The following is a 55465-nucleotide window of genomic DNA, read 5'->3' as shown; positions in this document are numbered from 1 at the left end:
AGGAGACTTTACTCCTTAGAGAGAGAAAGAGAGTAGGTTTCGATGAGGGCATGGAAAGAAAGGTGACTGTGGAGACACAGAGTCGCAGAGGCGGTTTTAAGTCTTTAAAGGGTCTGACCTCACATAGTGTTTGGAGTGTGTGTGTTTGGATTGTCACTAAAGACTTGTCTTTGTATTAAACTGTCTCACATGGTAGACAAAGGGTGCCTATTGTCGCTGGGTTGACAAGACCTTGTATGTGAAATTTTGGTGGAAATCACTTTTTTGGATTGATTATCAGATAATCAGTCAAATGATGTCCTGTCCAAATCCTAGCTGTCCTACCCCAAAATGAAACCACCACAGCATGTCAAAGAAAAAATTTGAAATAGCGCTTTGGCAGCCATGCTTTTTCACCCTCCTGAACATTTTACAATAATATCTGATACTGTACAAGGTTTTGTCGCTCCAGCAGCGATGTTTCTTGTAAATGACATGTACTTATTCCTGTGTACAAATTGATATATACAGATTGGAAGGACACTTTGTTAATCCAAGTAGAAGCAGTATTCCACTGACTATCGGGCCAACCAGGACCAAAATGGCAATTTTTCCGATTACAGACTTGTTAGGTCTTCAGGAGGTTTGCCGTGATTTTCCGACAGTGTAACAATCACACAAAATTAGGGGCTGATATGATGTGGATTTCTGATCACGTTGGTACTAATTTTTTTTTTTTTTTTTTTTTTTTTTTATACTCCATATTTCCAAGAGTAATTGATCAGAGCAAGTGTGGCAATCTTCCCTTTAATTCTTTCCTGTCATTTGGGGACACCAGCCAAGAGTTTATCTTGCTACCCGTGGATGGTTTTGGAAAAAAAAATGTGTGCATCAGTCAAGTTGAAGGGACGGTACAGTATCTGTTGAGGCAAGGATTCAGCTTATAACTTTTTGCAAGATACTTAGACACCACTTTATGAAATTTTAAAGAGCATACAATTCAAAGAGGAATTCAGAGTTTACTTGATGAAAATTGGTCTGGAAATGGCTGGGATATCCACAACAAAGTCAAGTAAAGCAATCCTAATAAAAGGTGGATTCCACCTTTTATAAGAATCGTTTGTATTGGATATCTCAGCTATTTCAAAGCCAATTTTCATCAAATAAACTTGGAATTCCTCTTGGAATTATATGCGCTTTCATATTTCATAAGAGGTCTCTCATCATCAAAAAATCATCATCAAAAGAAATTGAAACCCTGAAGCCCCATCTCAACAGAAACTGTACCATCCCTTTCAGACTTGTGGCAAGTTGTGTAATGCTACAGTGTACTAGATATCTGATCATAGAATAAGGATCTGTACAGTTTGTTACTTTCATGTACATTTGTAAGAAGCAAAATATGATTTGTATATTCGATATTAGATCACAGATATTGTGGTGACTCACAGGGGGATTTGGAGTGGTCCAAGTGTTTGCATTTGAAGCTTTGAGATCAATCTGAATAATTGATAGAATCAAGATAAAGGGTTTGTCTCCCCACACTGTGATTATATACAAGAGTTAAAGTTACTGAGATTGTTTCACATTTATTCTTCTGATCTCTTTATTTTATTATATATATTTTTGTCAGTAGTGTGTTTCTGCAAATTAATCATACAATGGAAACAAATAACAGGGTCAATCCACGTCAAATCATCCAATTTTCAGAAAAGTTGTCACCCGACCCCCTCAGATTTTCTTAAAAATCGCACCAAATGTTCCCCAAAGTGTCTGACGGAAAAACTCTAAATATTTTGCCCCAAGGTCAATTGGTTGCTAAGATACTGCCTCACATAGCAACCGGTGCGCATTCCAAAATATTAGTTAAAAGAAAATTAGTCATTTTTGATTGACTGTTTTAGCATGGATATTAATGCAAAAATGTTCATTATCTGGAAATTGAGAGAACTTTATAGTCTTTGCAAGAAAAACTTACTGTGACGCGAAATTGATTTTTCGTTAACGTGCACGAGGTCACCGAAAATGGTGTTAAATGTTAATTTCGAAAATTTTAATGCATATTTAGAGGCTAATATCTTCCACATTTCATCACCTTAGGTTCTAAAATATTATGCTGTTGAAGGCTTTGACTTGCTCAGTAATTTTGAAAAAAATCAGTGCATTCATGCGCACCGTTTTTGCGGAGAGCGCCCTCAAAGTTGACAAAAATGAAAAATGTGCCAAATTCAAGGTCACGGATCACCCTTCGTCCCACCTAGGAATGGCATCAATTTTTGTGTATTGATAGACATTTACCTATATTATCTTGGGTTACCAAAGAAATTTTGCTACCGAAATGTTCAATGGCAAATTTACCCCACCGAAAATGGTCGTAAACGGCCAAATTTCCATGTAATATCACATATTTCGTTTAGAGGACATTTCAAATGTCCACACTTTCAAGATGAAAAGCACTAGCCCTGTGATATTTGCAGTAGACATAGTCTGTTATACATATTTTAGTAATATATACCACAAAACACTTTTATTACTTAATAATGACCTTGAAATTTAATCCAAAATTTGATAAAAACAATAAATTGCTCCATTTTCCTCATTGCACTGCATATAAATATGTGTTTTGAAAGACATTTCACAGAGCAATATTTCAAGAATTATGAAAGCTGAAAGCCTACCTTATTCAGGTTCTAAAGTATTTGTGCTCTTCTTTCAGATTTAGTGTCAATTTGATCATGAATGTTTTACCCTTGACCTTGAAGCCCTTCTAAAAATAGCTGTAAATTTGTTAACTACAAATTACACACACGACAGGTGTATTATGGCATGATATACTTGTGATTCTTTCACAAACACAAAAGCTTTTTATGGTGTAAATGTATATACTGGAATTAATCTAGATACATGCTTGCAAGATATGTTACAATCAATTACAAGCACTGGATGATTTGACATGGATTGACCCAACAGTCATAAAGTTCATGCTTCCCTTTCATTATTATTTTTTCCAATAGAATTATTACAATAAGAAATCTGCACCATTTTTATGAAACTAAAGGGTTTGGAGCACAGCTCAACAACACAAGATATTACCAGTACTTGACATCGATGTGCAACTTTGTCAAATCTCTGTACACTGTTGACTGCAGAAATGGTGGTGAAGTTAACAACATTCAGCAGACAAATTAACAAACCTACCTAAGGTACAACCAATACAAAGCCTAACTTCTCGCGAATTTCACGCCAGTGGCAATTCAGTTGGGAGTGTCATACGGCAACATGTAGTAACACAACATGGAAACTACATGTACATTGTGTATTCAAAACTCTTCTAAATCTCATAGCCTTTTTTATTGTAAGTACTGTACATGTAAAATGAATGGATTAGCATCGTGGACTGCCTGGTACAAAGATGATCGAAATAAAATTTTCAGAGTCTTGGAACAGTTTGATGTATTGTGTTTTAAATGCGTTAACCATATGCTTTGAGTGCTAATTGCTACTGAAAACCCCTTGGCTTTGTACACGTTGTTAGAGGTCCCTGGTATAAAAAGAGTACCGGTATATGGACAAGGAAATTATGACATAAGTGTAACGCCATTAAGTAATCAAGTGGTCCAACAGTATCAGTGGCACATGACTTTACTCGAAAGTATACTATTTCTTATCAGGAAACAGTCAAGCCAAATTCTAGTTCCTGTTATACACTGTACGTCCTTGAAAATGAAACACACATGCACATGTTATACACACACACACACACACACACACACACACACACACACACACACACACACTCTTTCAAAAAAGGGATACTAGCTTTAAAGGGACCTTATATCATCTAGGAAAGTTACTTTTGGTATAGAATGGAATGAAAAATCCGAACAAATCACTTGGGCATGGAAAAGAGCGTGTTCAATATTTCAATACCTGGCGATCACGAGAAAGCAGCTCACTCGGTCAACATTTCGCAGCCAAAGAGAAAGTTTTAAAGGGGAAGGAAACCCAAATATTATGCGGATTGAGTAAATGTAATACTGTACCAACAGTGGAACGCACCATAGAATTATGAGGAAATTGTAAAATCCCTTAAAAGTTATGAATTATTCAATGGTCCATCTCCTTTTGGATGTGATAATACAATCACAAAGTTGTACAGTGCACTCCCTGTATAACGAACACAGTTATAACGAAATTCCGGTTACGACTAAATAAGATATCAGACCGCAACATTATCTGCTGTGTTTGTTATCTATTGTGTTTGTTTGTTTGTTTGTTTTAATCGTTGATTTGTTCGGTTATAACGCAGTTTTGATATAACGAAAGAAAACTGTCGGTCATGAGGACTTTGCTTCGCTATAACGGGCGTCCACTGTGTTTCACAATTTCATGACGGTTCATGAGATCTACTTATCTGCGCCTTACGGCGAAAGAAATCCTAATTTTTGTCCTTAAATTTATACATCGTATTTTGACCGGCGAAGTTTCGATTTATTGCTAGTAGTAGAAACAATTCATCAATTCCTCAACAAGGTTTTTCAGATGCTTTGCAATTGTTTTTATAGCGATGCTATTCATCTAATTCACTTCCACTAAATTCAATAATTTAGTTGTCGCCTGCAAAACAATCGACGAAGAAAAGCCGCAGATTTCCTTCTGAAGCACGCACTCATCCAAAGGAAGATGAAGGCATTGCAGAAACTGTTGGACAGGTTGAACACCGTCACCACAAATATGACTGAACAGGGGATGTGGGTGGGGACGATGGCCTTTACGGTCAACATGGCGACAAATGGTGACCAGCAAATCAGGAACATGAAAGTGACCATCAAGATAGTTCGCACCCCGCGACTGTGACCTCCAGTTTTCCGTCTCGGCTGACGCGGATTTCTGGGGCCCCGTCTGCTGCACTCACTAGAACCCTCGCTGTTAATCACATTTGGTATCGGGATATCGATCTGCGATGATAATGATGCGCACGAACAACGTTCACTGTTAGGAGCTGCAGGTTTTCCCGTCGCGATGCTTGCCTCCTGGGTATAATGCCCTAATCGTGTGTCGACAATGTCACCATCATCAGCAAAGTTCTTGATCCTTTCATCTCGGCTAAACACATCGTCACAATTGGATGAAACCGTTCGTGCTATGCTTTCGCGGCTACCTTCGCGCCCTGACCACCCGTTTTGCATGGACGCCCGTGCCGATATGTTTGTAACTTCGCGCTTCTTTTTGGTCCTCTGGACAACATCGAGACGCACAGACTTTCGAACAATCCGTAGGAGTCGAAAATTTGTGAAAATCAAAACGGAAAATGGGCCACAGAGGAGGATGACCAAAATTGCGACGAAACTCATTGAAGTCTGATCTATGTGTATCCACCTTAAAGTACACGATCTCGCGATAGCGTCGAGATCTGTATAGGGTAAGAATTCCAACGAAAACGGCAATAAACTGAGCAGACCGCACGCAACGACTGCCCATCGCGATCGCTTTGGTGTCACTATCGTTGGATATCTAAGCGGACGAGTGATCGCGATATATCGGTCGATACTTACGCAGCAGAGGAGGAGTAGCGACAAGCAGACCATAGTCACGTATATTGCCATGAATACGTTGCAGAGAATGGACCCGGTGATCGTCGCTGGAATTTTGGCGAAGACGATCTCGAAGGAGCAACAAATTATTCCGATGAACATATCGGTGAAGGCTAGCGCTTGGTAGAAAAATTTGGCCATGTGGCTGTAGCAACGATCACACGTGTGTCTCATGTTGACAAGAATAACGGCGTTTGCGCAGACGATTAAAAGACCGCAAACAGAGTAAATGATGATTGAGAGAGTAACCACGATGCTATTTGTGCACAGCCGGATTTCGTCGTCGCTTGCTTCGCTCAGCGAGGTCGAGTTTAGTTCTAAGTATCCAATAGTCATGGTAATTGAGCGATGCTGCATACTTTAAAATTTCCGAAAGGCAAAAGTCGCAGTCCCGCCAAGACTCATTCTTAGGACTTTGAAGAAACTTAGAAATCACATCGCTTCCCAAGTCTTGCCTGGCGAGCTGTTATGATTACCCAGTTGAAATCAATCCGTCTGTTGACGTCAGGTCAATATTGGAGCCTCGCGACATTAAGTTGCCTGCATTTTGTTGATTATTATTATCTGATGCTGTTCTGAAGTGATCACTACATTGCACCGCGTTCCAAACGGTTCGAGCAGAATCATAATACAGGCACAACTAACTCAAGCAAAAGACCCGCGTAAGGTTAGTCAAAAGTTCATATTGGATAACTCTTCTGAGCTAGAGCAGCCCAAGGAACTTTAGGACAATGTGACAGTAATGCTTGGGAAACTACACCGTAGAGCAGTATATTTACAGCCCATTACGTCTTCAGTCAAGATAAGGGTCTCTTGTAACCAGGCAATCATTCGATGCTTCTCCGTGATTGGTCCGTTACTTGTCTGTGCTTGACCAATAAGAATGTACGAAAGGTGAAATGTGACGGATTACCCGCCACGCTTGCGCCATCTTGGGAGACTAGTGCAATCCAGGTTTCTCTGGGTTCTTATATTGAATGCTCCATGACATAAGTAAAGCTCGAGTTTCATACACAGAGAACACGACCTACGTCATCAGTCTATCACCTGTGAGATGTAAGCGTTGCCAATTTGCGCATGTGCGTCACATTCTTCGAATTACCATGGACAACTAGTCTGCTTTTTTATCACGATCAACTGTTATACTGTTCTTTTTCATAAATGGCACGGTCTTACATGAGAAAACTGAGAGCTGATTACGATATTGTATAATGAGTTGTCGTCACACGAAGTATACCAAAGATTCAGAATGGAATAATCATCATGAAGCGTTGTCAACAACAAGAAGGACGTAAGTAAACTAGTCAATTGACAGCAGCTCTCGGGACATTCATTTCGAGTCTCTATAGTGGTTATCGCGTGATGATCTTGTAAATTGCACTCTGCCGCGGTTTCGCGAACGTGAAAGTGAAACCAACTGGCATCCGTCCAGAAAGTTTGAGTCGGCTTTCAGAAGGGAAGAAGAGGAAGACTATAGAAAAAAAAAATAATACAATCATGTAATCTAATTCCTTCCTTTTAAAGAATGACAGTGAATGGAAGGAAGACATTTTTCGCACCTGACACGAAGAATTCCTTTTCTTATTTCTTCTTTTTTCTTCTATTTCTACTTCGTCGTTGTCTTCTTCAAATAAATTATTCTTATTTTCTGTTCTTCGTTCTTCTACTCCTGTGTTTCCTATACTGTGCAGAAACCTCTTCACAGAGTAATACTCGCGCATCATGTGGTTGGCTCTCATGACAAGTCCCCTTGAGACTCGGGAAATAAGAGGGTATCGTTTGAGGTTTCACACTTTACGTTCGTAAATACTTGAGTGTATTATTTCAGCTAAATGGAATACGATTTTCGAAGCTAGGAGTGTATGACAATATTTCAGTTGAATCGGACTGAATCTTATTGATTTGATTTACGGGGTTGCTAAGGAAGCTGCAACGAACACTATCTTGTAAACAAGCAACCACGGGATGGACGGCTTAAAGTCCTCTTTGAAGGACTCGGTCATGAGGGCAACGTATACCTTGCTGTTAAGACGAGGTTATGTGACGTCAAATGATGCGGTGCCTGAGGGGCAAAAACAAATTAATCACAAGTGTATTAAACGCATATTATAACAGCTCGCGCGCGCGGCACGCGCCGCTTGCCGACACACGACGTGGGATGTAACGCTTACGCGCTTGTCCACTCCTACGACGCCCCCCCCCCCCCCCCATTCGCAGTTTTTACCTCACAGCATGGCGTCGTTGGAACCTCGTGTAAGTTGATCGGGGCACAACCTCTGCAGCCATCCTGGGGAGTCGACCAGAGACCAGGACCAGAGACCTTGTGAATGACAAACTGTGGTGTTATCCACGGAGCCATCTTCACAGTTTCTCCAATTATTCCATAGTCATGATATTTATCGCGAATATAATACTAGTGTAGTAAGTGTAGCTATCTTGTAAAAGAGCACTGAGATGCGAACACTTACAATCTTTGGTAAAGAAGGAATCAAACTTTACGAGTAATCGAGTGATGTGGAGCATTGGTACATTAGCAAACATGACGTCCCATGGGAATACCTATTCCAGAACAGCAAGACATTCGCAAAGCAAAGCGACGTCCCCTAATGCACGTCTCTTGTGGCTCCATGCTTCCATGGTTTCTGTAAACACTAAGTATAGACGAGTAAATGAGAGCTAATTGTGCTGTCATATAACATCGCCCAAAGAGAAAGAAAAGACAGACCATCTATCCTTTAGGACGAATTCTTGCGAAAATATTCTTCACTCTTCACGAGACATTATTTGTCCTGTCTTTTTGTCCAATAAAACAAAAACAAAAACAAAACAAATGTCAAGTGTTTTTGAGAGCATGCAGATGAAGAACTATACGTGTAATGAGCCGTTTCCCCTCGTCGATTCCGGCAAATTCGAGTGATTGGTAACATATATGTTATCAAAACCCTTTCAGCACAGCCAATTTCTTGTAGGGCACTACCTTCCAATGGGAACAACGTGGCATATTGTAGTAGAAAAGACAAAATATTTGTAAACAGAATGTCTTGCCTCTGGCTTTGATTCATGAGCAGTGCGTTCATCCAGAGAGGTGGAAGAGTCCTTCCACCTCCCTGGCATACTTTATCCACGGACAAGATGTTTAGCCAACAATGTTCCCTCTTGACCCATTGACTAGGTAGCTACTCGGGATTATTAGGCTGACAGTAATGACAGCTCTGTAGGGGAGAGCAATGGCAACACTGGATGTTCTTTCCGGTTCAAATAAGACAATATTATATTGTTATATACTGAATTATATAATATGATGTAATATAATATAACATGATATAATATTATACTACAATATGATATAATAAAATGTATTATATCATATCATATCATATTATATCATATCATATCATATCATATCATATCATATCATATCATATCATATCATATCATATATCATATCATATCATATCATATCATATCATATCATATCATATCATATCATATCATATCATATCATATCACAGGGGCCGCGGAAGCGGGGGGCTGGGGGGGCTGCAGCCCCCCCCCCCCCCCCACACACACTTTTTGGTTCGTCAAAAACGAAAAAAAAAAAATCGAAAAAAAATCACAACACTCATGGGGGGGGGGGGGGTCTTGACCTTGCCACCCCCCGTCCCCCCGGTCCCGCAGCCCCCCCCCCCCCCACATACACACTGAAAAACGTTCCGCGGCCCCTGTATTATATTATATTATATTATATTACATTATATCATATTATATTATATTATATGTTATACCATATGATATATGATAATCAGTATATTCATGTACAGCATCATGCTCCTAAAAAATGCTTATCATGTGCATTTCGCACTCTTTGTAGAAAACCATGTGTATGTCGAATTTATACCGTAAATCACTGGTTCATATAGAATTAGTGTATGGTGAGCTCTCTGATTTGTCCAGCTATTCGATATGTATCTTGTTTTTTGCAACAAAAAAAAAAAAATGAAATTGATGAAAAAAGATGCCGTATACAGTACCTTACTAAATTTCTTGATAAAATGCTGTAAAAACACGTTTTTTAACTTCATTACATCATCATGTATATGCGGAACTTACTTCACGGGGAAATGACTTTCCAGAAACACGTACAGCGGCTTTCTTCTTCTTCTTCTTCTTCTTCTTCTTCTTCTTCTTCTTTCTTCTTCTTCTTCTTCTTCTTCTTCTTCTTCTTCTTCTTCTTCTTCTTTTTCTTCTTCTTCTTCTTCTTCTTCTTCTTCTTCTTCTTCTCTACTTATTACTTGCTCTACTTATTACAGCATCATTTACGAAAGCGGATATTTATAATGATATACCTGTAAAACTATATATCGTTATTACGATGTAAGAACCAAATCTCAGGATCAGTTTCATTATCTTTTTTTATTTTTGATTTTGCTGTCATTGTCACTGCTAGCGCTTTATCATTAGTCCCTTTATGTCTTAGACTGGCAAAAAAGAAAATAAAAAATACAACGAAACTTATCTTCCAAATAGAAGAGAGAGAGAAAAAAAGGAAAGAATCACCGACTATGAAGATAAGCAGATATGTGTTCAAGGAAATCAACACCAAAGTGTTTATGTGGATTGAGTGAAAGCAGTAATTATGTAAAACACATTAGTGAAAGTGTAATGTGAGGAGAGTTGGACGATCATTTCAAAAGTTATGAATTCGTAAAGTTTCGTTGTCGTCATCGCTGGAAAATGAGATTACTATACACCATGTATATCATGACGTCATCAGGGACAATACTATTATAGAAAAAATATAGAGATTATTTCACAACATTTAATTCTTCTTGAAAAATACACATTTTATCAACTTATTACTGACACAAATATGACCATGGTGATTTCATTCCCCCTTCTTTCTGAAAGGTAGGTCAAGTGCTCTTTCATTATGCTAAGTATATGGAAAAGTGAAAATAATATCATATTTATATGTTTATATATATATATATATATATATATATATATATATATATATATATATATATATATATATATATTTATATATATAAGAAGAAAGAGTCTCAAGTACGCCATGGATCCAACGATTACAAAAAAAATTTTATTACATATTTTCCAGAATATATATATATATATATATATATATATATATATATATATATATATATATATATTCTTCTGTTTTGGTCCATAACTTATATACCAAAGTAGGCTTTATAATAATGATGGCTCGGTCACAGTAAGTTCATATTAAAGTATAGTTTTGTTTGTTTTTCTTCTTCTTCTTTTTCTTCTTCTTTTTTATCACATAAAATTTGGCAACCTTACATCATCATTCTGGTCTTATCTTCTATCCGTTCTCCGTTTCTTTTTCACAAACACTGATTACTCGGGGCTTACAGCCAAACAAGCTAGCTTTCATGTAGGTCCCGTCATACTTCTCTTTGATCAACCCCATTTCGATTTCGATTTTGACCAGTTATCATTACATGTATAATTACTGTGTTATCACCATGTATATTGTTTGTTTTCTACACATTGTTCACAAGGTAAAAGAACTTTTCTGGTTTCTGTTGTAATGTTCATAAATGAGAAGTATGAAAATAAAATGAATTGAATTGAATTGAACTTCATGAACCGTAATAGTCTTTTTGTCCAGCAATGACGGCATTGAAGTTTTATATCTTTTTGATCGATGATCCAATTTTCCTAACACTTTTACTGATGATTGCGTTGTACTGATTGATGCTGCTTTCACTCAATTCACGTTGATATGGGTTGGTTTCCTTTACCTCAATGTCACGTGCATAATATTAAAAGCAGAAATTTCGCGTCAGCAGTAACCACAAAAAAAAAAACCAACACTTTCTTTTCCGTATAAGAGGCCTACCATGGAAAAAAAAAGTAGTCGTGTGTGCATGTGTGTGTGTGTGTGTGTGTGTGTGTGTGTGTGTGTGTGTGGTGTGTGTGTGTGTGTGTGTGTGTGTCTGAGTGTGTGTGTCGCCACAAAAAGCGAAAGTTCAGCATGTGCTCTGCATTATTCTTATTAGACTCGGAGGTTAGTGCAAAGTGATAGCAATTATCTTTTTGCAGCCTCTCCTCCAGTACTTTTAAGTAGTTACTTGTACAGTAAGTCCAAAAAAAAAAATTACGATCAAATTTTCGCATTGATAACACCCAATATGATTAAACTGTCTAAATGCTACTTCAGGATCTTAAAATATAACATCTTAGCTCTATTTTGCAGAAAACCCCATTCAATTTGGTTTAGCGGTCACGGAGAAATGTGAAAAGTTGTAAAGCATGTCATGAGTCTGATTCTGCCAAGTTCAGCACTTCGATGCTTTTGTGTGTGAATACAATAGACAAATCTTGGAGGGAAGAGATTTCTGACATACTCTACAAAATCCCTCATTTCTCTTTGACCACTGAAGCAAATCGAATGGGGTTTTCTATAAGATGTGGGCAATGAGTTATAGTTTCATACCCTGAATTTGTATTTGGATTGATTCACTATTTTTAAAGATATAATTTCGGAGGTTGCCGTTGTATTTTTTTATTTTATTTTATTTTTTTTGGGGTGTGGGGGGACATACGGTATTAGATTTTATTCAGTACACAATAGACACTTTTAACATTTAAATTTGTTTGCATGGCACTCACTGAAAATTCTTGCCAAAGCAATATTAATCACAAACAAAAGAGAACGAGTGAAATCTCATTTTAACTCCCAATGAAATCATGCATTTTATAATCACATTTTCATCTTTCTGTTCATACGGATGATAGATAGTGTATTGAAAACAAAGCCCGAGATTTATTCTATGTCAAAATAATGTTATATTCGTAGTTATTTGACAGCATGGGGCCTAATAAAAATGCATGTAATATCATCACTGGATTCACAGCCTCCAAACACAGGCACACCCACACAACCTCACTCATCCACATAACACTCAAACACATCTTCTCACACTCCGATAGCACTATATCCGATATCACATGATATTACACTGTACTAAAGTGATACACTGCGTTAAAACCATGGAGCTACTAGCAGAGATCTCTGTTAGTAGCTCCATGTTAAAACGTATCGCAGTCTACTCAAGTATATTGAGGGAAATGCTTAAATTTTATCGGGCTATCTTGGCGTTATACGACTACTGGTAACTGCATTCGCGAAAGCAACACACACACTAACGCACACACACACACACACACACACACACACACACACACACACACACACACACACACACACAATGATGATTGAAAATACCCACATCCTGGTTAGGCTCGACTGAACAAATTGCTGAAGCTTTTAAAAAAAAATAATAATTCTATGACGCTGAAGAGTTCTCCGGGTACATAGGCTACTACATAGGCTTACTTTTTCGAGCATCGAGAGTTTTTGTTCTGAGAAGCTTCGCGTTATGAAGCTGCTTAAGAAACAGATTCTACTTGGGGTTTGGGAACAATGTCACCGAAACCGCTGCCATTATAAAGTCTTTCGGTCAGTCATTGTACAGCTTTCACCAATGTCTGCAATTTTGATCACGCAAATTTTGAATATATATAGATACAATACGAAAAGAAAAACAACAACAGAGCGACCGATTTAGTAAGTTTCGAAATAGACGGAAATTAGCCATTTTAAATAGGTCAAGTATTCTGACTTTAGAAGATCAGGCCCTGGTATTCAAAATATTGCCTGATGTCGATTCTGCATGAGGAGCAGAGGAATTTTCGTGAAAATTGGTGGTGATCGAACAAGACGTGATCTCTCTATACTTTGTACGTGTACTTTGATTACCCAGAATGTATTATCTTCTTTCTTAGTACATGAATACTACAATTTCGACTGTAAGAGGAATGTCAACCCTTACGACAGTGCGACCTCCCCTAGACGTGTTGCTGACGGGACCAGAATGTTGCGCTCATCCGGATAAAGGATTTTGCCCAGTGTTAGCTACATGCACATGTATCGATTTGGGTGAACATGTCACATTCTCGTCTGGTCAACTGGTCTGCATTCATAATTTTCTGACAATTTGCTCAAAGAACGATCGCCTGTACTGTGCCCTGAACAATGAAAAGTTTTAGTGTCCATGTTCCTGTAGGGGTGGTGAATGTCTGAGTGCATATCATTAAGATGAAACTTAGATGTGAATGTATGTTACTTAGGCCTATGTTTGAAATGATATGTAATGTATGCGAGTTTGTTCAAGAGTTTTAGTTTGAAATCCCTCTTTCCCCCGTAATTATTTAGATTAAAAAAAAAAAAAATGTATGCCGAGATCTCATCCGGATAATAGAGACATCCGGATAAAAGGGAGGCCGGATAGGAGACGTCGGACTGTAATTGCATATTAAGTCATATCAATTGCATATTGAAATCATTAAACAAAGTTAAAGGGATAGTACAGTATTGGTGGAAATTAGAATTGGGCTTTTAACTTTTTGCGATCTGTTTTGAATATCTCAGCCATTTCAAAACCAATTTTCATCAAATAAACGTTTAATTTCTCATGGAATTACATGCTCTTTCATATTTTATGAGGTTTCTCATTATCTCAACAAAAAATGTAAGAAACCTGAAATTAGGTCTCAACCAAAACTATACGATCCCTTTAATGATTTATATAGTATGATTATATGCTTGATGATGAAAATATTTCGACGGTGATGATGATGTTGGCTAGGCGGAAAACGAACAGTTGATAGTTGTCCTAACTAACCCTCTACACCTCGATACTAACCCTAACACCCCTTTCATCTACCTCCATAGCCTGATATTCTTGTTGATAGCCTTTTGCCCCCCCCCCCCCCCCTCCCCCAATGAAGAGGTCTCCCACCTCTAGACCGGGGGCCCAGAGCATTTATTCAGCTGAAAAGGGTCACACTTTTTGATGGTCTCATCATGTAAGGATGTGGCCAAGGGTCAATAAAATGAATTGCTGGCAAGTCACATCCTGTACCGTAAGCCTAGGGACCACAAAAAGGGACCCCGAAAAATGGATTTATTCAGCCGAAGGGGGTCACGGACAAAAGTTGGTGGATATTGTTCCTTTGGGTGTACTTATCATGAAAACAGCAATGCCAGCTATTTTATCCTGTACGGGGCCCCAGACAGTAGCCCCAAAGGGCCCCAGAAATATGGTGTTATTCAGCTGAAAAGGGTCACGGCTAATTTCTTTTGCAATGGAAGTAGTTCCCATCAGAGATATCCAAAACACCAATGCCAGCTATTTTATCCTGTACGGGGCCCTAGACAGTAGCCCCAAAGGGCCCCACCCCCCATAGGCCTACGTATAAACACACACAAACATTGATTTTATTCAATTAAAAAGAGTCAGGGCTAATTTCTTTTGCAATGGAAGGAGTACCAATCAGAGATATCCAAAACACCAAAGCCAGCTATTTTATCCTGCACGGGGCCCCAGACAGTAGCCCCAAAGTGCCCCACCCCCTATAAGCCCTACGTACAAACACACACACACACACATTGACTTTATTCAGCTGATAAGAGTATAACGGCTAATTTCATTTGCAATGGAAGTAGTACCCATCAGAGACATACAAAACACCAAAGCAAGTTATTTTGTCCTGTACGGGGCCCTAGACAGTAGCCCCAAAGTGCCCCCCCCCCCAACACACATACTCACACAATAGTTTCATTCAGCTGAAAAAGGGTCACGGCTAATTTCTTTTGCAATGGAATTAGTACCCATCAGAGAAATCCAAAATACCAAAGCCAGTTATTTTATCCTGCATGTGGCCCCAGACAGTAGCCCCAGATAGTAGCCCCAAATTGCCCCCTTACCCCCCCCCCTCCCCCCCCCTCCCCCCCCCCCCTCCCCCCCCCCCCCCACACACACACATTGATTTTATTCAGCTGAAAAGGGTCACGGCTACTTCCTTTTGCAATCGGAAGTAGTACTCATCAGAGATATCCAAAGCACTAAAGCCAGTTATTTCATCCTGTACGGGGCCCCAGACAGTAGCCCCAAAGTGCCCCCTACACACACACACACACACACACACACACACACACACACACACACATATATATATTGGTTTCATTCAGCAGAAAAGGGTCACGGCTAATTTCTTTTGCAAAGGAAGTAGTATCCATCGGATATCAAAATACCAAAGTCAGATATCTTATCCTGCACAGGGTCCCGTACAGTAGCTCCAAAGTGTTTTGCTTTATTCTCTTTATTGTTTGCATCTCTTCTTGTTAAATATGCGCTCCTTCGTCTTCATTTTCGCGACAACGACAACGCGTCCTCCTCATCATCATCAGTTTTGCTGTTCTGGCAAACATTTTCCAGCGTATTGGCTACGTTCGATTTTAGAGCGGCGAGTGCGGAAGACGTGCATAATTGAGTCTGGGAAAGCGTAGGAACAGCGTAGCTAAAGCGGCCAACAGCGTTATCGAAGCAGGAATGAAGCGTTGTAGGAACAGGCCTTGATTTTATACGAGAGTAGAGAACTTAGTGAGAGCGTCGTTAAAGCGGGAAGGTCGTGCTTTGATCAAGAAAGCGGCGCAGCAGCGGGACCATGTCGTCGGTGTCTAGTTTAGACTATATTTCCCGTTCTTGTGCCGCTGTTACTACGGTCAGAAAAACCTGGAACTGTTACGCTCATCCCGCTGTATTTACACTGTCACTGCTCTCTCCCCGTTTGAGCTACGATTCAAAATAGGTCAATCTTGATGGGGAGATGAGGAAGAAATTTTAAACCAGTTTAAAATTTCTTCCCGATCTGTAAAATTGCCAGATCCAACCCCATCACCCAAACGCTGCTGCTACGATGCTCCCGGTCCCCGTACACTTTTGCCGCTCTCTCCCGATCTGACAGATTGAATAGATCGGGATGCAGATGTTGATAGTGGAATTAAATAGTGGGGACACTTTAGGAACACTCCGTGGGGCCCCGTACAGCTATATAACTGGTTTCGGTGTTTTTGATACCTCCTTGAGTACTACTTCCATTGCAAAAGAAATTATAGCAGTGCTTCTTTTACACACACATTGACTTTATTCAGCTGATAAGAGTAACGGATAATTCCATTTGCAATGGAAGTAGTACCCATCAGAGACATACAAAACACCAAAGCCAGTTATTTTGTCCTGTACGGGGCCCCAGACAGTAGCCCCAAAGTGCCCCCCCCCCCCCCGAACACACATACTCACACAATAGTTTCATTCAGCTGAAAAAGGGTCACGGCTAATTTCTTTTGCAATGGAATTAGTACCCATCAGAGAAATCCAAAATACCAAAGCCAGTTATTTAATCCTGCATGGGGCCCCAGACAGTAGCCCCAGACAGTAGCCCCAAATTTTCCCCTTACCCCCTCCCCCTCCCCCCCCCCCCCCCCCACACACACACATTGATTTTATTCAGCTGAAAAGGGTCACGGCTACTTTCTTTGCAATCGGAAGTAGTACTCATCAGACTATCCAAAGCACTAAAGCCAGTTACATGTTATCCTGTACGGGGCCCCAGACAGTAGCCCCAAAGTGCCCCCTACACACACACACACACACACACACACACACACACACACACACACACACACACACACACACACACACACACACACACATATATTGGTTTCATTCAGCCGAAAAGGGTCACGGCTAATTTCTTTTGCAATGGAAGTAGTATCCATCGGATATCAAAATACCAAAGTCAGATATCTTATCCTGCACGGGGTCCCGTACAGTAGCTCCAAAGTGTTTTGCTTTATTCTCTTTATTGTGTGCATCTCTTCTTCTTAAATATGCGCTCCTTCGTCTTCATTTTTGCGACAACGACAACGCGCCCTCCTCCTCATCATCAGTTTTGCTGTTCTGGCAAACATTTTCCAGCGTATCGGCTACGTTCGATTTTAGAGCGGCGAGAGCGGATTAGACGTGCATAATTGAGTCTGGGAAAGCGTAGGAACAGCGTAGCTAAAGCGGCCAACAGCGTTATCGAAGCAGGAATGAAGCGTCGTAGGAACAGGCCTTGATTTTATACGAGAGTAGAGAACTTAGTGAGAGCGTCGTTAAAGCGGGAAGGTCGTGCTTTGATCAAGAAAGCGGCGTAGCAGCGGGACCATGTCGTCGGTGTCTAGTTTAGACTAAATTTCCCGTTCTTGTGCCGCTGTTACTACCATGACTACGGTCAGAAAAACCTGGAATTGTTACGCTCATCCCGCGGTATTTACACTGTCACTGCTCTCTCCCCGTTTGAGCTACGATTCAAAATAGGTCAATCTTGATGGGGAGATGAGGAAGAAATTTTGAACCAGTTCAAAATTTCTTCCCGATCTGTAAAATTGCCAGATCCAACCCCATCACCCAAACGCTGCTGCTACGATGCTCCCGGTCCCCGTACACTTTTGCCGCTCTCTCCCGATCTGACAGATTGAATAGATCGGGATGCAGATCTTGATAGTGGAATTACATGTGGGGACACTTTAGGAACACTCCGTGGGGCCCCGTACAGCTATATAACTGGTTTCGGTGTTTTTGATACCTCCTTGAGTACTACTTCCATTGCAAAAGAAATTATAACAATGATTCTTTTCACTTAGAATAAAATAATACGGGAGCACTTTCCAGCTACTGGCTGGGGGCCCCTTAACTGGATAGGTTTGTGTTTTACGTATCTCAGCTGTTAATTCCACTGCCAAGGAAAATAGGCATACATGACTGTTTTCACCTAAAAACAATTAATTCATATGGGTTGGGAATACCTTGGGGCTATACCTGTCAAGGGCCCTGCATCCGGGCCAATATCGCACCTCTTTTAATCGAATTCTTTAATGTTGAATTAAATTTAGCAAAAATTTCGCCTAGATGACATGGTAGTTCAATGTCATATTAATCTCTTCATTCAAATTTATTTTGAAACATTCACATTACCTATAACCTTATTCTAAATAACACTTTTTCAACTGAAATCCATATATAAGACAAGTACCATTCCACTATCCGTTCATTCATAAATTCATAATGATATAGTCACGTGATTACATGCTGCGCTCGTTCATTCAAGTTGATTTCTGGCCATCTAATTTAACATGTTCTGCAGTCAATTAAACAGATATGTTCATGCTTGGCCTCTTTCCTTATTTTCTTTCGTCGTAGTTATTGTTTTGTAAGCATCATAGCATTTCATGTTTTCGTATTCGTTTAAGAGACTTTGACACCATTTTTTAACGTGCTTTTTGAATCCAAAGAAGTAAGAAGCCACAAAAACACTGGCCTTACGAGCGCTTTATTACGAGCGGTCGGCCAGTTACAAGAAGTCAAGGTTATGATCCTCAAATGTGTTTTTTTTTTTTTAATTCTTTCTCTGTCTTCTAGAGATATACGTCTGAATATATTGTGCTGTCATGACTATAAAAAATGAAGTTAAGCTGCATTACAGGTACAGGTATAGGCCTATAATGACATGTATGAAAGAGAAGGAGCGTTACCAGTCTGGTTACAGAACAACCAAATCCAGTTATACTAGATAAGAAATATGACACTTTTACTGCTTTATAACAGTAATTTATAGATGAAACGAAAACACACATAGAAAGACATGTTGAAAAGATCTGAAACAAAGAAATAGCATGATTTGAATTTGAATGAACACGTTTGGAATTTGACTGTCTTTCGCGAAATTTAATGACTGAAATACACTTTTCGGCAAGTCAAGGCGAATTTGAATGAACGTAGGGTACCAGCCAATTTGAATACCCATTTTACGAATTCGAACCTTCTATCAAAATTAATGAACCAACAAAAGTGCGAAATTGGCTGGGAAAACCTAACTGGCTTTGATGTTTTGGGTATCTATGATGTAAACTAAGGCCTACTTCGATTGTAAAAGAAAAACAACTATGACTCTTTTCAGCTAAATGATGTCATAATAATTATGTTGGGGAGGGGCACTTTATGGCTACTGTAACCTGGGCCCAGTACAAGATGAAATGACTGTTTTTCGTAATATGGTCATCTTGGTTGTGCACTATACAGAAGTATGCTTCCTTTGCAAATTTCTTGAGTGTTTTGCTACTGTAACCTATGGGACCCCGTATACAGGATAAGATGACTTGCTTTAGTGTTTGTGATATCTCTGTTCAGTAGGCCCTGATATTAACGTTACAAAAGAATTTGTAAGACCATTTTCAGCTGATTCACAGTACATGTATAATGGGTGGGACACTGTGGAGCTACTGTCTAGGGCTCTGTGCAGGATGAAATAACTAGCCTTGGTGTGTTGAATATCTCTGATAGGTACTTCTTCCAGTGCAAAAGAAATTACCCGTGTTTGGGGCTATACTGTGCGGGGCCCCATACAGGATAAAATAACTGGCTTTGGTATTTTGGATATCTCTGATGGGTACTACTTCCATTGCAAAAGAAATTAGCCGTGACCCTTTTCAGCTGAATGAAACTAGTGTGTGTGTGTGTGTGTGTGTGTGTGTGTGTGTGTGTGTGTGTGTGTGTGTGTGTATGTGTGTGTATGTGGAGAGGGGGGGGGGGCACTTTGGGGCTACTGTCTGGGGCCCCGTTCAGGATAAAATAACTGGCTTTGGTGCTTTGGATATCTCTGATGGTATACTTCCATTGCAAAAGAAATTAGCCGTGACCCATTTTGGCTGAATGAAACTAATGTGTGTGTGTGTGTGTGTGTGTGTGTGTGTGTGTGTGTGTGTGTGTGTGTGTGTGTGTGTGTGGGTGTGTGTGTGTGTGTGTTGGGGGTGCACTTCGGGGCTACTGTCTGGGACCCCATACAGGATAAAATGACTGGCTTTAGTGTTTTGGATATCTCTGATGAGTATGCCTACTACCAATTGCAAAAGAAAGTAGCCATGACCCTTTCAGCTGAACAAAATCAATGTGTGTGTGTGGGGGGGGGGGGAGGGAGCAATTTGGGGCTACTGACTGGGGCCCGTGCAGGATAAAATAGCTGGCTTTGGTATTTTGGATATCTCTGATGGGTACTACTTCCATTGCAAAAGAAATTAGCCGTGACTCTTTTCAGCTGAATGAAACTAGTGTGGGTGTGTGTGTCGGGGGGGGGGGGGGGGGGGAGCTCCTTTGGGGCTACTGTCCGGGGCCCCGTACTGGATAACATAGCTGACTTTGGTGTTTTTGATATCTCTGATGGGTACTCCTTCCATTGCAAATGAAATTAGCCGTGACTCTTCTCAGCTGCACGAATGAAATCAATGTTTGTGTGTGTTTGTACGTATGGCCTATGGGGGGTGGGGCACTTTGGGGCTACTGTCTGGGGCCCCGTACAGGATAAAATAGCTGGTATTGGTGTTTTGAATATCTCTGATGGGAACTACTTCAATTGCAAAAGAAGTTAGCCGTGACACTTTTCAACTGAATAAAATCAATGTTTGTGTGTGTTTGTACGTAGGCCTATGGGGGTGGGGCCCTTTGGGGCTACTGTCTAGGGCCCCATACAGGATAAAATAGCTGGCATTGGTGTTTTGGATATCTCTGATGGGAACTACTTCCATTGCAAAAGAAATTAGCCGTGACTCTTTTCAGCTGAATAACACCATATTTTGGGGCCCTTTGGGGCTACTGTCTGGGGCCCCGTACAGGATAAAATAGCTGGCATTGCTGTTTTCATGATAAGTACACCCAAAGGAACAATATCCACCATTTTTTGTCCGTGACCCCCTTCGGCTGAATAAATCCATTTTTCGGGGTCCCTTTTTGTGGTCCCTAGGCTTACGGTACAGGATGTGACTTGCCAGCAATGCATTTTATTGACTCTTGGACACATCCCTATATGATGAGACCATTTAAAAGTGTGACCCTTTTCAGCTGAATAAATCTTCTGGGCCCCCGGTCTACTCGGCCTATTTTTTCATCATTCCTCTCGAAGTTCAATCTCCAGCATGCGTGTTTGCTGCCCTCATCGTGTAATATTTGCATATCTCATGCGGTATGCAGGTACACCTCTCGCCTGTCTCACTCCTGACTCGGGCATCGAAAAGAATGAATTCGCTGAAAAACTGAGACAAAAGAGAAGGTGCCTCACGAGCTCCATCGTAGTTTTGTTCTTTTACAAAGCGCAAGGAGGTCTGTGCATTCTGGTTTGTCTCGAATATCGTTTCTAGTTGATTATCTGCTGCCATGATATAAACCCTAATTAATACGCGATTTATTTCTTGTAGCCCCACATATAGCAAAAGGCGTTGGAGAGTCTGAACAACGGGCGTTATGTCAGTGATTGCTCATCTGACATCGATCTGCCGGTGTGGGCTATTGATTTAACTGAGTGGATAGATCAAGGGCTAGACCTATTGCTCTTTCATTGAATGTTGGTTCATGGCTGTGGGTTTACAACTCTGTATTTTGCCGCTGGTCTTTACATGAATAGTATTTGTAGTAAAGCAGCGCAGTGGCGGATCCAGGCGGGGGTGCGTGCACATGCACCAGGTCCAGGTGCAATGTACGCGCCTTTAATTTTTGTTAAAACTTAATAAAACTAGGGGGATCTAAATAAAAAGAACAAAAGGGGGCTTTAGTTTTGTAAAGGCATCACTCTCCCTTTACAGTATTCCTGGATTTGCCCCTGTAAAGGTAGCCAAATAAAAGACCATATAAAAATTTATCCATGCATGTAGTAGAGGGCCTATCGTACTAATGTAAAGTTTTAAGTTTACAGCTTGTTGAAGATGTCACTCTGACTCGGGAGTACGTGTCCTACATACTCTTGTATAACGGTCATTATACTGTATACACCAAATATTTCGCAAGGTTTTATTTTCACAAATTTCGCGTGTCGGGTGCTATTCGCTAGATTAAATATGTGAAAATATTCACGGATCCCAATTTGAATGTGACGTACGCGCGTACACTTCTCCATTCAGTACAGGACTCCACGTTCGCGAATTGAACCACTCACAAAATCATTGGGAATTCCTAATTTGCGAAAATTTAGACTCGCAAAATATATGGTGTATACAGTTAGTGTCTTTGAAGGTAATGAGCAGGAGACAACATTTTATGTATAGCTTAAGGGAGGAAAAGTTTGTTGAGAATTGAAATACAGACCTGAAAGTTTCAAATGATTCTCTGTTTTTGTCATCCAAAGGATAGCAGCAATGTCCACAGCAGCGTGCAGCCTGTCGTCTGGGCTTGCCAGGCGGGTCAGTGGTCTGTGCCCACCATGCAGTCTGGGACTTTTGGCTGGTCCCTTCACCCGGGGCCAGCCGGGCTGGTCCAATCCCGTTCGATGCTACCGCCCTGAGAAGAAGCGACAAATCAGGGAACGCACAAAAGAGAACCGCAAGACAGCAGCGCGGAAAATCTATGAGATCCACGGTCTGGAGAGTCCTTACAAAATACCCCCAAAGTGAGTGAAAAAAATAAGAAGAAGGAACCAAAGTTGGCCTACTGGAATTTGCTAGACATGTGCACCCAGTTGTTTATAAATGCATGCAGACTTATCACTTTACCACCTTTTAGATACTTAGTTCAATATGGTAATTTGTCTCCATTTGTTCTTTTGTTATCCTCACATAGTGTGATATAGCCTCAACTTTGTTTTCCTTTATTTTTCCTTTTTTATGATTACCTGGTTTAGGTAACTCAATAAAATAACCTTACTTTGGCTCCTGTAATCAATCCTCAAGAGCAAATTTGCTTTGATTTCAATCCAAATGCAATTGACCTGACAAAAATCTCTAATGGCCTTGGACTTCTAGTTAAAGGAAAATGAAACCAAAATATCAGAACTGCAGCAACAATAGTCAAACACATCAGCAAAGTTTGAGGGAAATCAGACAATCTGTTCCAAAGTTTTCAAAATCATAAAGTTTTGGATAAGCCTTTATTGAATGAGAAGACTACAATTATACTTGGTGATGTCATGTGTGGACAATGATATTTATAAAGAAAATGCAAGAAAATTCAAAGAAAATTCAACATGCATGTACATTGTACCTTGTACCTTCACTTTTCTAGCGTAATGAAAGAGCACATGACTGCTTTTTTTAGAAAGCAGGGGAAGTCTAAGCATAATTTTGTTAGAAACAAGGTAAGCAAATGTGAACTCCTCATGAAAAAATTAAATTTTGTGGAATTCTCTTTGTATTGTCTTTATAAACCAGCGATGGCTGCACCAAAACTGTTGAAATTCATAACTTTTCAATGGATTGTCAGATTTTTCTCAAACCCTGATGATATGTTCTACTAATAATCACTGTTATATTCTCTCAATCTACATGAATACAGTATTTAGGTTTCATTCCCTTTTGATATGTTCTCTCTCCCCCTTTTCTCTGAAATCTTGATTCTTCATCTGGACCTAGAGAGAAAATAGAGGACTACCACCCCCTGTACCTAAATAGGGTGACCATGGATGAGACCCACCAGCATTACCACGAGCAGAAGACGTACATCTTCAACCACCTATGCCGACTGGAAGAGGGCGTGGACCAGGCTCTCTGGCTGACCAAGAGCAAGCTCATGGGGGAGGGGCAGGTGAGGATAAGGATTACATGATAACCTTTTTTGGCTCAGGTGTAAATTATTCGGAAGAGAATACTTTAAAGAGAAAATTTAAAGAGAATTCATGAACTATCATGTTTTACCAAAAGTCCAGATTTCCTTTCCTTGATATTGATACATGTGTAAGGGTAGTATCATTCCCCCTGTTTTCTGAAAGAGGTACATGTACATGTAAGTCAAGTGCTCTTTCATCATGCTAGAAAAATGAAAATGTGTTCAGTTCTCTTGAAATTATAATTTGATAGATAATTTAATAGCTTTGTCCATGTGTAACATCACAAGTTATTGCAGTCTTCTCATGGAACAATGGTGGCACTTAAGTTTTTTAAAACTCCCAGCTTAGAAATGGATTTTCTGATTTTCCTCAAACTTTGCTGATGTGTTCTACTAATATTGCTGCATCTACTGAAACCACATGTTTATTCAGATTTTGATATGTTTTCACGAAGCATTGATGTCAACAGAAACCACAGATGCTTATTGGGGTGAGATGAGGAGGTCATGAATTCCCCAGTCTCCTGAGATGCCACACCCAAATCTTTCTTAAATTTCTATATATATTGACATAAATTCAACCAGAAATCCTAATAACTTCTTTCCATGAATGTACATGCTGTGCTGCAAAAATGCAGCAGTAATTACTGTAAGGTGAAAGGATTTGCAGCTGGCCCTGCTAAAATTACCGATTTGAAATGTGATATTTTGAGAATTGTTCAAAGATGACTTTGTAATCTCAGTTGATTTTAATGACTTGATGGATAGGTCTTGACCAATATTACTATTCGTGAAAAAAATATTTCGTAAAATGTGAAATTTGTGTACAACTTTTTATCCCATGCACACTATTTACCTCTGGACTTTTCAGCTGTCAACAATACAGCCTTCATCACCAATTTCAGATGAAGTACTGATTCAGATGATCTTCTACTCAGATGTCATTATTGAGAATTATATATCATTTTCTCTGGTAAGTCTTTCTTACTGTACCCTTCTGCCACCAAGTAATACCATTTTCTGTTATCCACACAGATGCCAGAGAGGTTGCAAGAACTGGCTGCGCGACTGGAGTTTCCCGACATGGAGGAGCGAGTGCTGAGATCCATCAGGAAGTGTCGGCAGTTTGACACGCCCAGCAAGCTAATACCGGTCCAGAGATTCAGGTGGGGGTTTACCCACGCTCATCCCATCTTTACACTCTTCCAGAGATGCCAGCTATTACTTCTCTTTTGTTTTTGAGCAGCATTCTGTGCTGTTGTGTTGTTGTTTGTTTGTTTGTTGTTGTTTTTGTTGTTTTGTTTGTTTGTTTGTTTGTTGTTTTTTTTGCTGTTATTGTTGCCAAAATCACTGCAGGTTTCATAGAAAAAAAAAAATGTTGTTTTCCCCCAAATTGTATTACCACACAAGTCTTATTGCAGTAAAAATGAAGTTACTGTTTTTCTACACAAAAAAAGTGCTTTTTTAGAACCCAGCTCATAATACTGCAATGATTTTTACAAGGTTGACATCCCTTCTCTTCCCGAGCTTGCATCACTTCATGCAAAAGATTATTATTTTTCCTTCGAATTTCATGAATTTGAAGATTATTATTATGATTATTATTTTTTTAAGTCAATGAATCAAGATGACTGCACTAGCATTAATTCGAACTCAATTGTTTGCATTGAATAAGTATAGAAGATGGACTGTATATACCATTCACTTGTGGAAATTTTAAAGGTCCCATTATATGCTGAAGGTATGATAGCAAGGCACAGACTGACTGAGGGAAAGGCAAAGAGTATTTTGAATGAAATATAGTGCTGAGATTTTAAAGCAGTTGTGCATGTGATTTTTGCCAAGATTGTGCAGCCTTGATATTTTCTATTCTAGAATGAAATGTTGGTAATTTTTCTCTGACCTCTCATGAACTTTCAGTTACCGGCAGAATATGGACTTCATTCGGCTATGCCAGCTTATGGTAGGCCAGTACCCCGCCCTGCTCCACAGAGCCCAGACGGACGGCTACTATGTGGCGGCAGCTTGGCATAGAGGTTAGTGGTTGTGTTTGGTTTATGGTTTATGGTTTGTGTGTGTGTGTGTGTGAGTGTGGGAATGCATGCATGTGCTCATTTGTAATGTATTTATTTGTTTGCTTGAGTGTATGTGTGTAGAGGTATGGCTACTATGTGGTAGTGGCTTGGCACAGAGATTAGTGTATGACGTATGTATGTGTGTGTGAGTGTTTGTACATGTATGTGTGTGTTTGTGGGTATGTATACACATACACATTTGTAATTGTTTCTGTAAATGTGTGTTTGAGTGTATGTGTGTTGACAGACATTGTGGCAACGGTCTAGCACAGAGGCTTGTGTTTGGCTCCTGTGTATGTTTGAATGTGTTCATGTGTACATCTACAAAGTACGTACATGTCATGTTACGTATGGTGCTGTTAGTAATTGTAATCTATTTTGTTTTAATTTGAAATCACCAGTGCCAACCCGTATTTGCATATTTCATTTTGATTTCAGCAAGAAAGGGGGGGGGGGGGGGAGGATGTAATAATTACATGCTGTATATCCTGTTGGTGTGTAAAATGACCTGATTCATTGGCATAACACTTGATGTCTGGAAGATTGATGATGAAAAGTCTCATTCTTATTCCCCTCACATAGAATGGAATAATACATGATTCAGATTAAATATGCTACTGAAAAAATTTAGGAGATAATAAGTATGTGTACATTTATGCCTTCTCACACACTAGGGGAGGAAGACCACTTCACGTTCAAATAAGCCACTGGATGAAGTTTAAGATGTTTGAAAGTGATTTCCCATTCATTCCCATTCACATGCAACAGGGGAAGACCCAATTCAGATTCGAGGACGATCTGGTCTGCTAGTCTCCTCCGCTAGCCCCCTGGAGAGGTTAGCTAGTCCAGAGGAGGTCGCGCAGACAGTGGAACATGAGCTGCCGAGCTTCTACCCGCTGGCCCCGACGATTGATCTTCTGACCCGCAACATCTACAAGGAGAATCACAACTGCACGGGTTAGTCAGTCAAGTGCGAGTTGTACTGGGGATGGGATCAGAAGGGGGAGAGGGAGGGAAGAAAGGGCAGGGATTTACCCTTGTATTTTTTTCTTAGGATGTATGCAACTGTGAGAAATTTTTTAAAAATTGCTCTTTTCACCTTTTTGTGTAAGAAGCAGATTTTAAATGACCACGATTTAATGTGTTGCCCAAAATTATGTACAAATTATACCTGATCATATATTTCACCAGCTACTAAATGCAATCAAAACACCAATGGTGAATTATGCCTGTACATGGTTATTCGTCCTAATTTCATGTTGTTTTGCATGCAGGTCCACACATGTTGGTCACTACAGCATGCTCTCATCCTTAAAAAAAAGAAAAAATAAAGAAATGAGCAACTACTGTACATGCCTCGTAATTATGCAGCTGTCATTTGTATGACGCACCTCTTGACCCCCGGGAAATGTGCGTCATGGTCGCGTCAAGTACCACCAATTTGATGACGCGTGGTGCCGTCACGGGAGCAAAATGTCCGTCACAATACTGACCCATTATGTGCGTCATAGTCGGTCATTTAACCAGAGTGTGTCAAAAGGTTCGTTAATGGGACCGTCATGTAATTTTGCGAGGCTTCTTGCATGGGGCATGGTATCCCTCCGCAACAGAATAAAACAAACTCGCGATCGCGAGTCGGCCGAATTCACCGGCTCCTGGAAACGCGAAAATGACACAATTTTCAATCAGTTTTATTATAACATACTGATACTCACTTCATTCTCGTATGTCTTCTTTTTCTATCTGATGTCAGACTAAAGGTCTTTTCAGAAAGTTTGAGTACAAATTTGCTCCAAAACCACACTACCAAACACGATTTGTGATTAAAATCATCACATACAGCCCGCGGCATCGCGAAGCTCGCTATCCTTCAATCGCATTCACAGTAGTGTAGCATCGACCGTCGACCGTGGAACCTGCAGCAAAACCATGTGCGTGATGTCGACCATGTGGTACATGTATACATAGAGTACACGCGTACATACGTATACAGAAGGCGAGGCATGGCAGAGGCCAGGCCCCAAAACACATACAAACGATTATGGAACTAACATTACTGAGAGTCTATTAAAACCTGCAGTAAATTCTATTTAAACACTAGCCATATAAACCATGTACCTAACTTGGGTTTAATAAGGTTCGTGTTTAAATAGGCAGGGGCTTCAATCAAGCTGTTTTCGAATCGGGGAAGGGGAGGCGGGAGGTTACGGAAAAAATTACTGTGGCCAGGCCGTAGTTTCGCGAAACTAGATAGTTTGCCATAGCAACGCGTATATCAAAACACGCGTTTCTATGGGATGTCCATGAACTAGGGAACGGTTTAGAGAAATTCGAAGTCATTCGAGGTTGAAGTGGTTTTTTCCTACGCATTTTTTTTTTGGTTGTTGTTGTTCATATCTAAAAAAATTCGATTTCTTAATTTTTTTTTCAACTGGTATTTGGGAGTCTTGTAATATATTTAAAATGTTGATAGAAATTTCTGAATATATTCAGAAAGTACGCCTAGGCGCCTACTGTTTGGATAAACGGTAAACATGCAGTCTACGTTCGATACGAAGAAATCATTACGTCTTTAACGAGGAAAAACATACAAAACAAACAAAAAACACCTACGAACGAATGTTGATAGCCAAAACTTTGATAAGTAATAAGCAGTTATCATGAGCGTGAACTGAAATTAATTGTCATGATTTTGTTGTCTAACCAGGTGATGACTGCATCTCATTGAACCTACTCGTAGTGAATTTCTCTGGGCATACGAGACCTTTTAAGTATTTCTGGCTCAGTTGCATTTTTAATTGACTGATTAATCGATCTTTTTTTATTGTTCAGGGAACATAAAATATTCGATCAAGTACATTATATTCGACTGTTTGATGTTTCCTACTATGCGCCAAAAGAAAGGCTATAGAATCACGATATCTTTGCAATGATTCCTTTAATTCAACTAATGAGCTGGTTCTATGATCGATATTTCCAGGATATTTACACGCTGTTTATTCCAGTGCGCGCATTCTTTCGTCTGGCACGCACCTGGGTGTGGCACATGCTTTTGTGGAAATTTCCACAAGGGGAGAGGGGTGGGGTGTCAAGTTTCTTCGAGCCGAAGAGACTGCATGTAAAACAATCTCTTCGCTCTAATTTATTGTCATTCGTGCTTTCCCCTTATTCTTTGCTGATATTGAACATTTAGATTTAACTTTACGAAGGTTGGTAGCACGTGGTTCTATTTTGTTGTGAGGTGTATGTAATTTCTTTTTTTTTTATCATTCTTGGAAAGGAAAAGAAGAGTAAGGGGGAAAGAAGAATAAGAGGGAAAGTAAAATGGAACGAACGGCACGTACGCTCAGCATTCACAGTAAGCCGTCTTTTTACACCAGCATAGTTATCATCACCATCAGACATCACTCAGACCATTTTAGCCTTTTCCTATCAACATTAAGAAAAATAAATAACAAATACAAAGTATCAACACCTCCCAACAACACAAATATTTAGAAAAGACAACACACGGCACACTAACTACAGCGGCTGGTATCAAACTTCGTCGCTTCGATTCGAAAAAGTATTGCAGCAAAGCGGAGAAATCGCCGTTACGAAAATAGCAGTGCGAGACACTTGAAAGAATTACGTCAAATACTTCAAAGTATAAAAGGGAACGGATAAAGTGATATAAAATGGAAGAAATCGTACCAAACGATGTGTGAGAAACGACAGTGGAGAACGGTAAGTTTAGTAGTAGGCTTAGGCCCTAGCAACAGTTTACAGCACCGAAAGCTACGCGAAAATAAGGTGAAAATAAATACACATTGGAAACTCGGTATTGCGACAAGATCCTTAGGATCAAGTCAATAAACGATACAAAACAAAGGAAATCAATTCATTTTGACCGGAAAATAGTTTGTTATAAGTATTCTGTTGTATGAGATCTCCTTTGATAGGCCGAGAAATACATCGAGCTTCCACGATACTCGGGAAAGACAGTTCGAACGCTTTTCACCTGCACATACCGCAGTGCACATCAATACACGAACAGAAACTCACCTCTTCCTTGCAGAAAAATGATGCAATAACGTTACAAAAAACACACACAACACTCTAAAAATCATTTCATACTTAGGAGGCAAAGGACAAGCGGATGAAGAAGAAGAGAAAAAGAAGCAGACATTGCACAACGGAACGCTTCTACCCCGATTCGAATCGAAACAGGGTACTGGAGTGTAGTGGCAGCTGGCTACAGTGTGTAGCTAAGCTACTATACTAACGCTCCCCAGCCGCCCACAACATGGGGATACAGCACCACGGCGATCGAAGTAAACATCCAGGGTCCGTAGGCGACAGGGATTCACGCGGGCGAAGTTCCGTTCGGTGTACACAGTTCGCAGGCAGCGAATTCTGCCCCCCCACGGAAGAAAGCAGTAACTGCATAACTGCTGAGCTGAGATAAATGCGATTTTGTGTTTTTTGCAGATTCTTTAAAAACACAGAAACATTCAAAAATAATTTTGTGGTATGATTATGCACCATACCTAGTTGTCTAAAAATACCTAGAAAAAAAATATGTTTCCATTATTTTTTAAATGTTATTTAGGAAAATGCAGTTACTGCGGTGGCTCACCCTTGTTTCTGGGTAGTTTCCCCACGGAAAAAAGCAGTAACTGCAGACGGCCAGGAGTCTGCTGTTTTCCCCATGGAAAAAAGCAGTAACTGCACATGTCACATGACCATAGGAGGAGAATTGTTACCACCACCAGGTTATAAAGTTCTTCTACCTTCTGGTTAGTCTAGATCTATAAGATCTAGGACCTAACGCTAGACCTAGACTAGGTCTTGTCGATTGAATGGCATTCTGTGTAAAAATAAGGCCTACCCTAATTGAACTTTGAAGTGCCCGGCCTTGCCCCTGACACATGACCCTGGACTAGACAATAAAATATCAAGTCTCTTCGTCTTAGATCCTAGTCGAACTCTGACATTACACTTAAGCTAGACTACAGATCTATGCCCAATGTTAGTGCTAGACCTAGATCTATTACGTTAGATTAGGCCTACTGACATTTTATCTAACACTAAACAGTTAACAATAGGCCTAGATCTACTCTGTAACGTTAGATCTGGTACGCGGTAGACCTATAGGGCCTACATCTAACGTTAGACTAACGTTAGTGTATTAATACTAGTGCTCATCTCCCTTCAATATATTTTCAGCTCACCTATATTTTCTGGTTCTGGCCAAAGCCATGGCTACCATGACTTTTCTTCTGCAATTCATGATAGATTTACAGGCATGCCTGGACCGCAGAAACTGTGTGACAGCATGGTTAGCACTGGCATGATCACTCAGACTGTACCAGACCTGAATACTGTGCAAGTGATGACTGTGATGTGATGCAGTGTTTAGCAGTTAGTTACTGTGCAGTATGCTGCAGAATTTACGCGCATGCAGCTAGCTGCACGCGTATTCTACACTCTGAGCGCGCTGAGTCTGCCAGGTTTGCTAGTCTCCAGAAAGAAGCTTTTTCTACAACTTGTCATATGATTCCCTGCGGGCAGAGTCAAGTTACTGGTGAAACAATCTTTTTTATATCTACTCCCCTAAATTATGGAAGAAACTGCTGTTTACATTGTTAAAAAAAAAAAAAATAGTAGAAAAAATAAATGGTATTAGGGAAAAAAATATACAGGAAGGACTATACAGAGTCTGAATGATTAGACTAAATTGTTAGTTACTGCTTTCTTCCGTGGGCTTTGTTAGTTACTGCTTTCTTCCGTGGGGAAACTTGCAAAGTTGAATCAACTGGATGCAGTTACTGCTTTTTGCAAAAGTGAAAAATCGCATTTTTGGTCACTTTCATTTTTTTTTGTGCAAAACTGACCTGTTAACATTGGAGAGCATTGGGTAAACTATTCATTTTTGCAAAAAAGTAAACATTCATAAAAATGTCAGTTACTGCGTTTTTCCGTGGGGGGGCAGAATTGCGTGAGCGCACACAGAGCTCTGCAGCATTCCAGTCTGGCACGTACTGCGAATAACATGTGCGTCAAGGGTCAGTCATTTTCACGAAGAGGTGCGTCACCATTTTGACTGGTTAATGCGTCAATGTCTCATAGAGGTGGGTCACTTTTTGTGACGGAGGGTACGTCATGGTACCTAAAAGGTATGACGCACATTGGTACTTTGACGCACCTATCCTGGGGGTCAAGAGGTGCGTCATACAAATGACAGCTGCATTATAACAGCTTGATTCTGGCCAGTCTTCACAAAAAGATGACTGACTTTTGATTTTTTAAGTACGTACATGTAGTTCATTAAATATGACACAATACTCAAAGGGAGAGGGATAAGAATTTGGCGTTTGGTTTAATTGAAATCTGCGTTCTTAGTAAAAGGAATTCTTTAAAAAATAATTCTTTTTAAAAAATTTTCATTTCCATGACACCTGTCACATGTTTGCTTCAGTAAAGTCCAAAGTGTTGAGTATCATGACTTGCCAGTCTCCACCAAGTCATGAAAATTGATCTTTGGAAAAGTAAATTTTCTGCTTGATTGAACATGCAATGCCAGGAAACTCGCCTTATTAGTTTTCTTGGTTTCTCCATTCTTGCAGAACAGATGATGATTATACTTTCTTTGTCAATTCTTAATCAGTGATAGCAGAGTAATTTTACATTACAAAAGAATATAATGATATGATGTTGATCTTATTTCCCCAGGGTAGCCTCTTCAATGTTAACACTGCTCTTCCAGAGGGCTCTACCATTATTGTTACCCTAGCTATGCCAGCTACCCATTTATACACCTGGGTTGAGGGGGACATGGTGGGTTAAAATATCTTGTCCAAGGATGTGGTAACTTGGCAGGACTTGAACACAAGACCTTCACTTTCAAAGTAAAGAATTCTTATCCACTCTATCACAGTGCCCTTCCTCACACTTAAGTACACTACATGGATGAACATGTAAAAGAATAAAGAAAGACGTTGACTATAGTATCAGTTGGTGATCTGTGATTAGTTGGGCAATAAGGAACATGTATGAATCAACAACTGCCCACATCCTTAATTAACCCATTGAAGACGAGTCCCGAGTATACTCGCGCAAGTGTCTATGGGAATTGCATGTTGTGGCAATACCAGCACGTCCTCAATGGGTCAGTTACGAAGACAGGAAGTCATTGAGACTCATAAAGGTTCTAAAACCCCCAACCTTGAACAGTTTTTTACCTTCCCACTTCTTTTGACTCTTTGCCACCTTTTATGGTCCTTTTCTCCCCTCTTTCTCACTGTCCATCTCTCCCTGCGTATTCTCCAGGATTCTTTGAGGGGGCGCCGTTTCCTCACGCCCACACCGTCTTCATCCACGACGCAGAGGACTGGTGCCGGGTATCCATGCGCCACATCAACGCCAAGGGGGTCATGTTTGCCTTCGCCAACGCCTTGGCCCGGGCGAAACTCAAATATGGCGTGAGTGAGCAATTAGGGAAGGGTTATAACCTTTCCTTGATGTCCTATCCGTAATATATGGAGATATTGTCTGGTTGTAGCTTAACCCTAAAATGTTTTTTTGAGACCAAATTTGCAACATCCGCACATACTTTTGCGAAGCCACGCCCATTTTTGTAACGGAATGTCGCCCCAAAATGGGCACAATTTTGTGATTTTGTGTACATTTCCTATGGAAAACCGTGCTCTGTCATAAAAGTCATAAAAACCTGATTATTTTTACAATTAATAACTTACATTGATTAATTTTGTGCCAATTATGGTAGAAAAGTGGTCAGTGACAATTTCGTCCCCCCTCGACGTTTCGCGCTATAATTCTGTAATGCAAAAAGGCCTCGTCGCAAGGCTTCTTGACTTTGTTTGTTCAAGTCTTGCGCAACTTTTGAGACCAAATTTGCAATATCCGCACATACTTTTGCGAAGCCACGCCCATTTTTGTAACGAAATGTAGCCCCAAAACGGGCACAATTTTGTGATTTTGTGTACATTTCCTATGGAAAACCGTGCTCAGTCATGAAAGTCATAAAAACCTGTTTATTTTTACAATTAATAACTTTCATTATTAATTTTGTGCTAATTATAGTAGAAAAGTGGTCAGTGACAATTTCGCCCCCCCCTCGACGTTTCGCGCTATAATTCTGTAATGCGAGAAGGCCTCGTCGCAAGGCTTCTTGACTTTGTTTGTTCAAGTCTTGCGCAACTTTTGAGACCAAATTTGCAATATCCGCACATACTTTTGCGAAGCCACGCCCATTTTTGTAACGGAATGTCGCCCCAAAACGGGCACAATTTTGTGATTTTGTGTACATTTCCTATGGAAAACCGTGCTCTGTCATGAAAGTCATAAAAACCTGATTATTTTTGCAATTAATAACTTTCATTGATTAATTTTGTGCTAATTATGGTAGAAAAGTGGTAAGTGACAATTTCCAGTGAAAAAAACCAAAAAACCAAAAGTTGAAAAACAAAGAAATACATAAGAAATTCTGAAAACAATAAAATACACAAGAATTGAAATGAGTTTTGGAAGTTTTTGTGATGTACAATTGTTGAATATGCTAAAACAGAGTTACAGATCAAAAATTAGACTCTCATTGCTTTTAATTAGGCTAAAATATGATCTTGAGCTTAATTTGCATAATTGATTAATTAGAATTAGAAATTGATTGTTTCAGAAAATCTTATGACATAATCTTGCAGATTATGACGTGGGTCTCACGCATGCAAAATTTCAAAGCGATCGCACTACCGATGGCCGAGATCTGTCAAGGGGGGGTGTGTGTGTGTGTGGAATCCATCCCCCCCCCCCCCCCCCCCCCCCCCCCCCCCCCCCCGGTCTGAGCATAGCCAAAAAAGCCCGGCCCTTTTAGGGTTAAGAAGGTGCAACACATCTTTCTTTGGCCATGGTCAATCTAAGAGTAAATCAAGAGTATACTCTTGATTTTACCATATGTTTGCCATCAAACTGCCTCATAGAGTAAAAGAAAGAAAGAAAACTCAATGGCAATTCAAGGTTTACAGATAAAATTCTAAACATTATATGAGTCCATTCATTGAAAGAAATCTTGAACAGTTAGATCATTTTGCTTTTCCAAGAGGGACATTTATAAGCTTTTTTACATCTTGGTACTTGAGGTCATGTTAATCAAGGAGATATTATGTTATTGTCTCATTTGCATCAAGGTTGATGCAACCTTTGACCTGGAGGAGCCCATCGTGACCCAGAGCGTCGTGTCGACGGGGGTCAAGTTTACCTTCATCCAGGTTCAGCTGAACACCCTGAACCTCAGCTCTGATGATGGGGTGAAAAACATGGTCTGGCTGGATGAGGGCAATGTGCTCTACGACGACCATTATCCAGTGGTAAGCAGTCAATTTGATTTGATTTGATGTGATGTGATATGATGTGATGCGATGTGATACGATGTAATGTAATGCTATGCGATGCGATGCGCATTGGTCTGGATTGGTTTGGTTTTATTTCATTTTGTTTTATTTTTTTGCTTCAATTTGATTGTATTTGCTTTGATCTGATCTGATTTGCTATGATTTTATTTGCTTTATGATTTGATTTGACTTGACTTCTGTCAATTTGATCTCTGACCTTCATCTTATCTGATCAGAATTTGATTTGAATCAAGTGATTTGAACTGATTTCTTGACTGTTTTCCAACAAACAAATGAAGTTACAGACATGTTTTGATACAAGCTAGGAATAGGACTGATGCAAGGTATAATCATACATACAGTCAGCCTTGCCTTAGTAAAATCTGTTTGGACTGAAGAAATTGCTTTGACTTAGAGAAAATTCTACTTATATTATATGAGGGATTAAAATCAGTAGAATATAAAGAGGACTTCAAAAAGACCTTCGACTCATGCGAGCTTGACTTAAGCAAGGTTGACTGTAATTGTAACATCACAGCGACAAATTTCACAAGACACATGCATTATATTTCATAATCATTAAAAAATATGGGGGTGTATAAAAATAGAAAGTTGACTACCCTCCCCCTCCACGCACACACACACACACACACACACACACACACACACTCACAAAATGCGATGGAGTTCCTTGTCATTGCATCACCCTACTCTTGTCACTCCTACATTGTCCTTTTTTGCTGCCCTGCAGAAACTCTTAGGATTCGTCAAAGGAATCTTGATTATATCCAGTCCAAGAGTAGATAAAATGCCCCCCATTGAAAAGAAATACAAAAACAGTAATGAGGCAGTACAATAATACCAAAAGTGGTGAATGAATTGATAAAGCCAAGAGCAGTACAAATCAACTCTAAGAAATGCCGTAAAGAAGTACCTAAAGTAGTTTCTTCGTGCCTGTTGTTCTGTTGATGTCCAGGTGTTTAGAATCTTCAAGCGGCAGGGAAGCAGACACACGAAGCCGAGCTACAAGAAGAAGATGCACAACCGCGACCCGGACCTGGGCTGCAGGGACTTGAACATGGACGTCTTCCGCAAATTTCTGGCCTGCTACGTGTATGGAGCCGACTGAACTCTAAAAATTCAATAGTCCCACACACACATCATTATGTCTGGACTTGGACACTAGATGTAGTTCCATGTATACGTAATAGTGTTGGATCTTTGATGGAAGGGTGTTGTCGGATGGCGGTGTATGACTTCAGTGAATGGGCATTTGAAAGGAAAAAAGAGAAAGAATTCTTCATGTGTAGTTTAAAGAGGACGGCCTCCTGTTGTTTAAATCTTCATGTGCTCAGACACTAAGCTCAACTTTACAAACTTCTCGTGAGCATTCAGTTATCCATCCAAATGTGACCTAGTTGTAAACATGGGAAACTTAATCAGGTGTAGCAATGTACCTCAGTCCAACAGGATGGCCATGGAGACACGATATGGATTAGGGGGATTATGTAATCTCTCTTCAATAACAATAAGTTTTCAGACATATTTATTCTGTGCTACTTTGCAGACAAGCTCTCCAGTCTGCCTACCAGTTGGTATCCAAAACACAGTGAGGGTTAAAATCAAAACTCTTGTTACATGTCCAAGGTACATTTTGGAATTCTTAAAGGGATGGTGTAGTTTTTGTTGTGGTCCTAATAGAAGGGGGTGCTGTTCGTGATTCCGAAGGTTCGATATTCTGAAGGTTCGTTATTCCGAAGGTTCGTTAATCTGAAACACGTAAATTCCCTATACCTAGAGGTTCGTTAATCTGAAAATGAAAAAGGGTTCGGTAATCCGAACATTTGTGGCGTTATTCCGAAGGTTCGTTATTCCGAAGATTTGTTCATCCGAAAATGAAATTCGGAAAAACGAACCTTCGGAATAAGGAATCTTCGGACTGAAGAGCCTTCGGAATAATGAACCTTCGGAATAACGAGCTGTAACCATAGAAGTTGGTCACACCTTTCATTAAGGAACACTTCGTTTTGGATATGTCAGCCATTTCAAAACCAACTTGCATCAAATAAACTTTGAATTACTCTTAGAATTGTATGCTCTTTCATATTTCATAAGTAGTTTCTTATTATCTCACCAAATAAAGAAGAAAATCTGAAGCCCTATCTGAAGCCAAGCTATACCATTCCTTTTAGGCAGGCAGTACAGTGCACTCCCGTTATAACGAAATGCTCGGGACCGGCAGTTTTCTTTCGTTATAACGAAATTTCGTTATAACCGTGTTCATTGTAACGGGAGTGCACTGTACTGATTTAACACTTCTCCCTCAGGCGATCCATAAACTGCTAGAAGCAATAAAACAGGTTCAAGAATAAAGGTGAGAAAGTAAAATGACTTTGATATACGCTATATTTGGTTGTATGATCAATGCGACCATGTTTGCAGAATCATGTGAATTGATGAAGAGCCAGAGAAGAATAAGAATAAAGAGAAAAGAGAGAGAGAGAGAAATAATTTTATACATCCAGTTAACGTGTTGAATCCAAGGTTTGATGATTACCCTAAAAGAAAGTACAGTGGACTCTCGTTACAACGAAGTCCTCAGGACTGGCAGTTTTCTTTCGTTATATCAAAATTTTGTTATAACCGAACAAATAAACAATAAAAAACAGAGAGAGGGCAATGTTGTGGCCTGAATTTTTTATTTTGTTACAAAAAGAATGTTGTTATAAACTTGTTTGTTATGGTACAGGTCGTTGCAGTAATCTATGGGTTAAACAAGGTCCAAAACAAACGTTGATGACTGCAAGGAAGAAGTGTAGATCATGCATGTTTGAAAGCAAAATGGCGTCCAGTTAAAAGGCACTGTATGCTGAGTTGTGTAATCATCAATTAAATGTGAAGCTTCAAATAAGCAATCATTCGTCTTTGTTTTAATGATACAGTGGGCTCCCGTTATAATGAAATCCTCGGGACCAGCAATACACATATCGAAATTTCGTTATAACCGAACAAGTAAACCATAAAAAACAAAGAGCGTGTGATGGTGCGATCTGAATTTTCACTTCCTTGTATCCGGAATTTCGTTATGCAGAACCGTGCTCGTTTTAACGGGAGTGCACAGTACCTGCGAAGAATACTCTTTTAAGTATGCATTTGTCTGTGTGTGAATTATGGATGCAAAATAATGAATAGCTAAAACAGTAAATCCCTGCTGTGAACCCTGAGGTCGATGTAAGTGTGCATTAACTCAGTCATGGATATAACCTTATCGTTTTCAAATGATCTGTGTGCTGCTTATTCCTGTACTGTGGTAGGGTACTGGTGTATCTCGGTGGTGTGATGTTCAAGCGTGTTTGTCTGAAATTTGTGATTTGGAAAGCTGGAAAGTGAGTTCATACTCCAGTTTGGTAGTGATCACACGAATGAAACGTTTTGACAGTCCCAGCTCAGAATCGTGCTGATGCAGTAATAAGTTTACATGCATGAATTCAAATATTATCTTCCAATAAATCGAGGTTTCTTTCGATCCGAAAGGGGCGACAGTCGCTCCTCTTTAAACCGACTGCAGATTTTCCGTCTAGCGCCATCATGCGTTTATTACGGTACAGGCGTACACTTCCTTCAGCCATCGTATACCAGTCACTTTACAAACCACTGATGCAGAGAACAGGGAATTAGCATGAGAAAGTCCACATGTACAGTAATAATGTAAAAGACTCCTGACTAAAATAAACTGATGAATCGTGCTAATCAAATTGTAACCTTATACAGTATTACTACAGAGTGAAGTTGCGACAAACATTGACAAGTACAGTGTGTATTATGCAATGATGTTATGTTACACACTCTTCAACGTATATGAACATTGAAATGTGAGTGGGAAATTGCGCTGAATGTCCTACGTGTGTGCAACTTAAAATTATTATGCCTGAAGTCGATTAGGGCGTGCTAATGATATACAAAACAGCACAGCTCGGCATTCTCATTTACTTCTTTGTATGACATGCACAAAACAATATCCAGGAAAATTCTGAGAGTGAATAGACATTCGGAGGAAAACCTTCGTCAAGCGGTTCTTAGTAACGACGTTAAGACTCATTGCAACAGTTTTCCAGTGACGTCACACAGGGCTTTGAGCCAATAGCCACTCGCCTCTTCGTCTTGAAACTTTTTGTGTTCTTTTCACGGTGGACGTACGCCAAGTATTCTACCACGGTGACCGTCCATCCCGACAGGGGTGTGATGTGATACAGGAAAGATCCGGTGCTCCATATTTGATTTCTTAAAGTTACAATAATTATATTTCTTCTAAAGTGGTAAGTAAATCTTGTGAACTCCCTCATTTCCGGCTTAAACTTCTCCAAATTATCCCAGGCTTTCAAGTGGCCCTACTTTTCCTACTTTTTCCTTCTTTTTTACTGCTGTCCCTACTTTTCCTACTTTTTTGCTCAAAATCCTACTTTTTCCTACTTTTTCCTACTTTTTTGGTGAAAAATCCCGCAAAAAAAAAAAAAAAAAAAAAAATGTGCAAGGCTACCCGGTACTTGAATATTTTATATTCAGAAATGATAAGTAGACTCTAGTTGCAGATTCTTACTGGTGGGGAGAGCCTCTTCAGTATGAAAGAGGGATAACACAGACCAATCAACCACAAGACTGCTGCCAGCCTCAGCTTTTGCTCCTGTGCAGATGTGATTGATCCCACTGATATTGCAGCCTAGGACTTAGAGCAGTGCTCAACCAGCTCTCATCATCGCTCAAAATTACCAGGTAAGCTTGCCATATACTTAAAAGTAGAATTTGACATGTGACTTCCAAAGAATACAACTGAGGGAAAAATGCTGCCTACAGCCAGTTTTAATGAATGTAGAGTTCAAGCATATCATGTCTAATGCATGTGCTGGCATGCAAATCCTCAGAAAACAGAAATTTCCTTTGCTAAAATATGGTTTACTACGTAAATCGTAAAGGTCATGTCAAAACAAGAAATGACACCTTCAGATCCCATTTGCCTGCAATCCTTCAGTAATATATGTTTTGATAATAATTAACAATGATTACAATATGAAAAACTTAATATAAAAGTAAGTTTTTCACCACAGAAACTCGATCTGGTTGATGTGAGGATGAGTTATTCCCAAGAAAGCATGGATTAGTAGGGACCCATTTGTATGAAACTTGCATATTACTGAGGCTAAATCAAAAGCACTGCTCCCAAAGGTAAACTGGACCTTTAACATGAGGCATATGACTTGTGATATCTATTTGAATCATGGGCAGGTGGTACATGTAGATATGACTACTAGAAACCTTAATTCATCTGAAGGTAAACAGCTGAGGAAAGTTAGTTGCTGAAAAATCAGATGAACAAGAAGAAATGTTTAATTAACAGATCCCACAAATTGTTAACAAGGAGTGAGAACAACAGTAATTACTTAGCCATCGTGAAAGATAAAGACTAATAGAGCAGAAACCTCTTTATGGACAATCTTAAAAGTTGATAGCTTGTAATGTATACATCTTACAAGTATTTAAATAAGAGGTTGAATTGCATCATAGGTAAGACATACATTACCTCGAAGAACTTAAAAGAAAGTAGGAAATGGAAGAACTTCACAGAAAACAAACACAAAAATAATATTCAGTAACGTTTAAAGATTGATTGAAGTTTAAACCATGAGACGTTGAAGTTCACTTCCTGACGACACTTACAAACTATCAGGAATATGTAGAGAGAAAAGCCATCTAAAGCATTACCTGAGAAAAACCCTAACATTTAGGAAAGATAATGAATGCATATTCCACAAATAAGAGCAAGTGTGTGGATGTTTTAAGTTGAACCGCCAAGAACAGTTTGTTAAGTTTGGAGGAAACAAGTTGCAGTAAAATTAGAAGCCATGATGTCTTTTTATTCCACAGATCTTGCAAATTTTAGTTAAGGCTGAACATCTTTTTATTACCCAGCTAGTTTGAACAAGATATGAGAAAATGGTAGAACAGAAATCTCGTAATGAAAGTGGTCAAAGTGTGATGAGTCATTTGAAGTGACATATCAAAAATATTGAACCATCTGAAAGAGTCTTGGTAAAATGTGAGACAGGGAAACTTCTTAAAGGACAAGTTCACCTTCATAAACATAAGGATTGAGAGAATGCTGCAATGTTAGTAGAACACATCAGTGAAAGTTTGAGGAAAATTGGACAATTTAAAATTTTTGTGTTGGAACCGCTGGATGAGGAGACTACTAAGGCTCGTGATGTCATATGAGTACAACAGTATAAAGAAAATATATAGAAAATTCAACATATTTTCACTTATTTTCACATAATAAAAGAGCACTTGACTTGCCTCTTTCTAAATGAAATGGGAATAATATTACCCATAACATATGTCAGTAACAAGTCAAGGGAATGAGTACTTTTTTTCAAAAAATGAAATTTTGTGAAATTCTCTTTATATTTTCCTTATATTGTTGTACACATGCGACATCATACACTGCAGTAGTCTTCTCATCCAGCGGTGACTGCACAAGAACTTCAAACATTCATAACTTTTGAACGGATTGTCCAATTTTCCTCAGACTTTCAATGATGTGTTCTAATAATGTTGCTACATTCTCTCAATCCTTATGTTAATGAAGGTGAACTTGTCCTTTAAAGAAGAAAAAAAGTGAATGGATGGATGTGTATGCCAATTGTGTCAACATACAAAACTTTAAGTTGAAGGTGAAAACCAACAGAACAATGGAGAGTATCAAAATTGAAAGGGCACAAATACATTGTCTGTATTTAAGGGGGGGGGGGGGGAATGGGAACTGCATGGTATACAGATCTCCTAGAGTGTATTTGTACTCAAACAACCAGAGAAATCAGAGAAGCTAGCAAGGACTAAAATGATAATGACAGTCACTGTTTATTTATTCTCCAGATCTTGCAAAGAGTAGTTTATAAGATTAACATGCTGAAATACTGAGCCAGCAAAATATCTGGAGAATGAAAAGCAGAGTCTCAACCATGTAAAATTTCAAAGGCGGAAGGATGTAATATTCTCAAAAGATATGAAGAAGTTTGATTTCAAGAATATTGAATGAACTTAAAAGTGGCTGGAATAATAATTTGCAAAATGGAGAATCTTCTTGAAAAGGTCAAATAGCTGTATGTGTATTCAACAAAAAGGGTCATGATGAGCTGAAAAAAAGTTGAATGTAAAGAACTATTAACTATGTCCAGTAAATGTGGCAAATATTGCAAACAGTAGTAAGTCATTGGAAAGTACAGAATGATTATTTTCTACAACTCTTTCTAAATTAACAAATGTAAGTTGATTCAAGAATATTGATGGAATCTAGCATCAACAGAACACCAAAGAAATGAAAACTTATTTATTTGTTATCTACAGAAAATTATCAAAAAATAGAGTCATTTTTTGCTACCTATAAAGTCGGTAAGACTACAGTGAGTGAGAAACAAAAAGCAGATGTACATGTATGCTCCTCACATCTTGTAAAGTGGAGTCATTTGGTTATATTACAGTCTTATGTTACTCTACATGCAAGAATACTACATTTCTCTAATGCTGAAATGTAAAGTATTTACTTTTTTTTCTCTCTCTCTCTGTGGCTGTTTTGTGTTCTAGTGGTTTAAGTGTTTCAAATTGAGCTTGCCTTGTGTTTCCATCTATATCATATGATTATGAAGATAATCTATATCACTGGAAATTCAGTTGTGGACACTGTGCCATAAACTCACAGTATCTGAGTGTGTAGATTTGTAGTGGGTCAGGATTTGCAAAATAAAGATGTCAATTCATTGGTAGATATAATTTCACTTTGTAAGGCCTCACTGTCATGAGACAACCCATTTTTCATGCATGTCTTGCTAGAAATGTAATATGATAACACATGCTCTCAGAGACTAATACTGAGCGCTACATATAAGTAGTTTAAATTATCCTGTTATTTTGAAATGTTTGAACACATGTTAAGTGCTTACATGTATTTGAAATTGAAAGTCTCTTGGAAAGATATAATTTCGCTTCGTAAGGCCTCACTGTCATGAGACAACCCATTCTTCATGCATGTCTTGCTAGAAATGTAATATGATAACACATGCTCTCAGAGACTAATACTGAGCGCTACATATAAGTAGTTTAAATTATCCTGTTATTTTGAAATGTTTGAACACATGTTAAGTGCTTACATGTATTTGAAATTGAAAGTCTTTTGGAAAGATATAATTTCACTTCGTAAGGCCTCACTGTCATGAGACAACCCATTCTTCATGCATGTCTTGCTAGAAATGTAATATGATAACACATGCTCTCAGAGACTGATACTGAGCACTACATATAAGTAGTTTAAATTATCCTGTTATTTTGAAATGTTTGAACACATGTTAAGTGCTTACATGTATTTGAAATTGAAAGTCTTTTGGAAAGTAAGTATATTGCTTATCTCATTCAGCTGGAACCTGAAAGCATACTAAGTTGTTGTAAGCATCACTTGAATAACTTCAAATGAAAGTAGATAAAAGTGTCATGTTTTTTAAGTTGCTTTTGTCAAATATCCTTATTTCCAATCTTTTTTACATTTTGGAATGAAACACATATCTTCACAACTTCAAAACATTCAAATGAATGTAGATAAAAGATGCCATCTTTTAATTATGGAAGTGTATAACATACCTTTGGCATAGGTGTATAACTTACACATCATGGAATGTTTATGTCATATTTTGTGGGATGATATGTGACCGTCCATCACAAAACCAACAAAAGGTTGCATGCACTGATTTTGTATTAGGACTGAAAATAGATGATATGGGCCAATCCCGCCAATCTTGAGTTTTTCATATTTTCTGAAAGAGCAAGTCTTCTTCTATAATACTAAAGTGTAGGATCATAAAACGAAAAGGAAATTGTGTTTTTTAGCAGTTTTTTTTTTCTGGAACACTTTTTGGTAGAATAGTGTGATTAGGTGTTTCTCATAGAGTCATCTTTTCATTTCTTAAAAACCCTGTCCATACTTTTAACTTTCAACTGTAATAACTTTAGAAAGGACGATGCTTCTGCTTTGAAAGTTGGCATTGATCACCTACAGAATGTGTTAATAAAGCATGCGCAGCTTAATCTGATAATCTCTTCATTGTTGTAGCTCCAGTGGTTAACATTCTGGAGCCCCTTTTCTCAGTTCACATTTTCTGGAGTGTGTGCTTTCATTCCAATATAACGATAGGTTTGGAGAGTCCATTTGAATCGAGTTATACATCATTTTTCATATTCAAGTTTGCTCTTTCAGAATCTGCTCTTAGTTAAAAATCCATGTTTGGCAACTTTTTGTTGGTGTTGCGATGCAGGATCACATATATATGGTAGGTGTTCATGTCAATCACAAAATTATGTCTTTTCTATATAAGTATTGTAATAAGTGATCAAGATTCATATTGACTGTACAGTTGAACATGCATTTGTGCTTGTTTCCTGACATTGTTCTAACGAACGTCTGCCTTTGTTGTATTTTTCAGGCTCTCCCAGGAGCAAAAGTGAGGCTGAGGCAGCAGGGTTGTGAGTACAAATTAAGATTTACATGTAACATCAAGAGTTCTGGTGAGTATCGATGAAAACTACTCCAAAAAGCCTGCACATGTCCTGATTTATTCCTACTTTTTTTCTTTAATGCCCTACTTTTTCCCTTTCATGTCCTACTTTTTCCTACTTTTTTAGAGATTTTGTTCCTACTTTATTCCTACTTTTATACATTATCCTGCTTGAAAGCCTGTTATCCCTTTACCCTCATGTCCTCATTGATGATTGAATCAATAAAAATAAAAAGAATAGATGAATGAATGAACGAACGAATGAATGGATAAATGGATGAATGAAGCAATGAATAACTCAGTACAATTAATATATATATATATATATATATATATATATATATATATATATATACATATATTTAGACGATGAAGACAAACAAGTTGACATAATGCATTAGAATCCAACTTCATTTATTTGTAAACCAAATTTTCGACCCTTGCACGGATCTTCCTCAGGGTAACAGTGATATTTGTATTTGAAGCTCAGCACAGAAAAATAATAATAATAACAAAGAAACGCGCCTGGTTGTCAGCTTAGAGTTTGAGCCATCAAACCATAATATAATACCATCTATACATTTATAGATAACGTATAATACCATCTATACATATATAATACCATCTATACATAATACCATCTATACATATATTTATATATACATAGAGAGAGAGACAGAGAGACATAGATACAAAAAAAAAGATACTAATAAGATAGATATAAATAAATACATTACAATAGAAGCTCCCTTATGTGTATCTCTTCGGAATTACGTTTATTGCCATTCAGAGATCCCAAAGCTAAGGGTAATGTAACTTCTTTTTTTGAAATTTCATTGTTGGTATGTTTTTTTCCTGTCTTTTGTGAAAGTCGTGACTTGGTAAGTTTCGTTTCATTCCACTCTAGACCGGACGTCATGCGTTCCAGCACACCCTGATCAAAAGCCGGTGCTCAGCATGGGCCTGGCTCGCCCCAAACGACCGGCTGGACTTCGGTGGCGGGAAAGGACCTTGACTGGTTGCGATGGGTTCTTTTGTCTGCGTTTAATCCACCATTTTGTAAATCGAGTGCACAGCCATCTGCGGTTTACAATATGAAATGCAGTTATAAAAACCTTACAGATTCATGGCATAGGGAAAAAAAATTCTATCTGTGTGTCAAATGTTGAATGTTCCCAATATGGAGTGAATCGTCAATTTTTTTTCATCACTTTCTTGATAAACTGATAGAATCTTATTTACATAGCTATGTGAGTGTGCATGTTAATGTGTATGCGGCTCCCATTTACCGTGACAACGAACTCGGCTTTTTATGACATCATCGATATCGTTATAGTTATAGTATTTCTATGGAATATGATACGTCACTAACATTCTTTCAAAGTGAGCTCTCTGTAGCCTGTTTTATTACTTTTCCGTGCAAGAGCAGTTGCATAAATGTATGAAAAAAGGTTCAGAAGAAAAAAAAAATATTCTGAAGTACTGATGGCATAAATAGAGGTAGGTATGAACTCCATCCGATGTTTAATTGAAGAAGTTGGAAACACGAAAGACACATGCAAACCTGTAACTCATCACACACAACTGAGGTTTTATAAGAACAATAAAAGTATAGCAAGAATAATACACTCTCCAAGCACATACACGCATAGATATACGCACACATACAAAACATACCAGGAATGAAACTGGGAAAAAAAACCCAAAACAAACCAAACACGTACCAGATGATGTTCATGTTAGAGAAACAGCCAGTATATGAGCGCATGCAGCGGAAAATACACATAAAGTTTTGTTAAGCAACAAAGAGTGCACACAAAACTCTAAAAGTATTTTAAAGTCTGGCGCATAACAACCTCTTATTTACGAATATAATATGCATGATGCATAAAGGGCTTATTTTGTTCAGACTCGATGACAACACTTTGCATTATGTATGGATAAAAACATTTTCATCTTAGTGAGATACGTTACCTCTTTCTTCTATATAACTAAACCGTTAGTTGACTTCAGCTTCTAAAACTAATCACAGTTCACTAGACTGCCCATTTGTTCCTGAGTTATAGGAGGAAATCACTTTTGTTTTTAAAGGACAAGTTCACCTTCATAAATATAAGGATTGAGAGAATGCAGCAATATTCATAGAACACATCAGTGAAAGTTTGAGGAAAATTGGACAATCGATGCAAAAGTTATGAATTTTTAACATTTTTGTGTTGGAACCGCTGGATGAGGAGACTACTAAGGCTCGTGATGTCATATGAGTACAACAGTATAAAGAAAATGTAAAGAAAATTCAACATATTTTCACTTTTTTCGCATAATAAAAGAGCACTTGACTTGCCTCTTTCTAAAGACAGTGGGAATAATATTACCCATAACATAATATGTCAGTAACGAGTCAAGGGAATGTGTACTTTTTTCAAAGGTTGAAATTTTGTGAAATTCTCTTTATATTTTCCTTGTATTGTTGTACGCATGTGACATCATGCACTGCAGTAGTCTTCTCATCCAGCGGTGACTGCACAAAAACTTCACAAATTTATAACTTTTGAACGGATTGTCCGATTTTCCTCAAACTTTCAATGATGTGTTCTACTAATATTGCTACTTTCTCTCAATCCTTATATTAATGAAGGTGAACTTGTCCTTTAAACTCTGAAAGTCATTTATTATTGCCCATCTATTATTCCTCTTTCAATGTCGATACTTGGCTTCATCTTTACAAGCAATAAAGGGCTATCATTTTCACAGTTTGACAACAATGCAACTGAGTCCAGACGCCAGTGATAGATATCCATCAAACGCAGTCGTCAGAACATCATTTTTTCCCGTTCTTTTAGTTCTTTCAGGGCCTGATCAAATAAACCTTACACACGGTCTGCGCTGGAAAATCGATTGGAGCTATAAGTTCTTTTTGTCTTGTTTGAACGTGTTGATTTTGTAGATGGGAAGGGGAAACAAAGTCTCAATAAGGAAGAATTCTCACTTTTTAATCCTGAGAAAAAAAAAAGAGAGTGGGAGAGAGGTATATGTATATTCCATCTTTTTCTCCTTTTCTTCTTTCCTTCATACGGATTGTCCGTACCGTGTTATATTTACGCAGCTGAGTACCGCCTAACACGCTGCGCAGACTGGCTGACATTCACAAAGTCACAAAACGTCCTCTTTTGTTGAAAGCTTTGTTTATCGTCTGTGCGGACAGCACATACCATTCGCTCCAGCACCGTCCGCACTCACGACACGCTCTCTCTCTCTTTCAACATTTTTTTCTTACTTCATGTTTTTTTTTTCTCGTTCTCTGCGCAGCCACGGTCACTGTCCGAAGATTGTACACACTATACGTTGTCCATTCTTCTAATTGTCGACGCGAACTCATGCGATCTTTTGTTTTCTTTGTGATCACTTAAAGGGATATGGTATACAGTAGTTTTCGTTGAGATGGGGAATCAGATTTTAACTTTTTTTTTCGAGATAATTAGAAACCACCTATGAAATATGAAATAAAGCATATTTGTAAGAGGTATTCAAAGCTTATTACTTTGATGAAAATCGGTTTTGAAATGGCGGATATTAAAAAAAAAAAAAACAAAGTAAGAAAAAGTGGTCCTTGTTTGTTTCTGGATGTCTCAGCCATTTCAAGACCAATATATGATTATATTCATCAAATAAACTTTGAATTGCTCTTAAACAGTTAAAATTTTATGCTCTTTCATATTTCATGAGATGTTCTGATTATCTCAACAAAAAGTTGGATACATGAAGTCACATCTCAACCAAAACTATACCGGTATCCCTTTAAAACTTTGTACAAGAGAGAAAGATTGGAAAGAGGGGGGAGAGGGAGCGGGATGAGAGTGGGGAGAGAGAGATCGAGGATAAACAGATCGCTTGCTGATTTCTTCCGCTTCAACACCTGTACATTATTCCACCATATTCCCATACATGGCTTTATAACAACGGAGAATGACTGTATTACTTACTGGTACTTTTCATTCTGCGCTTTGACTTGCACACGCGTATGGCATTACAATGTATTCGTATGACCGCCTCGTGCTGCTCGCGTAGAACTCATCAGCCATGCGCAACTGTTCGCTCGCTTAACTCTCGGGGTAGAATACAGGCTCGTGCTGCCGCTCGCGTCCATCGCGGTAACGGTATAACAGTCCCATCCAATCCACATAAAACGAGGGAGGCGGAATACGGGGAGCGCGCTTCGATTTCCCGCCTCATATACAATCGATTGATTAACCATGCGTGTTTTTTTATTCCATCATTATGTAAATAAAATGCCTGCTGATTGCCATGTGTAACCTTTTGTGACAAATTTCGGCGCGAATTCTTTGAAGTATCTGATTAGTGAAATAGGCCTATTGCTCCGATGGTGCTTCATTTCGGAAATTGCAACTGATTTTTCTCAAGCCCTGTTATGGTAATAAAGCCGAAGTTTCCGCTTCTGTTGCGAACAAGAAGGTCGCCTTTATCTTCAGTCGTTTTACTTGGAGTAATGCTGAGAGAAAATTACTCAGAGGCAACATCGAGTATGCAGGGAGGCAATCCAGGCATGACTTTCGATTGAAATATAACGTTGAACAGAATAAACCTAATTTATAGAAGAAGGGTTAACTAGATAAGTAGATACACTGGATATAATTGATATATCCTATCGTCTTCATCATCATCTATAGATCATAGATATGATTGAAATATGATTGGACAGAATAAACATAATTTATAGAAGAGGGGTTAAATTATAGGTAAGTATAAGATACATTGGAGAAGAGAATCCGACCTATTTATGTTGGTGGGTAAAGAATTAAATCAGGAGAGCTGGACACACATATACGTAGAGATGAAATATGTTGTGGCTCAGTGGATAGGACCGCGGTCTGTCAATCACAAGGTTCCTGGTGCGAGTCCCCTGCATGGCTGCAGCGGTTGTGCCCCTATTAGCAAGGTACTCATATCTTCATTGCCGAGTCGATGGTGGTGGAAGTGGTGATGGTTATGGGAAGGGGGGGGGGGGGGACTTTGAGCCATTGGTCACCTGGTTGCTCTCTTCACAAAAAAAAAAAAAGAAAAGAAATATTGCTTCTTTATATAGCGGTCACTTTAAACAATCCAATTCAATTCAATTCAATTCCAGTCAATTCAATTCAATTCAATTCAATTCAATCCAATTCAATTCAGTTCAATTCAGTTCAATTCAATTCAAATGAATTCAATTCAATTCAATTCAATTCAATTCAATCCAATTCAATTCAGTTCAGTTCAATTCAATTCAATTCAATTCAAATGAATTCAATTCAATTCAATTCAATCCAATTCAGTTCAATTCAGTTCAATTCAATTCAATTCAATTCAATTCAGTTCAATTCAATTCAATTCAATTCAATTCAAGTCAATTCAATTCAAAAGCAAAGGATAAAGGCAAATATAAGATAGCCACTCGGATGGAAAGACAGGATGGATGTGGACATAAAAGTAGGTGCACGGAAATATGAGTTTGCGATTGAAAGTGATATAGGCCTATTTTGGTTCGAATGAAAGAAATCTAATGGGCAAAAGATAATAGGAAGAGGACAGAGAGAGACAGAGAGAGAGAGAGAGAGATAGGTGGGCCCATGAAGATGGAGAACAAAGGAAATGATCTAGTAATCATGTAATCTTATGTGAAAAATACAGACATGGTACAAAAACTTTCTTACGGCCATACGAAAATAGAATGAAAATAAACTAAGTTCAGTCTGCACATGGTAATTATCGCGCAATATCACGTTATAACGAAGCCAGCGAAACACAAGAGGTACAATGAATTATTTCTCGAACGATGCGATCTCAAAGCGATAGAAGGCTGAGACTGATAATACCCACATAATTAGTGTTATCAATAATGCAATCAAATATTGCCAACTTACTTTCCTCCAGATAAAGCATGTTGACAAGGATGTCAAAAATCATTCCGAGTGGCTGTGTATCGCCACATCAATGTTTCTCAACAAGCGAAAAAAAAAAAAGAAGAAGATTATGCTATTTATACATCTGTGTCATAATTATGACACCATAGAGCATTGTATCGAAGATGCTGAGACGATAATGACAATCAAAATAGTGTTTCCTGTTCCACAGGTTTCCAGGAAAGCAATTTCACCTAACAATAGCTGTATCGTCATGTTGGTACTTTACGTATTATTATTCGGTGCTTGCAATACACAAAATTGTCGGGCAATACAATTTTAGTTTGGGCAATAAATGTCGTATCCCCCTCAAGGACAGTCCATATTATATTTTTATTATTCGGGGTTTAACAATGCACAAAATTGTTCATATAAAGATTGAAATTAGTGGCTGATTTACTCTATGATTTTCTTCAAGAGGTCCATTTGTACAGCCAGTCAATTTTCATTTGATAACTAACAAAATGATGACTACCGGAGCTCGTATGTTTGCAGTATTCACGTGTGCGTACAAGGAGTTCTGTCTCGCATGTGTGAAATATATCACTACCTACCTGGTGATCTATATACCTATATTACTATAAATATCTGTATGATGATATCTATCTTCCTTCCTCTATCTCTTTTCATCTATCTGTATTATCATATAGACTAACTTTTTTGGTGTCTTGTTTCTAAAACATGCGCTTTCCCCGCCAGGATAAAGCGTTTTAATGTCACTTTAGGTTTTTATCACATAATCTATTTGTATAGCATCAACTATTCGAATTATTTATACTAAAACGTGTGATATGATATTTATACATTTCCATGAAAGGGATGAAAGTCATTCAGCTTTGAAAGGGTGAATTCAATATTTGCATTGTCGGAAAAGAAAAAGAAGAAGAATACGACCCACAAAAGGAACATTTTAGTCATTATTTGTAACTATAGGGAGCAGATTCATCAACGATTTTACACGTGACTATTCTACATGTATATTACATCAATTGTCTACAGGATGGTGAGAGAGCCCGACAGATATTAACAGAAAAACAGAACGACTGGTCGGCAGCTTTTAAGGCCTACATTATTTGAAAAGTCAAACAACCTACTGGCACTGGATTCCAATACATTTTCATGAAGCCTCATTTCACACGCATACACGCTCACACACACACGCACACACACACACACACACACGCACACACACAGACACAATTATTTGATTCTTGCTTTATAGTCAAATAGAATGTGAGATCAAACACTTTCGAAACAAGGTTGTTGACAACTCGGCGGCGTGGAACAGTAGGGGTGCAAGCTCGAAAACCAGTCACCCTTGAATTAATTGCTCTTCTCGGCAGTGCCTTTGAAAAAATATCAGAAACGGTATTTGCAAAAGAGAATATTTTTTCTTCTCTCCTTCGTTATAGTTAGCAGTAATGCTTCCGCGAATAACTGCGCAGATGGTGCAATTTACAAAATCTCTGGTAACTTCATTCTCGCTGAATTTAGTACCACAACGTGGTACTATCACAAAATTGTGTTGTACATACATATTTTGTAATATGATTCACCTTGTACTAAAGGCTTTTCTTTCAAATTGTAAAAAAAAAATATGATTTATGAAACATGTGCTTTGAATTATGTTTTTCTCTTTTGCTGGGGGGAAATATTATGTATGAAAAACAAAACAAAACAAAACAGACAAGTAGAAATACTTTACATCAGTAATGGTATTCTGAGAGCATACTTTTAATCTATTTGTAACTGTATTTTGAGAGACAAAAATAAAGCAGAGGTGTGGGCCAAAAACTGCACCAAACCAAATGCAAAATTACGATAAAACATTTGTTTGTTTGTTTCTTTTTTTTTCGGTAATAACTGTACCTGGACTTTGACGAGCAAGTCAACATAGTCTGATTATAGCCGCCCCGGCCCCCGAAAAAAAAAGAAAAAAAGAAAAAGAAAAGAAAAATGAATACGTTCTCGTCACTTTGACGATAGAGCGCGCTTTGAGCTGTGTACGACAACAAACTGACGATACATTGATGATGCAAATTATATACATCAAAAATGATTAATGAGTAGGCCTAAATTTTAAAAAGATAGATAATTGAATTCTTCTCGCTCTTTTCCCAGTTCACACCAACAGGTACTTGTACATGCACATTTAAAGAGGAGTCGTTCACATAATATCACCGCAAACAACGTTTTTAAAAGAAAATTCAGAAGTAAAACCAGATCAAACAAAACAGATCTGTTAGTCTGTCTGCCTGTCAATTGATAATGTGCATGCAAGCATACGTACATTTTTTTTTTGTACATGTAATATGCAGTTACAGTTTATTTTGTGTGAAATTTTTTACACAAATCACATACATTAAAGGCATAATTTGCCATAATTGCAGATGAAATACAAACGCAGCGCAATGCTTCAAAATAGCTATAGAATGTGAGTCAAGGGTAGAAACAACCAATGTAAAAATTTGAACCAGTATAATCGATGTTTAAGGACAAGTTCACCTTCAGTAACATAAGGATTGAGAGAATGTAGCAATATTAGTAGAACACATCATTGAAAGTTTGAGGAAAATTCGTTCAAAAGTTATGAATTTTTGAAGTTTTTGTGCAGTCACCGCTGGATGAGAAGACTACTGCAGTGTATGATGTCACATGCGTACAACAATATAAGGAAAATATAAAGAGAATTTCACAAAATTTCATCTTTTGAAAGAAGTACACATTCTCTTGACTCGTTACTGACATATGTTATGGGTAATATTATTCCCATTTCCTTTAGAAAGAGGCAAGTCCAGTGCTCTTTTATTATGCGAAAAAAAGTGAAAATATGATGAATTTTCTTTACATTTTCTTTATACTGCTGTACTCATATGACATCACGAGCCTTAGTAGTCTCCTCATCCAGCGGTTCCAACACAAAAATGTTAAAAATTCATAACTTTTGCATCGATTGTCCAATTTTCCTCAAACTTTCACTGATGTGTTCTACTAATACTGCTGCATTCTCTCAATCCTTATGTTTATGAAGGTGAACTTGTACTTTAAGTATTGTTAAATATGCAAAATGTGAACAATAGTTATAATAAAAATGTTTCCAGACTAAACCGTCTACAGTTATGGTTTATGGAGAAGAACAGTTATATCTCCTGATATTTTAGGCTTTATAGATAAAATTTTATATGGTAGGATGTTTTGTGATACAATGGACCTACACATAATGCATCAAATGTGATATCTTGAACATTTTTTTTTAATCACTGCTCCCAAAGGTAAACAGACCTTTAATACTATGATTTTGAATAGCATTTATTGTGTTCTACATACAGCTTGTGTTTAAATGATAGTTTGAAATAACGATTATGAATACTCGTAAAAGAAAAGTGGGGCCTACCTGGGTCATGAACTTTCTCTTAGAAATGGGATCACATTATGTTCATACAATTACATGGTTGTCATGGTGATTAAAATGATGTGCGCTTGAAATTTCTCCTCATCGATTTTGAAGCAAGAATTGAAATGCAACATGAAGTTGGCGTATCATTAAAATCGTCTGATTATTTCACTTGTTCTTCGGTCGTTCACATCTCAAGTGATCTCGTGCGTAATTGCCATGCATTATGTATGATATGGGGGCATTCATCGCATTCTATGGACAATTGGAAAGAGAAAATCAAGACGAGTTAATGAGGACGCGATTGCCTATCAGTGTAAACAGCGGAGAATACTCGAGAAACCAACTGGTAATTGCTTTCTTGCATCACCAAATAAACTGGTCGCATTGTGCCGTACACGCTCTAAACACACACTCCAGACATTGTCCGAATGTATTGACTCGAGTTCCTTGTTTAATGAGCTGCCATGCACGGCGTATAATGAGCCACACGACGACACTGCACGCACGCCGCAACGCGTGCACCGAACAATGCTGGCAGCTGCCGATTCGAAAACGAGACCCCTCAAAAATAACGAAATAAACCCCTCCCGTCACCTCAACATCAAAATCACCAAAAACATGCCTATGTGTCACGGCATTAAACCTTTAATACGCCAAACGCTGCAAATTATCCACTATGCACTCATTACAGCATCCGTAAAGGCTTAGTATTCGATGGCGAAGAGCAAATATTAATTGAGCAAAGAGTCGAATAAAAAGGTTGAAATACAGAAAATAACGAAGGTAGGTTTTTGTCTTTTTTTCCAAGAAGGGAGCGCAATCTGCTTTGACGGTTTTGTTGTGTCTAGCTGGAGCGCTGAGCTCGCGTGGATGGGGGCGTGGTCGCAAAGAAGAGGGGCGGAATTGTTGTGCGCATGCCTGCTTCCACCCTTAGCCCGAAACCGGACACGCAAAAAAAAA

General features: G+C 38.7%; 2 protein-coding genes across 3 annotated transcripts; one reads left to right on the top strand and one right to left on the bottom strand.

The window, feature by feature from the left end:
* Positions 1-4577: 4577 nt before the first annotated feature.
* LOC140230211 (5-hydroxytryptamine receptor 1A-like) lies at positions 4578-5909 on the bottom strand. Its single transcript, XM_072310391.1, has one exon. It carries the CDS (start codon positions 5907-5909, stop codon positions 4578-4580), a length of 1332 nt encoding a protein of 443 aa, XP_072166492.1.
* A 15615-nt stretch (positions 5910-21524) lies between these two features.
* Positions 21525-39299, top strand: LOC140229414 (large ribosomal subunit protein mL37-like). 2 transcript variants are annotated; one of them, XM_072309664.1, is made up of 9 exons: positions 21525-21664; positions 22683-22943; positions 23902-24073; positions 25130-25260; positions 26015-26130; positions 26938-27126; positions 33481-33632; positions 35355-35534; positions 36535-39299. In XM_072309664.1, exons 2-9 carry the CDS (start codon positions 22693-22695, stop codon positions 36685-36687), a joined length of 1344 nt encoding a protein of 447 aa, XP_072165765.1. In that variant the 5' UTR covers positions 21525-21664; positions 22683-22692; the 3' UTR covers positions 36688-39299. The 2 variants fall into 2 exon arrangements, with proteins under 2 accessions (XP_072165765.1, XP_072165766.1); XM_072309665.1 differs by having other exon boundaries at positions 21541-21614.
* Positions 39300-55465: the final 16166 nt, after the last annotated feature.

This window comes from Diadema setosum, chromosome 6 (assembly GCF_964275005.1).
Source record: "Diadema setosum chromosome 6, eeDiaSeto1, whole genome shotgun sequence".
In the NCBI taxonomy this organism is placed as follows: domain Eukaryota; kingdom Metazoa; phylum Echinodermata; class Echinoidea; order Diadematoida; family Diadematidae; genus Diadema; species Diadema setosum.
The sequence above is the reverse complement of the archived record's forward strand: the minus strand, read 5'-3'. Positions and strand labels throughout refer to the sequence as shown.

Coding starts and splice junctions, on each gene's coding strand:
- LOC140229414 (XM_072309664.1), top strand. CDS start 22,693: ATGTCCACAGCAGCGTGCAGCCTGTCGTCTGGGCTTGCCAGGCGGGTC. Junction 25,261..26,014: donor ATACCGGTCCAGAGATTCAG/GTGGGGGTTTAC, acceptor ATGAACTTTCAG/TTACCGGCAGAATATGGACT. Junction 33,633..35,354: donor GGGCGAAACTCAAATATGGC/GTGAGTGAGCAA, acceptor ATTTGCATCAAG/GTTGATGCAACCTTTGACCT.
- LOC140230211 (XM_072310391.1), bottom strand. CDS start 5,909: ATGACTATTGGATACTTAGAACTAAACTCGACCTCGCTGAGCGAAGCA.